The sequence below is a fragment of the Echiichthys vipera genome (genome assembly GCF_963691815.1).
Source record: "Echiichthys vipera genome assembly, chromosome: 7".
Lineage (NCBI taxonomy): Eukaryota > Metazoa > Chordata > Actinopteri > Perciformes > Trachinidae > Echiichthys > Echiichthys vipera.
In genome coordinates, this window is record NC_139832.1 from 30,557,037 (window position 1) to 30,629,125 (window position 72,089).

Sequence of the window (72,089 nt, forward strand, 5' to 3'; positions counted from 1 at the left end):
CAGCGTCTCCCCGTCTCTTCTTCTCTGTTTTTGGTGTATTTCTGTGGCAGTTACAGCGCCACATCCAGGCCTGGCATGTGTACTGCAGGGTTTTTAGTGGGTTTCACTGGTTTCCTGTGGACGCAGAGATTTCTTGAGCCGAGTCCGTGTGGACGGAAAACTTTTTAAGAACGATGGAGAAATAAAAGGTCTTCTGATCGTGTGGACGTACCCTTAATGAGCATTTTTGTCAGATTTAAGGCTGGAATATCAGTTCTCTCAGACATTTTTACAGCTCTACTCAACACTTCAGGTGAGTGGAACGACGACTCTCTGACACACAAACAAACACACACACATAGATGTGCTACGTGACTCGCTAGATTCATTTTCACAGGACAACAATGCAGGAATCAGGACACCATAGATGCCGTAGCTTCATAAGCTTACGGTTATGGAACCACATTTATAGCAAAATCTATCATTCCCAACATCCTTAGTTGCAATAGCACGAAGTGTTCAGGAGATATGAAGTGTTTTGTAATATAAGCCCTGCTCACAGAATTTGAGCAAACTTTAAGGGCCAACGATAGAAAAACTGTATGGAACATCAAAAACTAAATCAGAACCGGTTTTAGGCGTGAGTGCGCCCTAAACCTCTTTTAAAGCCAGGAAAAATACAGAATGGACCACATCCATCTTGGAACTCAAGCTTCATTTTGAATTTAAATACACCCTGTAAAGTTAAATGAATCGTTCACGGTTATCGGGCCAGGGGTGTTACTTCTTCTCAGATCATCCACCCATTTTTTAAACTGAGATGGGTCCGAGCAAAGAAGAAGAAGAAGAATTACTTTATTTTTATCCCACACGGGGAAATTCAATTTTCACTCTTATTATCATACATGTTACACACACAGGCCCGAAATACACACATGCACAACCAGGACCTATACATGCAATTGAGGAGAGATGTTAGAGCGAGGGGGCTGCCAGTGACCAGCGCCCCGAGCAGTTGGGGGTTCGGTGCCTTGCTCAACAGCACCTCGGCAGTGCCCAGGAGATGAACTGGCACCTCTCCAGCCACCAGTACACGCTCCATATATGGTCCACACAGGGACTTGAACCAGCGACCCTACGGTTCCCAGCCAAGTCACCTATGGACTGAGCTACTGCCGCCCCCCAAAGGGGGTGGAAGTAAGGGGGTAGAAAGTATGCAGCCAACCCAATAACTGTGTTATATACAGTCACAAAACTTTACAGAGGGCTATAATTCAATATGACTTTTGGTGGAATCGTATTGTGATGAAATCATATATCGGGATAACGTAATACACGATTATGACATCCATAACATACAAACATGACATAACATGACATACAAAAATAGGCTTTTCCATGTGGTTATTTTATTTAGAATATTTATTTATTGAATTACCAGAAAACAAGCTATATTGTGATACATATTTTATGTATCAAGATATGAAATTGCCAATAGCAGGATGGAAGATTTGGATTTATTGTGCAACATAAAGTTGAAATCAAAATGAAGGTTGAATTCAAAGAAGGGCATGATCTGAGCAAGGAGTAAGGAAAATGCAAATTATTCTGGATCCTTTCAGTAAACTGCACTGGACGGGGAATGCCAGTTCCATTAGTAACTGTCACACTCCTCTGTCAGTCATTGTCTTAAACCGGCCCCAGGTGAGTTAAAGGGTTGTAAGTGGCTTCCCTTGGATCTGAAAATGAGAGGACCAGAAGTGCCTGCAGAGCAAATGAAACATGAGCTTAGCAGTTTCGTGTGGTTAGAGGCATGCGGCTTATTAGAAAAAAAACTGGTATCAGATCAGTAATCTACTGTTCATCAGCCGAATGCCCACAGCCCAAACACTTCACATTGAAAAACAAAAGGCACAATTGGGCGGGCAGACTTTATCCTCAGAGATGTAAAAAATTGAGACGGTGCTGATCGACAAGTAACCTCCAAGTAGGGGTGAAAGAATTACTCGAGTAAATCCAGTTAATTGTTCCACCATTTTTGCGGATGCACACCACTACATCCGGATTTCAGCTGGGGTAAAGAAGGGTAAAGAAACAGCCCGCAAAAGGCAGAGAATGTCCAAGTTTGCAATCATTTCAGACAACAAGGTGCAATGCGGCCACTGCAAGCACAACAGCACGACATCGATGATTCAGCATCTGAGCCGAAAGCAGCCCGTTATTAACGACACTTCACCACTGCTTCTCTTTGACGAGTGACCCTGTTAACTGGGGAGTGCGTCTGCGGTTGCCATAGTAACTGCAGATGTTGAAAACAATAAAAGAATACGTAACGTTAGCTGTCCTACTGAATTCATCTATGTTTAGTTTTTCATGATGTTAAACATAACGTCACCTACCTGATCAGTCTTTATAGTTTGGTTTGAGTAAATGTGTCAGTGGAGTTTTGTACGTTGTTGTTGTTGTTACGGTAAACAGGAAGAGAGAGAGTTCTTCCTGACAATATCTTTCTCTAATTTATTTTCTAAATTAATCTATTTGTCTTTGAAACCTATTTGAGTAAACATGTGCGTAAGGTGGAATTTTATGCACCACTTTGAATGGTTTAAATACTAAAATTATTCATGGTAAATTGCGAGTGTATTGACACACACACACACACACACACACACACACACACACACACACACACACACACACACACACACACACACACACACACACACACACACACACACACACACACACACACACACACACACACACACACACACACACACACACACACACACACACACACACACACACACACACACACACACACACTTTTGCAAAACAGATTTGATACGGGCGTGTTTTATGCATAGTGTTATATGTATAGGCTACGCAAAGTTTGCAAATTAATTTTTTTCAGCAAAACCTTTCCACCGAGCAGAGGCAGTTTCTAAATTCTCCACAAAATCAGAAGGGATGATGAAAGCTTACCCAACCACATTAACAGCATTTACTACACTACAGCACTGTATTAACATTAAAATGTTAGGGAGCCACTGATCTTATCTAGTGTCCATTTGCAGAGAAGAGAAGAAAAGAAAAGAGAAGAAAAGAGAAGAGAAGAGAAGAGAAGAGAAGAGAAGAGAAGAGAAGAGAAGAGAAGAGAAGAGAAGAGAATCTCCCCTTACAATCTTTCACTGAGCAGGCGAAGCTGTCCCTCCATCTACTCCATCCTTCACAGCACTCTGCTGTTGTCTCTTAGCAACACCACCAGGCAAATCGATGGAGGGGAAAAGAGAGCGAGAGAGAGATGAATGAGGGGGTTGAGAGGACAAAAGGCGAGTGAGAAGTGGAAAGAAGCGGAGAGAAGGGCAAATGAGTGTCAAGTGTACGACGAGAAGGAGAAGAGAGACGAAATGAAATGAAGGTGTAGGGAGGGAGGAGAGGTAAAAAATAAAGAAAGGGGAGTAAAAGATGACTGGGGGAAGAGAGCTTAAATGTCAAACAACCAAGTCTCTGCACTCAGTGTCATCTGGGACCAAAGTGTCAAGGGACAGGGCCTGTTGCCTGTACACTGACTGCTAAACACTTTTGTAGAGTTGGGTTGTAAAACAAACAGAGGGCTCACTTGTCCTGAGCAGCCTCCTCCCTGAACCAGATTTGTCTTCAAAGTAGATGTAAGACTAATTTACTTAACTTTCCCCGCGTACACATGACATACATTATGCAGAACACAGATTAAATATGGGGTTCGAATTAGCGTTCAGTTTTTTTGTGTTACTCAACTGATGCGAGCGACAACAAAGCATCTCCGGCCGGGCAGAGTGAGGTGTAAAGAGCCGATGGCCTCCTCCGCCACCTGCGGCAGACACTGGCGGAGGAGAAGGATGCTGCTTGCCCTGTTTAACCGAGCCGTGTCTGCCTAAACACCGTCAGGCTGTATCACAATAATGCTTTTAAAGGCTTACCTTGCTGTGCCGGTTGGGTTTCTGGGTGAATTCCCAAATCAGCATTGGTTCGACCGCCGGTCCTTCTCAGCCTCGCTCGCCGCCGCCGCTGCCGCTTATCTCGGGCATCTCGTGGTTCTTGTCCGTATCATGTAGTTACGTTGTCTGGACCTAAATGACCGTGTTTGCCCACGCTCTAAGATGCAAAGCCGAACGAGTAACGCAGTTTCAGTGGATAGCGACAAAAAGACAGCCGCCGTTTGACCGGGGCTAAGCGAAGACACCGGGTACCAGATGTTGAAGAGGCTCCAGGCTGGTACTGAACAGGAATGAGTGATGAAGAGGACCGGGGACTGGGCTCCGGGACAGGACGGCCCTCCGCGACGAGGAGCAGGAGGCGGTGTCGGTGTCTTCCTGGGAGGGAGGGGCGGACGGTCCTCGTGAACACCGGTGGTCACCGCTGTCATGGATTTATAACTTCCTGTTCTATCTTTTCACAATAAAAATGTTGCGTGTGGTTTTAAATCTATGAACACATGTTGTTTATTTAGATTTGTTTTTATTAAAAGCTATATTTTTTACAAACAGTCATTTTGAGGGGTAGAGAATGAAAGTATTGCTTTTCCATAAAAACATATATTTAGTCTGAATTAATATATATATATATATATATATATATATATATATATATATATATATATATATATATATATTTTTTTTTTTTTTTTTTTTTTTTTTTATTGATTTTTTTTGATGGGTTTGACACTGGCAGGCAGGCAAGTTCATTTGTACAGCAAAATTCAACAATTCAAAGTGCTTTACATGAACAGTAAAAGCATTGTATTAACTGCCATAACATATAAGTCATATTCACATTACTGTAGATATTATTATAGTTACTGCTACTTTATGGTTGCTTGCATGTCTGGGACTGTTTCTCTGACTGTCTTTGAGTCCATCTTTGTCTCTCTCTGTCCATCTGTCCGTCTTTTCTCTCTTTCTTTCTCCTTTTCTTCCTCCCCAACCGGTGCAGACAGATGTCCGTCCTCCACAGAGCTGGGTCTGTCCGACGTTCCTGTCTGTTATAGTGAAGGTTTTTGTTGCCACCGTACTCTACGGGGGAATTGTTGGGTCTATGTAAATCATAAATAAGTCATAGTGTGTTGTCTTTACCTACTCTGTAAAGTGTCCTGAGATAACTTTTGTTATGATTTGACACTGTAAATAAAATGTAATTGAAAATTGAATTGGGAAGAAACGCATGTAAAATGTAATTTAAAAACATTGGACAAGCAAAATTATTAACATTTTGAGAAAGGTGTTGGAAAACATATTGAATGACATTTGAGTGAAAGATCATTTTCAAGACATGTAAAGGAAGTTACAGTGCAGTACAGGTTTGACAATGACTTTCTGTCCCGTTCCGTTTCCATGGTAGCAGCCAATAGCGTTGGGCGTTGCTGGTTGCCATGGTTGCTGGTTGTTGTTGCTACAGAAACAAGAATCATGTTGAGTTGAGAGCTAGCTAATGGATTCCACAGAAGTCAAATAAAGACTTCCAGTTGAAGACTGGTTAACGTTAAATACTGTTGTGGTAAATAAATTAGTCCAAATGAGTGGTTCCTCTGTTTGATTCATCACTGACATGGAGCAGGCTGATCACTGACACACTCTGCAACAAACCTGGCAACCCAACTGCTGGAGTTATTTTTTGCTGTTGGGACTACAATCTTGAGACACTAGATGGAGGTGTTCTGCTCATTCTACATAATCAACCTTTAAGGGAAATAAAATATTATAAAACCATAAACGCAAAACAAATAACATTAGACCCATGCAGAATATTTATTCATTTTATTTTACCTTTATTTCTTTGTTTATATTTCATCACATGCTGCTGTAAAACCAAACGCAAATCATAAAATATATATAGCCTAAGTAAATCAAATTCATACCAATCCTTACATCTTTATGGAAAACCTGTGGATTGCTTACTCCAGGTAGGGAATGAGTCCTTACCCCAAGTGAAGGAGTTTAAGTACCTCGGGATCATGTTCACGAGTGAGGGGACGATGGAGCGTGAGTTTGGCTGGAGAATCGGAGCAGCGGGGGCGGTGTTGTAGTTGCTCTACTGCACCGTTGTGACGAAAAGAGAGCTGAGGAAGGCAAAGCTCTTGATCTACAAGTCAATCTTGGTTCCTACCCTCACCTATGGTCATGAAAGCTGGGTCATTACCGAAAGAACTAGGTTGCGGGTACAGGCGGCCGGAATGGGTTTTCTCAGGAGGGTGGCTGGAGTCTCCCTTAGAGAGAGGGGGAGAAGTTCAGCCATCCGTGAGGAACTCGGAGTAGAGCCGCTGCTCCTTAGCGTTGAAAGGAGCCAGTTGAGGTGGTTCGGGCATCTAGTAAGGATGAACCCTGGGCGCCTCCCTAGAGAGGTGTTCCAGCCACGTCCAGCTGGGAGGAGGCCTCGAGGAAGACCCAGGACCAGGTGGAGAGATTAGATCTCCACACTGGCATGGGAACGCCTCGGGATCCCCCAGATAAAGCTGGTCAATGTGGGGAATTTTGGGGTCCGCTGCTAAAGCTGCTGTCCCCATGACCCAACCCCGGATAAGCGGTTGAAGATGAGAGATGCGATAATTAATATTAGAATATGCAGCAGCACATCTATTCATAGCACTCGTTTCAAACCCCAGTCTATTGATTGTTAGGTAGAATTTTATTTCCCTAGACAGTTTTAATAGGTTAATGAATCAAATCCATCTGTATTATAGTGGAGAGCTATAATAGCAGCACTCTCTGTTAGATCACTTCTGTGGGCAGTTATCTGCTCTACACGCCAAGGCCATATTTCCTCTTGGCGCCTTCAGTCTGACTCTCTGCAGGCTGCAGACACAGCTGCAGGGTTAGACGATGACGCTCACCGTCACTGGGGTTACACTTTGCATTTCCTAGCTGGTGTGAATCTTTATCTCCATGTTTATGTATTATAGACAATGAGATATTTGCACATCTCCTATTGCTGTCTCAGTCCACCTTCTAGTAAAAGAGTCTGATCTTTGCTGTTTGAGCCTCAGAATTGAGGTGGCCTCACGCACTACTTTGTGTTGACGACTCTTCTGTTCTTCTCGATCAAGAATGAATAAACTCCTTTCAACAGAAGACATCCAGGACTCTGGTACTTTGAATTATTTTCTGGCATCGCCACAAAAGACATTGATCCGTCCCATCTCTCAATCTGAAATGTTCTGTGCAAGCTAAAAAAGAGGATTCTCTGTCAGTCTATAGTCTACTAAAAATAGATTCTAGAATGTAGGTGACTGTATTATCAGGGAGTGGTTGAAAGTTCAAAACTTCTCTAAATGTAATATCTTCACTCACAACCAGTACTGATAAACAGAAAACATGACGGGGGAAGTTTGTCCACACAAAAAAATGCTTGATCTGCTCAAAAAAATAAGGCCTCCCCTCTCTCTCTTACCCCATTTCCTGTCCGTCCTATTTAATAAAAGGCTTGGAAAACTGCCAAAAAGATCTTAAAACAAATAATAATAAGGCAAGACAGGTCCTTGTATAACCTATTTATTTATTGTGTACTATAATAATACATTGGTAAAGTCAACTTAATTTTATTGTGTGGAACAAACAAGTTTTCTCTTTGTATAAACAACTTATTGTTTTGCATAGTCAATACATTTGCAAGTAAAACCAACTTCCTTTTAGCATTTTTTTTTTAGCAAGTCATCGTTTTGAGCATATGATCTGCTTCTTTTTTTATAATATCTATTGTCAATAAGTTGTTAGTTTGCTAATGCAGTAAGAGGGACAGAAAGGTCTCAGTGACGTCAAACATTAAATGTTACCACTATAAACGGCCATGTTCTGAACAGACACCTTACAAACCACAAAAAGTGACATTTGCATTTTGGAACATAAAACAGCAAATGTATCCAGCTGTTGAGTCCAGTCCACTAGGCATGATGGGAAATGTGGGCCTTCCTACTGAACAGTTATGTTGGAACAGAGTAAACCGAATAAGGCCAGAGTTATATCGCTTTTAGAGGTGACATTTCACTGATTACCGATATGGTGGCTGATCATTTGTGAGCTGGATTGAAAATAGACCTTTTCTATGCATTGTTCACAAATATGACTCCGCTCACAGGTACTCAAAAGGCTGCTTTCCTAAACTAACAGCTTTATTAAAGAATAATTACACCGATACTAGTATGTCTGGGAAAGGCCGATAACAGCTGATAATATCAAATGATGGCTATATCAGTCCAACTTCAAAATCCAGCAAGATTATTGTTTGTTGAGTGGGTAGGGAAGATTGGCTGGGATTGCATACTGTTAAGGAAAATGTCCAATACCTTGTGCTTTGAACAAATTTGAACAAACGACATATATTAATCTAAAGACAAACGTTTTATTTTTTTACTTTTTATTGCTGGTCTCACAGATTTAATCATGATACATATACATCTATGCAAAAGTAGAGAAACCATCGCTAAACAGAGGAGCAGGTCTGAGACACCACTTACCTCAAATTTACAATGCTGCCCTTTCATCCCTTCAGGAGATTCAACAATCTAACATCAAAGAACAACTGATCACAAATGACTCCAACGACTGTCGTTAAGACTCGATAGAGCACTAACGAAGTCCAAACCTACTTCCCACCAACGACTGCCACTCTAACGACGGTCGTTGGCAATTGGAGCACAAAGGGTTCCAGTGACATCATCGGCCTTGTGAGAGGTTAAATACCTGGATCTCCACACCAGTTAGTTGGACCAGTCCCAGCCTGGTCAGATGCGTACATGAACTGATGAAGCCTCTTGGATGAGAGGTGAAACATCTTCCTACACAAATAACCAAGTCCAGTTGCTTTTGACTGAAATTGCTTTGGGGATAACGATGACCTGGACAAATGAGAACATTCACAGGCTTACACATCGACTCATTTAGATTTTTGTTGGTGTCGGCCTATACTGGCACTTTTGTTGCCAGTCACAAAATGAAACATGGTTTTGCAACAAAGGTGATTTTTCAGTGTGGTGACACTGTTGCTCACCAGGTTGCCAAAACATTTGTGCTCAGTTGTCATTTCTGGCTCGGTCAGCACACTAAATGGACCATAGAACCGAGAATCCATCCAGGCGGACATTAATTACTGTCGCAGAGACTGGTTGTCTTCTTACAGCAGCCTATACATCCAATCCAAACATTAGTAAGTCAGAGTCAAAGAGTTTCAATAGACGATCTCTAGATCAATGGTCTCCTTTGTGTTTGTGTGTGTGTGTGTGTGTGTGTGTGTGTGTGTGTGTGTGTTTGTGTGTGTGTGTGTGTGTGTGTGAGAGAAAGAGAGAGAGCGAGAGGGGGACAGGATTTGTTTTCTTTTTTTTTCGAATGTGAAAGAAATAACAACATAAATAGAAATAATGTAGAAAATGACAAAAAACAAAAACAAACAAACAATAATAAAAAAAATCTTTTGCCAGTAATAAAACACAAAATAACCAGCAAAATGTTTAAACTGTTTAACATGTCCCAAAAGGAGTAATAAGAAGCAAACTTATCTGATACTACCCCTCTCCATTTTCAAACTTTATCACATATTGAAATCCTTTTTAAATCTATTTCATGATCGTTTAGACAGTTTGACATTTTGCCTAGACTTTGCTTTTTTTAGTCTCATCTTAATAATCTGTGTTTATCACCTCCTTCTTCCTCTTTCTACAATTCCTTCTTTATACCTCATTTTAAACTGAACCAGACATTGCCTCCACACTCATGTTGCTTTGAACATTATTTTTGCCATTTTTAATGGTATTGTTTTTGACTTTGTATTTTCAGCTTTGTAAACTCTTCTTATGTCTCTTTGTTAGTTGTGGTTGCAATGCAGATGTATAGGTGTTTCCCCAGACTTCTGCACAGTAAATGATTTATGGCAAAACCAGGGAACAGTATAGAATATGTAGTGACTTGTGATCCAGAGTATGCTTAGCTTTGCTCAATATTGAAACGCTTCTTGACAATTTAGAGTGTACATGTTTTATGTGAGATTTCAACCTGACCTTATCATCTATTATCGAACCGAGGAAATTAATTTCATGCACTCTTTCAATTTCCACTCCCCATAAATGTATCTCTTCCAGATAATGTATTTTAAAATTGCAAAAGACTATGATTTGAGTCTTGGACAATTAATTTTTGTCCAACCAGCCTATTCTGTCCAATACAATGGTCATCACCTCTCATAGTCTCTGCAGAGGAGCATTTTTTATTCCAAACATCATAAGACCACAATGGGTGAAGCGTATAAATCAAAGGGGGAAACAATATCCAAACAATAAATATAGTAAGACATAGATTTCGATCCGTTATTTCGGTCTTTGTCGACATCTGTTGGAGATTAGACGCTACTGCAGCTGTGGCCATTTTCTGTCAGGCACTGTGTGGGTCACCTCACATGACGGCGAATTGGCTGACGAAGGACCCAGTAACGGCGGCGCGTCGTTGGCTTCGGCTTCCCGCAGTAACAGAGGGATTGTTGGCGTAAACTAAACTTTATCCATCTGTAATCAGAATCATCTCATCTTACACGCCGGTAAATATTATTTTGTACAAATCTGCAGCGTGTTGTTGATCAAATGAGTGCTGTATGCATGTAAAGTGTGCACGCTCTAAGGGAATATAGCACGGAAACGGGATAGTGTCGCGCAAAAGTGGCGCTTTCTATGAATGGGCTCTCAGTCCATTGAATACAAGTTAATGAGAGAGCTGTATAAGCTAGCTGTACACGGATTTGACCAATTTGAATGGTCAAGACTAACGGTTTACGACGACGTGCTACCCTGGCTTTACAACAGAGGAGCTAACATTTGCAAACACTCGTAATTGTTGGTTATTCGGGCTTGCTGAGCAGAAACTTCGTCTTCTGTTGGCTAAGCTAACGTTAGCAATGCTCGTCGGATATTGTCATGTACACTTAACACCAACACCACAAGTTCCGCGTGTGTCCCGCAGGAATGTTACCCCTCTACTGACTCTTAATGGCTTTATTTGAGGAGTTAATTCTGATTTCACCACATTGCTACTTCCTCAACAGTGCACCTCAGTTGTCCTTTGAATATCCCTCGTCAAGTCAACACACCGTTAAGACACGTTTAAAAGACTTAAACTGTTAATATAGTATTAAGAGATATTACATAGGTACCAATGTTTCTCTTTTTTCCATTATGTCGCTACAGTTCTGAGCTAAGTGCTCTGTTTTGCAACCCCTGAAGAAGCTTGTGGGCAAGCCCCAGAGAGGGAGCCATGTTTCTGTACAACATCACCCTGCAGCGCGCCACAGGCATCACTCATGCCATCCATGGAAACTTCTCAGGTGAGACAGCTGCCTACCTGTATACCTATATGTTCCCCCTTTTTAAGTACAGGTCCTATGTTCCCAGCTTTGTATGTAACCGGGGAACATTAGACCCTTTTTTTAAGTAAAGGTCCTATGTTCCCCGCTTTGTATGTGACCGAGGAACATCAGACCCTTTTTAAGTACAGGTCCTATGTTCCCCGCTTTGTATTTGACGGAGGAACATCAGACCCTTTAAAGTAAAGATACTATGTTTCCCGCTTTGTATTTGACGGAGGAACATCAGACCCTTTTTAAGAAAAGGTCCTGTGTTCCCCGCTTTGTATGTGACGGAGGAACATCAGACCCTTTTTAAGTAAAGATCCTATGTTCCCAGCTTTGTATGTAACCGGGGAACATTAGACCCTTTTTAAGAAAAGGTCCTATGTTCCCCGCTTTGTATGTGACGGAGGAACATCAGATCCGTCATCATGTTCCCCGCTTGTCACAGAAAAGGGTCCCGTGTTCCTCAGTCTCTTATTTTTCAGTGCCAAATTTCCTAGCAAATAGGCCTGTGTAGACCCTAACACTAGCCCCTAACCGTCTGAGGATTTGTTCTTTCTAACTGGACCTAGAGTCCGTACTGAACTGGGAAAAGGGCATTGAGTTCAGCTGCAGAATGAACTGAACCTGAAGGAGCTGGTTTCTCTAATCCAGTAAAGGGCCGCTGTGGCTGCAGGTTTTCATTCCAACCAAGCAAGAACACACCTCTTCCAACAAATCCAACTGTGGGAAGGCGAATCAGTTGGTTGAATAAGTCTAGCCAGGTGTGTTCTTGCTTGGTTGGAATGAAAACCTGCAGCCACAGAGGCCCTTCACTGGGTCAGTTTGAGACACTTTCTCTAAACAGATTTAAATCCCTTCTTATCAATGTTGAAACAGACCCTTCTGTCTGTAATGCTTTGTTTTGTGATGTTCTGATTTTGACTTTATTTTTATGTTCTGTTTTTTCTAAACTTTGTAATTGTGGAACTGTGTTGCTGCCTGTCTTGGCCAGGACTCTCTTGTAAAAGAGATTTTTAATCTCAATGATACATTTTCCTGGTTAATCAAAGGTTAAAAAAAAAAAGATGTCACCCCTAACCCTAACTAAATGCTAAATTAAATCAGCAAAGCAGAGGCTTATGCGACCTGGGAACATAGGGATGCCCCCCTTCTTTTCCCGTTGGGCTAGGTTGTCATTAGTATCTAATTTTTCCATCTCTTTTGTCAGATCTATGAAGAGCTAGAGTAGGGGTTGAGACCAGCCCTTGGGGGTTGGGTAGTCAGTGATTAATCGGGTGTACGATGTCCAATGTGTTCCAATACCCATAATACTATACTATGAGTATACCAGAAAAATATTTAGTATGTGCGAATGCTAGGGCAGGGTATCACCACTGATTTCCAAAGTAGTTTCAGTTCGATCCCCACGGTCCTAATTTGATTTCTGATTCAGTTCAGTATTGATTCTATTAGGGGTATTTTGGTTATAGAACCAACTTTGCCTGGATATGAATCAGATTCTCAGAGAACTAATGCTGTTAATTGTACAAGGAGCCCTCTAACCTCGTGCATAATGAAAACCAATGTTTGCATTAAGAACTGACCCCAAAGCAGTTGAAAGGAAAGTACTTTTTATTTAACATGAACACATTTCAGCAGTCAACGCGTAAGATAGAGGTCAAGGAGCCCCTTTTAAAAATGACCCTGTCAGTTTTTCCTCACCAAAATGTAGTGGAGCGTTACTCCCCCTACCCAACAAGCTAGCATAAAATGTCTATTAATTTGATTTGATTTAGAAAATCGATTTTTTTTAAATCCACCCAGAGCTGTATGCGTTGTATCTTTTTCGATCAAACTAAAATATCGCCCAATTCTGTTTTTATCAGTTAGGTACATTTCCACGGTTAGGCACATGCTCAATTTTAATGTCACTGAAAAACCTGTACATGCTTTTATATCATCACGGCTCACAACTCTTTATTGGCTGTCCTAACTCACACTCAGGGCCCATCCACACAAGGATGCGTTTTCCTGTAACCGCACATCTTTAGTATCATTTTGGCCGACCATCCACACGCAGCTGGTGTTGTCCGAGCCTGAAAACGGTCTTTTTTTGTAACCAGGTCCCAGAGTGGGAAAATTTTTAGAAACACTAGGTTTTCCTGTCGGATGAGACGGAGTCACCGTGAAGTCTGCCTCGTTGGAGGCTGCCGGTTCCAGATTCGTTGCTGCAGACCGTGCTGATACATTTTTTAGTAGTTGCGTTGAAATGGTCAGTAGATACTTGGAAATACATTTTCCCTTGATGCATCACTCCTCCATGTCAAAACAAGACATACAAAACCTATCGCACAAGTGTGAGTGGACTAATCACAAATGTGGTAAAAACTGTGGCCCAGTACAGGCCTGCACACCTACACAATACACATATGTCAAATGCAGTATGCTAAAAAAAAAAACAGGATGTCCTCACTACAGCCCGTCTAATTTTGCAGTATGCAAGCCAGCATGTTATTCTGGCTATTCTGACCCACAATACTAACTATAATACATACTAACATACATATTAATGTACATACTGAAAGTAAAAAGATCGAGTATCAGCTTGGAACTCAACAAAAGTGTTGTTGGGCCCTAAATTGATCAAGATGTGTTTTTATGTGGAAAAAGTTTCTGTAATGTAAAATGAAGCTGTGCAAGGTAGGCCTGTCTACTCATTGGTCTGTGTTTACATATTGTAAAATGTTAGTACATTCTCATTCTGTCCATTAGGGTGATTGTAATTGTCAGCATTCTGTACATATTCTCCATGCCTGTCATCTTTTCTGTCTTTTCCAAATGCAAGCCTTTGTGTTCAGTTTGTGTTTATATGTGGGAAGAGAGTGTTTGTACTGTCGTGTTTGAATGCTGAAAAGTCATGTTTGTGTCTTGGTAGGAACCAAGATGCAGGAGATTGTTGTTTCCAGGGGAAAGATTTTGGAATTATTGCGGCCAGATGCCAACACGGGTAAGGTGCACACTCTCCTCACAGTTGAGGTGTTTGGCATCGTGAGGTCCCTGATGGCCTTCAGACTCACTGGTGGAACCAAAGGTACGTAGCCAAGGGTGCATGCACCACAAAAATGGATAATAAAGTTAAACACACTACTCTGAATGTATTCATGAAAGCAAATTTCACCTTTTAGCAAAATTTACTGTCTGAATCCAAGATAGCTCACTTTTGTATGCTGCGTTTTTGAAATAAGCATGACTGCCTTATAGAAATAAATTGTTGTATTAGCTTTATGATAAACTGAAAGCTGATGTAGGTAACTCATAAAAAAGTTTTTCCCATACTTGCTGAAACTGTCACTATATAATAAAAATAATAATAGTAATGCATTTTATTTGTATTGCACTTGACATTCAACTGTAAGTCCTACAGAGCAGAATAGAAAAAAATGAAAATAAGTACAAAGTATATCCTGACAGCACGAGACCTGCAATCTGTGAAACAGTCATGTATCTTTACCTATTCTGTTAAATCATCATCTAACATAATGGATGCATCACACCTGCATATTATAAATGCTCATTATAGACACAGTGTGACGCCACTGTGAAAGTGAAACTAAGTTCTAAATATACCATCAGATATTGTCAGAGAGATACAAACAAAACACATTTGTATTATAACAACAATCCTTTTAATTAGATTCCCGTATCAGAAATCACATAATTCAGCAGTGTTTCCCACAGAGCAGGGAGCAGAGGATGTAGCTGTCAGGATATGATGACAGTTTCACCAAATATGAAAAAAGCAATTTTTACCGACTTCAGCTCAAATTGGCTTTATATGATGATATGTCAAGCTTGGGACTGTTAATTAGCCTGATACGGTTGGGTTATTTTAATTTGATAAATGCTAGCTGTGTTGTTCATCCTCAATGTTAGGACCTCACAAAAGTGAGTGATTATAAAATGATAAAGTGTAAGAGGAAAAAAGCTTCTCTCCTCCTCTCTGTACTACCTCTGTTTTTGTATTTATCTCTGTTCTTGTATGTTTATAGACTACATTGTTGTTGGGAGTGACAGTGGTCGTATCGTCATCCTGGAATATCATCCATCAAAAAACATGTTTGAGAAAATCCATCAGGAAACATTTGGGAAGAGCGGCTGCCGGCGCATCGTCCCCGGACAGTTCCTTGCTGTAGACCCAAAAGGCAGAGCAGTTATGATAGGTATGAAGTAATATCAAAATTTTTGTGTTGATATGAATCCAGCAGTTGACCAAAAAAGTCTGTACGTGCTTACAGTCACGTCAGATAGAACACAGGTGGAGTTGGTAAACCTCCAGAACACACTGTTTTACTGTAATCCTTTCGTAGACTTATATTATTTATTCATTACATCCTACTTGGAAAAAATGCAATTATTAGAGCTAGATACAGTTCGAGGTAAGTCGGCTTACACAAATAATGTAGTAAATATAAAAAAATATATAATATAGGATTTATTGCAGGACTGTTTAGACTGCACTAGTTTAAGTGTTCCGGAGGTCTTTCCAGAATTCCTAGGAATGATGGTGAGATCTTCAAAAAAGTGCATTATTTATTTATATCTACAATAAAAATGTGTTAGAGAGCCATGTATATTAAAAGGAAGTTGTCTTTTGTCCCCCTCCTGTCTAGGTGCGATAGAGAAACAGAAGCTGGTTTACATTCTGAACAGAGATGCAGCTGCCAGACTCACTATCTCCTCTCCACTGGAAGCCCATAAAGCAAACACCCTGGTCTACCATGTCGTAGGAGTCGATGTCGGCTTTGAAAATCCCATGTTCGCCTGCCTCGAGATGGACTATGAGGTAATGTCATAAAAAGTCTGGGAGTTAATAATTAACCAACTGACAAGAACTATTTTTTGATTAGTACTATCAGATTAACGGTAAAAAATCAATAGTATTACATTTAATGTAATAAATTAAAGGTTTTTTGCATGATAAAAGGAAAATAGGCTTTGAATGTATGTCTGATGCCGCTTTCACACCTGATCCGTTCTAGTCCACTTCCCTGATGTGCAGCAGATGTGAAAATAATACTTTTTTTTGTCCAGCTGGTCTGATGCTCTCACACTTATTCGTTTGATCTGCCCAAATCAGTGTTGTAGTGAACCAAAATGTAGCAGCACTTAGGTTTAAAAAGGTGTGTCTATTAGTCAGGGAAATTATGATCCCTAGTAATGCTTTGAAGATAATGCACACTGGCTTGTGTTGTAGATTTGATGAGTTTGTCATGTCTCTATTGACCATCACTGGAGCAACAAATATTGTTGACTATCCTGATGCTATGCTTTCTTTTACACTGTTATTGTTTCAGTTATCAGTTTAAAGTTGCTACCACTCCTATGGTTTCATAGGCTATACTGTTTTGAAAACCTCTGATCCTGGTATTTGCTTTTTCTAGGAAGCTGACAATGACCCAACAGGAGAAGCTGCCGCCAACACACAACAGACGCTCACCTTTTACGAGCTGGACCTCGGCTTGAATCACGTTGTCCGCAAGTACAGTGAGGCTTTGGAAGAGCATGGAAACTTCCTCATTACTGGTAAGCATTAAGGCACATGTGGTTGCATCAGTTATCGCTTTGGTAGCTGTCAGGAATGAAAACTGGCACAAAGCTGTCATTCATGGTTGGAGACATTGGAGCCAAGAAGAGGCTGGTGTGTCAAAACACACTAAGAAGGGACAGTGGAATATACATTTTTTTTAGGATTGAATTTGATTTCAGCAGCAACTATATATAGGCATACCTACATCAAAGTGTCATTGATATGATCAGTTTCTCATGTCTCTGGAGAAAGCTTTAACACCTCTGATCTCAGCAGAAATTTACCAACACAGCATCACACACACACACACAAGAGCAAGTTTGGATTAGAAAACTGAGCCTTTTGGATTCAAGTTGCTTTCACTGTACTCATCATTTTTAAAAACATCTAGGGCTGGAGAATTAAACAAAACTTTATTGAACTTACAATATGACCTATAGCAATTTTGTTGTGTTTGTGTGTTCAAATGTTTTGAATGAAATATTTTGGTGCTGCAGATGTCCTGACTTACAGATCATATTCTACAGACTTAAGAAAACATCAATTAGAATAATGATGCAAAAATGATCACTCCCTATGCAATTACAGTGTTAGTCAAAACAATCACAATTAAATATCTTTTTCAAAATGGTTCCGCCCTAAACACATTCCACTAAATGCTCCTCTCTATCTAGTTCCTGGTGGTTCTGATGGGCCCAGTGGAGTTCTGATCTGCTCTGAAAACTACATCACTTACAAGAATTTTGGAGACCAGCCTGACATTCGCTGTCCCATCCCACGACGCAGGGTGAGTCCAAATCCAGACATACATAATGAAATATATACTTCATGCACGCGGTCAACTTTACCACACACTTCCCCTGCTGGCTTTCTGATCATCTTTTACTACGGCTTCATACGAGCACAGCAACAAAATGTGACACCTCTCTTGAGTGTAAGGGTTCAAGCCATGATTTAATGAGTAGTAATGTTGTAATCCAGTACTATGATGTCAAATGGAAAATGTTTATTTGGAAGCTGTGTTTTATTTGCATATTTGTCTCTGAATGCACATTTATTTTTTATTCTGCTCCCTTTCCTCATGCGTCCCGTCCTGCAGAATGACCTGGATGATCCGGAGCGTGGCATGATATTTGTCTGCTCAGCCACCCACAAGACCAAGTCCATGTTCTTTTTCTTGGCGCAAACTGAGCAGGGAGACATCTTTAAGGTCACCCTGGAAACAGATGAAGAAATGGTGAGCAAAGATAAAAAATGAAGGATGATAATAATAATTATCATAATAACAAACTTTATTTTTAAAGCAAATCTACAAAGTGTTTTACACGGTTGACCAGCGTTAAACAGATCGGGACATAGGCAAATAACCTCAGAAATTAAATACAGGAAATGACAAGGGATATAATACATAGAAAAATTCTAAAATTGACCACTTGGGGAATTCTGTAACCTATGATCATGTTAACTTTGTAGCCCGAAAAAGACCCAAATGCAGATTTGGTCATTTTTAAGTGTTGGATTGTTGTTGCAGGTTCAACCAGATATAAAAGCACATCCATATAAGATAATATATGTTGTTCCACGTTTATTAGGGGTGTAGCTGTAAATTAAAGTCACGGTTTGGTACGTACCTTGATTTTAAAGTCACGGTTTGGTACGTACCTCTGTTCTAAGGTCACGGTACGGTTCATAGTTAAGGGGGAAATGAAAAACTGCTTGGTTGTCAGAACAAACATGAGTTTAATTAGTAAACAATTAAACACAGCAGTTAAAAAGTTTTAGCTGTCAGTACGAAACGTACAAAAAAATGTATAAAAATAAATACTGCTGCAATTCTCCAGTAAATAAAATACTTCTTAAATAATTGCAACTGCAGCATTAACTTAGGTTATGGCATTTGAATTCCCAGGCAGGGGTTGTTGAAATAATTTCTTGAGCTGGGTTTGGACTGTTTGGTTTTTTCCACAGCCACGGTGACCACCTGGATGGTGCCTTTTTAAATGTGTGTGCATGTTCATAATTAACATGGAATCTGAAGTTCTTTTCGTTTCATCGTCGTTCGGCACACGGTTTGCTCTCTGTTCCCTATTGATCCAAACAGTCACACCTGCAGGGGTACGGGCCGTCCTGTGCTACAGCTATGCCTGCCTGTCTGCTCTGCTACCCTCACCGACTCTCGCTGGTTGCTACTGCGCATCTGCGAGCAAAACAGGAGAAAATATCTAATATAGAGAATTTATCAGCTTTGATTGACACAATGTCCATGGGCAACGTCTCTCCGGGAGTGGGGAAGGCGTTTCCTGGACTCGCGGCGCTGGGTCTTGTATGTGACGAGTCGTCATATTTGTATTTTCGGGGGTTGGACACGATTTGACTTACTTTTGACTCTACTTTTGTTTGTCAATTAATTAATTAATAAAAAACATGACTAAACATTTTCAAGTTCAAGGTAGTTCTATCTTAAGTGGATGGAGGGTCCTGCCTCTCTCTTTCCACTCTTTATGTGATAACACAATTCTTCATCAATTTTCTTGTGAAACACCCGCCCACCTTAAATGTTAAACAGAAAAGCAACAATGATTGAGCAGTTACCTGTAGTTACTGATTCATTATCTGTGGATTGATTGATCAACTACTGTTTAAGCCATAAATGTTCATTTCCAAGGTGTCTGTGTTGTTTCTCAGGTCACAGAAATCAGGCTGAAATACTTCGACACGATCCCTGTAGCTACAGCCATGTGTGTCCTGAAGACTGGCTTCTTGTTTGTGTCTTCAGAATTTGGAAACCAGTAAGTCATTTGTCAGCATCATTTCCTCTTCTTTCCTTCTTATTATTATACATTACCTTTGACTGAAAACAACTCTCAACCATTAAAGTTAAATTCTGGTGTAAAATCATCCCATTTCCTATGATAATAGTTCATAAATGAAAAAATGATCTTGATGGATTATTTGACGACCCAATTTGCCTAAAAAGACCCTGGGATGATTTTACCGATTATTCAACCGAGTAAAAAAAAAAAACAACGTACAAAAGAAGAACAAAACTATGACCGATCAGGTAGGTAATGTTATTTTTATCATTGTCATGAAAAGCTAAACATAAAGGCGTTCACAAGGACAGCTACGCATTCTCTTCATGTTTTTAACATCTGCGGTCACTACGGCAACCACACTCCTTATACCGAAACAGCCGCACTCTGTGAAATTACATTAAATATTCGGCAGAGATTTTGCCTCAAGGATTTTTTGTAATTGAGTAACTCAAGTTACTCGAGTAATTGTTTCAGCTATTACGGAGTAAAGAATTTCTGTTTATTTGTCTTTTGCTCCACTCCAGTGAGAGTCGTTGTCATTTTGGTTTCAGGTTGTCGCCCCCATTCTTGAGGACACAAGACAGCAATGTGAACGTCATTTACATTCTGATCCTTGCATGTTATGTTGATTTTGCACTGATGGTCTTAATATTATTTGAAAATACTCCTTTTCATCTGTCAAGTATTTAATTCACACAGTATTGAAAAAAAGGCTTTAACGTGTTATTTCCGATGGGCTATTTATTAGGACTGCCTTTGATTAACCCTCTGAGGTCTAAGGCTATTTGTGCGATTTTGCATACTTTTGTAAAATCCCTTTTAAGGGTTCTTGCATATGACATAATACCCAAGTGTTTTATATGGAAATGTTCACAACCAACTCAGCTTTTTTTCTATTGGGGCCCAAATTTGTCCTACAACAATGTGTAAAGAGACTATTTAGCCCAATTGCTGAATTCCACTTTTTCAAATTCTTCTTATCTCTGATGAAAACATACCTTTACTCATGTGGATGAACTGTTTTGGTGCTTGAAATGAGTTGACCAAAGTCTTAGGTTCACAAAAGTAGTGTTATATATGAATAAAATAGTAGATAAATGTAAAATGAATGCCTGAAATGGAATTTTGGCAATATCGCTTTTTGAGAAAGTGTTGTCTCTCACTCTTTTTTCACCATGAGATGGAATAGGACATCATACTACATATCTAGCTTCATGGGATGTGTGCAAATTAAGAAAAATGGCATTACAAATGTTTCTTTTCCAAACCAAATATTTATTATATACAAAAAATACACAATTTACATAATGTGCATGTTTTAATGCTTCATATATTCAGCTTTGTCATGTGCTGGTGAGGTGGTGATGTCTGTGGTGCAGGAACACAGGACAAGAATGATATGTCCCAGTGGCAGACAGAAAAGGATTTCACTGTTACATTCAGTATAAAAATCACATACAAATAAAGAAATGCAATTCTATGAAAGACAGTTTCATCTGCACAGAACAGTGTGCTGAACTCATGGCCAAAACATGTCCATTCATCTAGACTATTAGTTAGTGAAGCTTACCACTCAATAATACAAAACTAAATAACTATTACATAGTTATATTTTACTAATGGACAGTCAATTTTGTCAAACAAAGTTCATATTGATACACAGACTAATTTACGCATTGCACACAGAAGCACACTTTGGCCAATCTAGTCACAATTCCGCATCATTTTTGTGAAGTAAAAACGCTTACTCATCTTCAAATGGATCTCTATTGTTGCTCTGTCGGAGGAATCAACCCTCTGGCCCAGAAGCACGTGATCCTTGTTACGGCCAAATCAGTTCCAGAACGGTGCTTGTGTTTTCCACTGCTGTGATCTGCTGCCAGTGTCAGGATGCAGTAAAAGGGTCAGACCAACTGTCTGACGGTTGTCGATGGGTCTTTAGGTGGCCAGTTAGTTGATAAAATCAATAGATGTATGAAACAGAATTTCTCCACAAAGAATCACCCAAAAGCACCTGTTTAAATTTAGTGTTTACCATAGAGGTGCTTTCTTGGAAAAGGGTAATTCAGCATGAAAAAAGCATTTAAAAAAGTACTAATTGACTGAAAATCTTACTTGAATAGTTGAGTAAGCCATAATTTGGCAGAGAATACAACAGCAGGGCCATGAGTCCAGTTTTCACGTTTTGTTCTACCTTTGTTTCCTGTTTCCTTCAGTTACCTTTACCAGATCGCTCACTTGGGTGATGATGATGAGGAGCCTGAGTTTTCCTCTGCAATGCCGTTGGAAGAAGGAGACACTTTCTTCTTCCAACCCCGCCCCCTCAAAAACCTTGTGCTGGTGGACGAACAGGAGAACTTATCCCCCATCATGACCTGTCAGGTAGGTAGAGGTGATTGCGTGCGTGCGTGCATGCGTGCGTGCGTGCGTGTTAGGTACAGTGCTCATTGTCTACTCTCTTTCTCTTTTTTAACAGATTGCTGATTTGGCCAATGAAGATACGCCACAATTATATGTTGCCTGTGGACGAGGACCCCGGTCTACTCTGAGAGTCCTTAGACACGGGCTGGAGGTACACACACCTAACAACATAACATGTCACATGCTGGCTGAAAAGTGATGAGCTTGTTCATGTCTCTTCTCTGAATGAAAGCTGAAGAGTGTAAACTACTCTGATTTCAGCACAAAGCAAATCTGTTTTTTATATGATGCACTGTCACCACTGTAAATATTTGTTATAAGCTGCTTACAAACATAGCACCAAACTGTCATTGGCTGCATGCCGGTTGGTGAGCAAAAAACTGGCTCTGCATGTCTTAAAACTTTAGTCTAATGAGTACAGAGTACAAGCTTTCAGAAAGTTGTGTTTCTTCATCCGTGTTGTCCAATCTAGCGAATAATTTTTTCTTTAAAAGAACACCAGAAAACGGCTTTGAAGGCTTTTGTTGGTGGAAACGATGTCGGCGGTTCTGTTTGGCTTTTCCCTGCGTCATGGATTGGTTTGATGTGAGAGGTTGATGTAGCACGTCAATAGAGATGACGGACAAGTGTCAAATGCAAGGATTTTTGATAAGGCCCAGCCTCCTGAAATCACTTTGCTGTGGAACGATCCCAGATGGATAAGCGTAGCAAGACAGAACCAAATTCATCTGGAGAGAGTCAGGTTACATTTGGTCCTGAGTAGCTGGGCATTAGGGAAGATCAATTTGATAGAAAACAGTCGGATCTGTCTAAACAACATAGACCCTTTTCAACCACAGAAATTCTTCCCAAGGACTAGGAACCTTTTGAGGAAGACATTGTGTTTCAACCGCAGGGACCAGGGTCTCAATTTAGTTCTAGGAAAATTTCGCTTGTCTGCTTCCCGACTTATTTTAAAAAAGAGGGAGAGAAAAAGAGAGATTGCTCTGAACTGCAGGCTGCAAAGTGGTTTGTGTGGAGCTCAGGCAAGCAAGAGGAGAGAAAGCGGCACAAATTAAAAAGCCAGTGAATGAGAGAAATAAAACGCTATTTACCGATTGTTTTATAGCGATTACATTCTAAATAACAGGTCATGCTTTCTCTACTCCTTGTGTAGACACACTGCAAGTAGCTGACATTATTAAAGTCACTTAACCATTAGGTCAGAATGGTTCTGGTGCATTCTGTGTAGACAAACTGTTAGTTTGTTAGTAAGATAATACTTGAGTTAGTACCTGATTTGTTAGTTTATATTTAGTACAGTAAGGATGGTAAAAGTACCCATAACCTTTCTGTGGCTGTATCCTCGAGTGGAACACAGTCAAGTGGATTTTGTGAAAAACAGTGTATGATCCATATTTTATGTAGTTTGTAACATAACGTATACAAACATATAGCCTCCTTTTTTTGTCTTTTGTTCTGTCCCTACTTCCTTCCCTGTCCATCTCTATCAGGTATCAGAGATGGCTGTGTCTGAGCTTCCCGGTAACCCCAACGCTGTGTGGACAGTACGCAGACACGTGGAAGGTAATGCATTCCCTGTTTCAGACACTAGAGCTGCACAACTAATTGAACATCAATGGTGATCACAATTTTGGCTTCCCACAATAAAAAATGCAAACGATGGACTGCGATACAGATACTGTGCTCCACTCATAGAAAGCTGTATGTAAAATCAAGCACGTCCTAAATTAATAGCCAGCCACCATGGGGAGATCAAGATGCTTTGGCGTCACTTTTAGGGAGCTGTCAGGTGCTGTGCAGCAGCCTGTGAAACACGTTCTGAATGTTGTGGCAGATATTCAGGGTTTGTCTTGTGTCTTTGCATGCTTTCCCTTTAGTGCATTTCCATAAAGTAACTTGTTTTTTACATTTTGTGGCATTGTTCCAGCACAGATGGCTGACATCAGTCATTAGACGGTGTGAGAGAGAGTCAGTGTGCATGTGTAAAGGACAGGGAGAAACAGATGGTTTCAGGATGACATCCATGACATAAGTTACAAACAGTTTAGTCCTATCAACTTCACTTCATTTGAACTGTGAAATCACACACAGTACTAATGTTGTGTTTTAACAGCGCTTACTGATTCTCCTCTGGGCCTTCAGAAACACAGATCATCATTGTTCATCATTTTCTGACATTTTATAGACAAAAAAACTCATGGATTAATCAAGAAAATGAGTGACATATTAATCAACAAGAAAATAATCGTTAGCTACAGCCTGAGTTGTTTTTCTGTTTGATCCACACAGTGTGTATTAAAGATGTAATATGATCAGTTTTACTTAAAAACAAAGTGTATACACTAGGGTCTCAAAGAATCACAACAAAAATCAATGACTACGTTATGTGTTTGTTTGACTCGCTTGGAACTGTTCTTTTGTTGTTTTCCGTCGGCAAAAGTTGTGGATAGTATGTGGTACTTCTTTTGGTACAAGCTCACCTGCTGAGCCCATACTAGACGGTGAAGTTAAAACAATGCAGACCACGGATTGGAGAATCATCCGTACACTTACATGTACATGCAGGTACATCCTGCATAAACTATATATCTGTCTTTTTTATTAACTCTACCCAGATATTTAGAAATGGCAGCGTTAAGAACTATGCTGTGGTTAATACTGACAAAGTGCAGGCGTTCCCCTTTTAGTTGCCGGTTAAAGGTGTCGTGTTGAAAAAAAAATGTCATGGCAGTTTCATGTAGCATCGCTATGACAGTCAAGAGTTCCGCCTTCATGAAGGGGTAACTTTCCAATGGAAAATAAAATAAAGAACTGCAGCCAGTACCAAAAATGATTCGAGCCAAACCAAATGTGGCACCTCTCTCCTCACCCAGATCTTTCTGTCATTTATTCATCGTAGTTAGATTCAGCACAACTCCATTCTTATTTTTCTAAACTCTACTTATTTGTCTTTGTCTCTATTCCTCAGATGAGTTTGACGCCTACATCATCGTATCTTTCGTGAACGCTACTCTTGTTCTGTCCATCGGGGAGACTGTGGAGGAAGTAACAGATTCTGGATTCCTGGGAACAACACCTACTCTCTCCTGCTCACTGCTCGGTGAAGACGCCTTAGTTCAGGTGGGTGCAGTGTACATATAACATCTTCATTCATCTGTGATGATACTGGACAGCTACATTAAGATTGCCTAAAGTAATTCAGTTGTATGCAAGCAGTCTTGACTGCTTTATTTTATTAGTTCATCACAATTGGGCAACAAATTTGAAACAGAGTTTAATTCAAAACAAGAATATGGCTACACTTTTTTTAAATTTTTAAGCCTGTAACAAAGAATGTACGCATTTTTGCCCATGCATATTTGTTTGCTTGTGACTCTTTGGCAAAACATAAACAACCCTTCTGACAGCTGCTTACCTTGCTGTATGTGGAACAATGAACTCTACATTATGCAGGATATTTAAAGGAAATACAAATGAGTATCAATAATGAAAGCATCCAATGTACACTCCAACTCCACTATGTGTCTCCAACTTTTTTCTTATTCTCTCGCTTTCCCTGCTTCTCCACGTAGGTGTACCCAGACGGTATTCGCCACATCCGGGCAGACAAGCGTGTGAATGAGTGGAAGACTCCCGGCAAAAAAACCATTGTCCGCTGTGCCGTGAACCAGCGACAGGTTGTTATCGCACTCACTGGAGGGGAGCTGGTCTACTTTGAGATGGACCCGGTAAGAAAGTAGATGGTTTTTCAGCATTTCATATCTTACGGTACTTCAACCTAATATTTCACAAGTCTCAGATCTTCAAAGGGATTTAAATGTTAAAATGCCCAGCTTTACAGCAAAAATAAACAAGCGTAAGCAAGAGTTACAGGGGAAGCACTGGACTTCACTCCCCCAGGTCCGGTCAGGTGGCCTCTGTTTAGGGATTTTTACCATTAAGGCTTAAAGCTATTCATAATTGCGGGCTGGCTGCTTTAAATGACAGGTGAGGGCCGCTTTTGGATTAACCTGGAGTTAGGTGGAGCAGGCACCGCAAAGATGGCAATGGCCAGAGCTTCCCATTTTGGCTGAGCTCATTTTGGCTCTTATGAAACTTGTGGGTGATGTCACAGATACTACGTCCATATTTGGTCTATGGTTGATCTGCTACAGCGGTTCATTTTCAATAAGTTCATTTTCATTTCAACAATTTTGGAAAATGCCAAGTTGTATGCATTTTTTTGGCTTGTTTCTGACACCAGTCAACAGAATATTATTGACATGGTCACAACATTTAGTTACAAACATGAAAAACGCAATACTTAGAAGATTTGAAAAATTTGCATTTAGAAATTTGACATTTAAATGGGACAAAACTACTGAAGACAACCTAAATCTATGGCACCATAAGAAACACAGGAAACAACTGAGATGATTGAAATCTGCATAGTAATACCTCTTCTCTCTCTGTCTCCTTCCTCTCTAGTCTGGACAGCTAAATGAGTACACCGAGCGGAAGGAGATGTCAGCAGACGTGGTTTGTATGAGCCTGGCTAACGTTCCACCCGGGGAGCAACGCTCGCGATTTTTGGCTGTGGGACTGGTCGACAACACTGTCCGGATCATCTCCCTGGACCCTTCGGTATGAACAGAAACACTAGTTTGTAAATGAAATAGACCCATCCGCACTCATTACAGTTATATGTTCTGTGTGTTGGCCTCAAGCAGTCTAAAGTGATGTAATCAGACTGTTACCTCAGACTTAGTGAGTCAGTGGTGGTGCTATATACTCTCTTTTTTTTCCTCCATCCAAATCATTTAGCCACAATATAATACTATGATACTCATTTTGGTCACACTGCACTATGCTGTTCTGGGCCAGTCTGTGTTTAAGTGGCTGAAAGAGCATCAAGAAAGATGTTTGTGAGGATTTGTCACGTCCTCCATAACCTTATTTTCTGCTATGGAACTCTCACTCCCTGATTTCTCAAGTACCGATGGCAGAACCGATAATTGGGACTAGAGCTGCACAATATGAAGAAACATGCAATAATATTATCACTTGCAACAAATAAACATATTAAAGTGTACTCAGTTCTGCTGATGTCAGTATTCTGTTAAAATACAACACATTGCTTTTTGAATTAAAAAAAAATGAAAGGAAAGTTTTTTTTCAACATAATTTTATTGAACAGTTTGAACATTAAACTACTGATATTCTTACTAACTCAAAAAAATCTAAAAAAACAACTGTATTGTGCAGCCCTATTTTACTAATTTAAGTTGTTTTTTGTTAAGATCCGGGTTCAGGGGGCATTCCTTGTTATGTCTCATCAGGTGCAAATTAATATTTAAGTTGGAAAGTGTTGCACGCAGATGTTGAAAGGAAGTTTCTGCTGACCGCTTCAGTAAATGCCACTTTTCTAATTAATCCGGTGGAATCTATGCGGACGTTCACAGATTGATTGTTTCTAGGGGCGCACTCACACTGTCGTTCTGTACAGGGCCAAAACCGTTTTTTCAGCTAAAGCCTAGTACCTTTAAGCAGTGTGAGTGCACCCGTTCACGGCCCGCTTGAAAGAGGTGGGCTTTAGGAGAGCCGTTTGCACATGTACGAGCACGAGCGCTACGGCGGTAGCAGTATGTGCGCCTGTTCGGACATTGAAAATAGGACGGACCATGCGCGGACATTTAACAACAACAACAATGGCGGTGAAAGGTTCATGTTGGTGTGATGCGGAGGTGGAGTGTTTACTGCAGATTTGGTCGGATGAAAATATTCAAAAACAGTCAACAAGACGCACAATAACTCCGAGGTCTGTGGAAAGATTTGTAAACAAAGCCATACACGCGCGATCAATGCGTGTGACGTGTTACGGCGTGATGTCGTATGGACAGCAAGAAGCATTGGCCGAGGCCCAGGCAGTGTGAGTACAAACAGGGCTGGGGCGCGGGGGGAGAGGGAGGGGGGACAAGTACCCTAAAGCCCGGGTCGCGATTCGGAAGGACAGTGTGAGTGCGCCCTAAGCTCCAATCAGCCTTTAATACATTTGCTTGCTCTGGTTAATTAAAAGAAGATACCCTCTTTTATGTACATATTCATGTGTATGCACTTGAGTGAGACTGTTTTGTATGTTGAAATAGTCTTAATCTCTGAAGCTTTTGTCATGTTCAGGACTGCCTACAGCCGTTGAGTATGCAGGCCCTGCCAGCCCAGCCAGAGAGTCTGTGTATTGTTGAGATGGGAGGGGTCGAGAAACAGGACGAACTTGGAGAAAAGGGAACCATCGGCTTCCTCTACCTCAACATAGGGCTTCAGGTATTCTTTCTTACTCATCAAACCAACAGGTTTGTTTTCAAATCACATCCCTGTAAAAGCACACATGTATCATATGTACACTAAATGTCTGAGATTTGGCTCAGATTGATCTTTACTTAGGGCTGAATCCCAGAGGAAAACTCTGAATAACACATGTTTTGCCTACTTAATGAAATGATAGTAAAGGCATGTGTAACACAAGTCATCCAGCAAGAATGTTACACATGGATATCGCAGTTTTCAATATGTCAGTTTTCTGAATCCCATATTGTTCTAAGAATATCTGTAACAGCCAATTGCCCACAATCCACAGGAGAGGTCTAGACATGGATCAATGACAGTAACTGTAAAAAAAGCGGCTAATTTGATAATCTTTTGGGATTAAGATTCTAGATTGTGTCTAGTAATGTGAATGTGTTTGATCCCCTTTGTCAGAATGGTGTGCTGCTGAGGACTGTGCTGGACCCAGTGACGGGGGACCTGTCAGATACCAGAACACGCTACCTGGGCTCACGGCCTGTCAAACTCTTCAGAGTCAGGATGCAGGGACAGGAAGCTGTATGTGACTCAAACATTTACATACCGTAAATCCACACAAAAAAGCTGTTAAGCTAATATAATGATACATCAGTTTGCTCTCATACAAGTATGAAATGAAATCAGCTGAGCTGACTAAGGAAAGAATCCTAACAAAGTTTGAAACTTAAGGAATTTGACATTTTTAGATATTTTTTTAAACAAAATAAGTTCAGGAAGGACACTGTAAACTCACAAAGCACACCCACAGAGCAACAAAATCTGTGTTGAGTGGAGAGGAAGTTAGCTTTTCTCACTCATCATGCCTAAACCTAACCAACGGGGCGAAATATTTCCAGACACTTTACATGGGAAGTTAAGTTGGGGAATTTTGGAAATATTTGGAAATTGCATGCAGTCCAGGGGCTCATAAATGTGTCCTCAATAGTCCAGGGTTCTTGAATTCATCTGTGCATGGGATTGAGGAATAGCAGAGAGTTTCTCAAGTGTACTTGCATGAAAATCTGTTTGTTTTAGTCAAGATTATGCTGAAATATATTTTCCCCAACTATATTTAAAATCCCGGTTGAGGGCCAACCTTCAATTTTGTAAATTCCAGGTTTAGTCTAGTCTCGTGAGCCCATCCTGATCTCTGAGCTCAATTGTATTTTTTACGCTCAGATCAGTCTAGCAACATACAGCAGAGAATATTTGGAGAACTTTGCCAACCAATCAGTGTTGGTTTAGAGGTGGATTTAAGTGAGGAAACGAGAAGAGACTCTTGAGTGTAAACAACATGGAGGCTTCCACAGATGAGATGAGTAGCTATGGAGCAAGCCGCTCACTAACTCTTTTTTCTCTGGATCCTTCTGTTGAATATGGACCGGGCTCCTGAAATTGGGCCTTGGATCCTTAAATTCACGTTACACAAACAGAAAATATCCTTTACCCACATGTTGTTTCCTTTCTGAGCTTTGCCTCAACACAGTTAATATGTCATGTGTTGATCTGATTGGTTGATTTGGCCCGTATGTTGGTGATAGACTGATGGTTTATCCAATCAGATACCAGTATTTTCGCCCCTTCCCAAAAGATCTCCAAAGGAGAGTTCCCAGATGGATATGCTGAGACAATGAGAATCACGCGAATCAATCCATCTGGTGGAGTTAGGTTTATTCCCATAAATTCCTGCTAATTCCCATGGAAAGTTTCTAACTTTGAAAATCAACAGAATTTTGCAACTCTAATAGTACGATTTGAATTTATCCCCTGTAACCTGCAGTACTGTAGAAAAATGAGTGCCATCACGTTTTTTAGAAATTTGACCTGACTTGGTTGTGACATCCCTGCTCACAACACTGAAAACGAATCAATATTACTGCTTTTTAAAAGTCATATAATCATGTGATAAATCAGGAATTGTCTGTCTCTTCTTACTGACAGGTGCTGGCAATGTCCAGTCGCTCCTGGCTGAGCTATTCCTACCAGTCTCGCTTCCATCTGACCCCTCTCTCGTATGAGACTCTGGAGTACGCCTCTGGCTTTGCCTCCGAGCAGTGCCCTGAAGGCATAGTAGCCATTTCCACCAACACACTGAGGTAAGGATACACACAATATGACCTGTTTGCATAAACCTAGGGCTGCTAGATTACAGCAAAACTCAGCACGGTCAGGGCGGCCGGTGGAACAGTGCTTATGTAAAGAGGCTGAAGGTCCTCAAGGCAGCAGCTGCGGGTTCGACTCCGACCTGCAGCCCTTTGCTGCATGCCCCCCATCCCCCCATTTCATGTCTGTCATACCTAAAAAAAAAAGGCTTGAAAACTGCCAAAAAATCTTTAAAAAACAAAAAAAACTCAAAATAATTTGGTCAACTACTCATTGACTTTGGAAACACCTTGCATTTATTGAACAAAAAACTTTATTTATTTTAACTTTAACTATAATTCAGTAGAAAAACTGTTGTAGGGCACTGCCACACGACCTCTTCAAAGAACTATTTAACATTCATTCAACACTTTGGGAAACTAAATTCAACCTATTACAGACAATAATTCAGGTGAACACTGTACTGCTGTAAAGGAAGGGTTGTGATTATAACAAGACCAAATGAGATAATCATTGTGAAACGGAGTGCGGCACAGTCATTTTTCTAGCTTTCTTATTTTGTTTTAATAATTGTTGGAAGCAAAAATCATAATTGAAAATAAATTTAGATTTGCAGTCAGGCATAAACAATCTTATTTGTCCCGTTAATTTGAAATGTCTGAAATATTTTGGAAAGGCACAAAAGGTCTGTCTGCTCCTAAAGCGTTCACTTTGTGGGATTGTTGAAGTTATATTGTAATTATGCTTCTCAGCCATCGATAAAGTGTCTGAAAACAGGGTTCCTACACTGTCTGGAAAAGTTATTTTATTATAGTAATGTTACAGGTTCACACTTTTTCACTATTTCACTCTTTTAGCATTTAGCTGGAATAAAATGTTGTGTATTGTTCATTCACTTATCTGAGCTACAACACGGAGGTAAAAATGTCCTGTAATTACAACAACATAATGGCATACAGAGTCAGAATTTAACATACGTGTTAAAAGTTGGATTTTAAAACCTTTTATTTACATAATAAGCATCTAACAATTGGTGTTCAGGGGTTTAATATTGACCAAAAATTGATTCTCTTTCTTCTGCATCTTTTCAAAAATATAATTCTATGTCGGGACATCAAAAGAGCTGTAGTTGTCCTGCTTGGGCTGCAGTGTTTTCTCCTATACATTTGTGAAGGGGCGGATAATGGTGAAGACAAGAGCAGCAGCTTGAAGACGAGCTGTTTTCTTGCTCTTTGTGACAGAAAGCAAACATCTTGTGAGCACCATTATTTCAGAAGTTAAACATGATTTCTAACGGTCTCTCCTCTTTTCTCATTATCTGTCTGGCAGAATCTTGGCTTTGGAAAAATTAGGAGCTGTCTTTAACCAGGTGGCCTTTCCTCTGCAGTACACTCCCAGGAAATTTGTGATCCACCCGGAGACCAACAACCTCATTTTGATCGAGACTGACCACAATGCCTACACTGAGGCAACCAAAGCCCAGAGAAAGCAACAGATGGCTGAGGTATGAAATGCAAGTCAAATGATGGAGTAATGATCCTACTAGCAAAAGTCAACTCTGCTCTGGGTTCCTAACAGTAAACATTTATGAGAGCAGACATATGGTCTTAAAATTAAAGACTTGATTTGTAATAGACACTTTGCTGACACTTTTACTGACCTTGTAATGAGGAAAGGGTTGCAGAGAGCAAAGAGCCCTGGGTCAGACTCAAAAGGAAGCACATGTTCTGCGATAAAAAGTGTGGAGATGCTGGAGGCACCATCTTGTTTAAAGTGAGGCTTAAAGAGGTACTGCACACTTTAACATATTTTTGAGCTGTAAACTAAATGATATGACTGTACAGTGATGAAACGCATCAATGCTGGTGTTCTTAATGACATTTCTCACCAAATGTAATGAGTCCACCAATCAGAGGACACCAAAACATATCGCTTTATCCATGCTCTTCCAAAGAAAATGGTGTGAATAAAGTAAAATCAGGTGAAATTTCAGGTTTGATGTGGATTAAAACAGTAAACATAAATTGACAATGGTAATAACTTCACAAGAGTGGAAGTCAGGCATGCATGCTTCGGTTCGATATGTCTCATTACCAGTCACCAGGGGCCTCATTTCTAAAGCTTGCTGCACACAAAATCCTCACGTAGACAGGCAGAAATGTGCGGTGGCAAATGTTGGTATTTATAGAAAACTTATTTGCAGAGAAGCGTGCATATTCTTACACCAACTATCACGCGTGAGTAGAGCTCCTGCAAAGTTTGTCCGACTCGGGTATCAGCGACACTCGATGGAAACACCATGAAATACAGCTGAGTCAGCAGAAAGAGCACACACACACACACACACACACAAACACACAAACACACACACACACACATACACACACACACACACACACACACACACACACACACACACACACACACACACACACACACACACACACACACACACACACACACACACACACACACACACACACACACACACACACACACACACACTCACTCACTCTAACTCTAAAATAACTGGCAGCAGATGTATTTCACACTTTATAAAGCCTAGTTGTGGATAGGCTATACTAACATAGGGCTATACTGTTGGTACTCAGTTAAGATGCAGTTTGAATTCATTATCAAATCTACATGTTTTTAATAACCTGTTAGAATGAATTTTAGAACTGCATATGTCGGCAGGTGTGTTCGTTTGGCCAAAATTTGACTCTGCTGAGATGGAAAGTAGTTAATGTTTGGATCTCACATATCAAAACAATGCTCTCGAATATCAGCACTTATTTATTTTCTCACTTCATACATATATAAAGTATAAATACATTAAGCCCTACTATATTCCCCTTTTTTAAATATCTCTCTGATATTTTATATATGGATATGCTAAACTTCCTTACCAAAAATAACGAGTTAACTTGATTGACAGCTGCGGTGACATGCTGACCCTCACTCCGTTTATATTTATTTGGAATGCTTCTACTGAGGCTTCCAAACAACACATTTTTGCAGAGCGCAACCTCCGTAAAGCACTTCCATTTACTTCTCAAAGCACCTTTTTTTTCCACCTTCTTCAGGTCATTTTCCTCACTTCAGTCAATCTATCGTCCTCATTAAGATAGCGTCCATATTCATGAGCTATTAAGCATGTGCCATTTATGGAAGATAGTGGGAGGAAAAGTAGGATGACACTGGGCGGAGATCATCCACGCACAATTCACCGCAGGTGGGAATTCATCTGTATTTATAAAGGAAAGTTTGCGTGCTAATGTGCGCCGTAATGAAGCTGGCTCAAGTTGGTCAAAAGGCTGTGGTCTCCCTTCAGCTGAGCTGCTTTGGTCTTTGTTGCTGTTGCCTCTGTAGGAGATGGTGGAGGCTGCTGGTGAGGATGAAAGAGAACTGGCTGCCGAGATGGCTGCTGCCTTCCTCAACGAGAATCTCCCAGAAGCCATTTTTGGGGCACCTAAGGCTGGAGCAGGACAGTGGGCCTCACTGGTGCGTCTCGTCAACCCCATACAGGGTTCAACACTGGACCAGGTGCAGCTGGAACAGAACGAAGCTGCTTTCAGGTGAGCAGGTTCAGTTTCATTGGTACAAATGGAAAAGTATTCCATTCAGATGAGGACTGGACAAACGGACAGATGAATAGCGAAAAGGTGCGAATCCAACCAAAAACAAGGCTCAGTGCCATAGCGGTGTATTGAGCAGGGTAAGAATATTTTAGCTTTAACTCCTTAGCCACCTTTCTTAACCACAGAAAACTTTTTTGTTTTAATTTATTATTAGGAAATAAATGTTGATTGAACAGAGTTATGGTTATAGAAAAATAACAACTCCAGTGTTTAGATTGGTTCCCTACACAGGATTTCAGAATGTTTGTAAACAACAGGCGTCAAGATACTTCCGGGTGGCAGAACGTGAGCAGCTTCCACTGACTTGAAGCTGACCAGCTGCTCCTTTAAACAGTGTTACACAGTTAATAATGAAAACGTGTTGTTTGGGGTTGAGCTGCCTGATATGCAATGCATCCGGAAAGTATTCACAGCGTTTCACTTTTTCCACATTTTATTACGTTACAGCCTTATTCCAAATTGTATTAAATTAATCTCTGTCCTCAAAATTCTACACATAATGCCCCATTATGACCACCTGAAAAAAGTTTTGAGAGTTTTGAGAATTTATTAAAATTAAAAAACAAAGAAATCATATTTACATAATATATACATCAAGTATTCACAGCCTTTGCTTGTAGAACCACCTTTGGCAGCCTCTACAGCCTCAAGTCTTTTTGAATATGATGCCACAAGCTTGGCACACCTCTCTCTAGGCAGTTTCGCCCATTCTTCTTTGCAGTACCTCTCAAGCTCTATCAGGTTGGATGGGAGACGTCTGTGCACAGCCATTTTCAGATCTCTCTAGAGATGTTCAATCGGATTCAAGTCTGGGCTCTGGCTGGGCCACTCCAGGACATTCGCAGAGTGGTCCTGAAGCCACTCCTTTGAGATCTTGGCTGTGTGCTTCGGGTCGTTGTCCTGCTGAAAAATGAACCGTCGCCCTAGTCTGAGGTCAAGAGCACTCTGGAGCAGGTTTTCATTCAGGATGTCTCTGTACATTGCTGCATTCATCTTTCCCTCTATCCTTACCAGTCTGCCAGTTCCTGCTGCTGAAAAACATCCCCATAGCACGATGCTGCCACCACCATGCTTGACTGTAGGGATGGTATTGGCCTCGTGATGAGCAGTGCCTGGTTTCCTTCAAACATGACGCCTGGCATTCACACCAAAGAGTTCAATCTTTGTCTCATCAGACCAAATCATTATGTTTCTCATGGTCTGAGAGTCCTTCAGGTGCCTTCTGGCAAATTCCAGACGGGCTGCCTTGTACCTTTTACTAAGGAGTGGCTTTCGCCTGGCCACTCTGCCATACAGGCCTGATTGGTGATTTGCTGCAGAGATGGTTGTCCTCTCTCCACGGAGGAACGCTGGAGCTCTGACAGAGTGACCATCGGGTTCTTGGTCACTTCCCTGACCAACGCCCTTCTCCCCCAATTGCTCAATTTAGACGGCTGGCCAGCTCTAGGAAGAGTCCTGGTGGTTCCTCACTTCTTCCATTTACGAATGATGGAGGCCACTGTGCTCATTGTTACATTCACAGCAGCAGATATTTTTCTGTATCCTTCCCCAGATTTGTACCTCGTCTACAGACAATTTCTTTGACTTCATGATTGGTGTTTGCGCTCTGGCATGCAGGTGTGTGCCTTTCCAAATCATGTCCAATTAACTGGATTGACCACAGGTGGACTCCAGTTAAGCTGTAGAAACATCTCAAGGATGATCAGTGGAAACAGGATGCACCTGAGCTCAATTTTGAGCTTCATGGTAAAATTTCTTTGTTTTTTAATTTTAATACATTTTTTCAAAACTCTCAAGAAAACTTTTTTCACATGGTCATAATGAATTTTTGACAGAGATTAATTGAATACAATTTGGAATAAGGCTGTAACGTAATAAAATGTGGAACAAGTGAAACGCTGTGAATACTTTCCGGATGCACTGTATGTCTGTCTGTCTGTCGGTCGAGAGACATGCAGAAAGACTTTCACTCTGAGCTGAAAAGGAGTCAAATATTTGATCCAACTCTAACTCTGTCATTGATTACTCATCTCAGTGTTTCCCCTCCCATTATATTAGGGGCGCGCCCCCCTTGAAAATCAAGTACATTTTATTTAATGTAATTTGTGAATAGCGTCAGATCATTTAAGTCATTTAAGGATCCTTTCCTATAGAACGGCTCTTGTCCTTTTAGTAAACAAACTAAACAGACTTATGTAATTTATCTTATTTATACGACAGCATGTCAACTCTGTCTCTACATGGTCGCATGTTTATAATTCTCAGAAAGCGTTGGAAATTCACTTGTTTGTTTGTTAAATTGTTTGGGAAGAGGCTCCACTCCGGGGGAAAGGAAACTGAAACTTATCAGAGATCATTTATTATTTAGTTTGAGAAGACAATTCACTCCTACAAAAACAACTAAAACAGAATTAACCAAACTGAAATTCTTTCTTTATTTCGTTGATTTTTGATTTAACTTTGTTCTGTTTCTGTTAGAGAACCTTTTTTGAACCTTTTGGACAATTTTTTAAAATACATTTTCTCATGCCGAGTGTAGATCGTTGTGCGATACACTGATTTAAACTGAGTTTGCATTGTGGCTCTGATTATTGCTTGTTTAATTGTGATCCTTCTGTCTGGTGATTTTTAATCTAATTAATGTTTAATTTTTATATTTTTTTTAATCATTAGACAGCCCAATAATGTCATCTACATTTAATATATCCATCCATCCATCCATTATCTGTTACTGCTATATCCCAGTCGGGGGAGCTGTAGGAGCTTGAGCCGATCCCAGCTGACATTGGAATACACCTGCGACAGGATACCAGACTAATATAATTTAATTCAAATCCTGTTCAAAATATATTATCACATTTTTCCTGAAACTGTCACTATCGACGGACAATCTGTGAAACAGTCATGTATGTTTACCTCCACGTTCCGTTCCAGTCTGTTCCCAGAGCTCTTTGTTTCTGCTGCTAATGTCATGTGCTAGATTCAACTGTGCCCAAAGAAAAAAACACCACTCAGAGCAGTAGAGTCTCTGATGCAGTGTCAGTGACTGCTCTGAACTCTGATCAAACTGTGAAACTAGTCAGCGCTGATCAAATAGGAATCCATATTATGTTACAGTATTGCATCTTTCTCACAGATTGTTTTCAGAAGCATTATTAAGTGTTCCGTTTAGCTGTAAAATAAGAAAGCTTAAATCCCTGTGGCTTTTACGGCCGCAGCCTGAAAAGCACTAACCCCATTCAGGGGGAGGTCTTGCGTCCTGCCCAGGCTGATCTCTAAAGCCCTGCTAAGTGGTGCGGTGGGTTGTAATTGAGGTAAAGAAGTCCGGAGTCTGACCCTGGCTGTTTATTACCCCCTTCACATTGATTGAGAGTCCGGCTGTAAATCTTTCGACACCTCATAAATTCCAGCCAGACTGTTTCCTAACTATCTGTATTTAAACGCCATCATTGCAAAATCTATGGGCTGATGAGACAGAACAAACTTGCATGTCACAGAACAGATATGTTTACAGTATATTTAATATATCGACCCACATCCGTGTTTTCTCCCGCTGTTTTTGTGTTCTAGACAACACTGTTGAATTTTTCCCATGGAGTCGACATAAAAACTATTTTGGTTTAGTAAATGTCTGTCAGACGGTTGGTGAAGGCTCCAGCAGCTGTCACTCAGGAGCGGCTGACAGACGGCTGAGACTGATCCGTATATGTTCTGTAGGCACAGGTTAATATTTTATACAGCACAGATGAATAGATTTCTGCTCCACAGAGAATATTTCTCAGCGAACTCGAAAAAGCTACAAATGCATTGAATATTTTAATATACTCTTTGATGTCTGTTTGGTTAGTGAGCAGGTGACCTGGATATCATGGTAGTATGTAGTTCTGCTCACCCTGTAGCAGCCCAATATTTAGGCAAGGCAAGTTTATTTGTACAGCACAATTCAACCACAAGGTAATTCAAAGTGCTTTACATAAAACATTAAAAGCTCTGGGAAAATAAACATATAAAAGATGGTTACAGTTACGGAAGTTACAGTGCAGTTTACTGAAACGCAGTGGCAAACTTCCTCATGCTCTGAGGAAATGTTTCTGTAGTTTAGATGTCAGACATTTTTTATCATTTCTTCTTCATTCTCTCTTTTTTTATTCTTTGCTTTAAAAAAGTGGCAGAATATCTCACACCCCCTGTCTCTGTCCCATCCTGTGTTTGATATCTTTCAGCGTTGCAGTGTGTCGTTTCCCCAACACAGGAGATGATTGGTATGTCCTGGTGGGCGTCGCCAGAGACATGATTCTCAACCCCAGATCTGTGGGTGGCGGCTTTATCTACACCTATCGGCTCATCAGTGGAGGGGAGAAACTGGAGTTTGTGCACAAAGTGGGTTTGACATTTAATGTAACTTGAATGAATATAGATTTAAATCTCTGACAGAAAAACGGATTGTGGGAAATTTACTTTTAAAGCTCAAACTTAGATTACTCCCAAAGTCATTCATTCACACACAGCAGACAACACAAACAAAATCAAACTAAAAATGACTGACGGTAGAGGCGCACTTTCAAATCAAATTGCAACTCCTGTTCTTTTTTGCCTGTAGGTGGAGACATCAGCATGCTTACACACTGTTAGTGGTTATGTTGCAGATTCAGATTTTACTCGCATCCAGCAGATATTAGAATGGAGAGCTCCAGATGTTAACAGGTGTTTAGTAAATCTTTATTATATCGTGCTGATAATGCCCGTCTTTTACTCTTCACTTTAACTGACTAAAAAAAATGCAGGAATTTTAATGTGTAGTATTAATAGTTTAACTTTAAAACAGTTTCAATTAAATAAAAAGGTTTTACAGAAAAGGTTAAAAGTAAAGCAAGCCAGGGTTTTCCGGGGACCCCCAAATTTGAGTTGCAGAGCAGCACTGTTGTTCCCGCAGGGCATCCATTCATGCTCGTTGACTCCAGGGTAGTGAAGAAGAGTTCAGTTATAACGTTAATATATTCAGCATCCGTGGTCAGAAACATACACAGGGAAATGCGTAGCAGAGGTATTCATTTGCAAATGGAAGTAAATTTGATTGTATTTGACAAAACACCGGGTTATATAGTACCTGTAACCCGTTGCTGACGAAATGCTCCACTCTGCCCTTGCTGCTGCACAGAGTGGTTGCTTATGTTTTATTCAAAGTTTATTTATATTAAAAGTGTCATGTCCAAATTGCGCGATACGGCACGCCCTTGGGACCCCAGTAATACACCTCCCACCTTCCCAAGTGTGAAGTAGATGGGATGAATGATTGTAAAGATGGGCACACACACAATTGTTGTGGTTTTCACACTACTTGCACTGGCAGGCATAATAATGTTGGAGTCCCGACTGCTCCAGATATTTAGCCACTTGGCTCACGCTAAGTTCATGCTCCGACCGGTGAGTGCCGAGCCGACCCCTATTTGCTTCTGATCTGGGGCTTTTGTCAGAAAATGTCAGTGAGCGATAAACCAGGGCAGATGGATGCTATGATAAAGGTTGAATGGCAGAAAGAAAGAAGGGTCGTCAAAGTGCAACAGGCTGCCTCAAGTGAAGTTTAAACACCGATATTACTGCACCTGGCATCATGCTCTTCTCTCCAGGCAATTCCCCAGAAACTCACAGCAGGGTGGAGGCCGTAAGGGCGAATCAGTCCACACGTGTTTGTTACCTGATGTGGATTAACAAGGGAAGTGAGTCATGGGTGTTGTATTGCACAGTCAGCCAGTTTTTTTTCTCTCCATTTTACAGGAATTTCCCAACCACTTAACCAAATCAGAAAGTTCAGATCGGGTTTAAACACACACTCTTCTGAGTCGTGCACATACACATACATATGCATACGCAGATCCACATAAAAGACAAATTATTCCTGCCCAAATTGACATACTTGGGTAAACACATACCATATATATATGACCACAAACACTGACATGGGCAGGCAAGCAGTGAACCTGTTGACATGGGCGCTGACATGAAAAGCAACAGGTCCGGCGGCGCTGCTGACATGAGGTGTCTGTTCTGGCCTTAAGACGTTTGTGCATCTTGCAGGGAAGTCTGTGGAATTAAACTGAGCAGAGTGCGCTGCTCTCTGGCTCTGCCCACACTCTGCAATGCCCAGGTTGAGAAATGTAGATAACTATATTTATTCAGTGCCTTTTTAGTGGGCATCACCTCATGTTTATGTGCGTGTTGTGGAAAAAAGAGAAAAAAACCTGCTTCAGGTCATGGCGATGATGTCAATTACAATGAGAGCACATCCTGAGATGTGTGTGACACACTTCTGATACGCTTGGGTTTTAGACACACGGTTAGACCTTGTCCACATTAATTGTTGGAAACTTATAAGGAAAAGGCAAAACTTCTGTAACAAGACACTGTGTGTCTTCTATCTGTACTGATTCTTCCGACACATTTTAACTTGTGGCCGCTGTAATTTTGTGAAAAATATAATTTACCAAAACGCAATAAAGGTACTCATACCTTTTTAAAAGGTTTGCTGAAGTCTATGGTAATTTAATCTTTTCTATTTATATATCTCAGAAAAACAAATCCGTGGTAGTGGTTTTAAATTAAATTTAAGCATGGTTTCCTATCACAAGGTTCTACCAGCTGCAGCGTAGTATCCAACAATATTTTGTTGTACAATTACAAAATATCTCATCTAATGTTTGTTCTTCTAACAAATGGCTACAGAGAGCCAGGGCATTCCTTACCATAACACATTGAGTCACAGTTGGATATACAGTATCTTGCATTGTCTCGTGGATGCTTTTCAACCTAAATTCTCCAAAACATTGGCTAAAATAATCTGATTTAGCTGCAATTAAATAATTTTTTGTATTTTGATTGGCAGACCCCAGTAGAGGACGTGCCTTTGGCCATTGCTCCATTCCAGGGCCGAGTCCTAGTGGGAGTTGGGAAACTGCTGAGAATCTATGACCTGGGCAAAAAGAAGCTGCTTCGCAAGTGTGAGAACAAGGTAAGACAAGGACCCAGACACTAGACTTGGTGGGAGATATCAATTCTTAGATGCATAACGATTCTCAATGCAGACAAGTCAATAATAATTCATCATTGTCCCCAGGCTTGAAACTGGTCTGGTTTGCACATATTTCCTGAATATCTCTTCAACTTACAAATGCACGGATAAACAAGCAGTGGAAATTCAGGCTTTTAATCAGGCTCAGGCCCAAAAACATTGCATTGGTTTGACCTCGGCCCTTTGACATAAATTATTCTGGTTCTTGCTGGGCTGGGGCAGGCTGGATTTCTTTTTTGTGCCTGATCATAGCTCTAACTTGAGTACCTTAACTCTTACAGTAAGAATTATGGCCGATTAGGCCACCGTTGAATGTTTTTTTTCCCACATTTTTTCAAAAAAAATGAAAAACTTAACTGCATTTACACCCCTAATGCAAGTTTTCTAACTAAACAATTAATATAATTATTATGAATTATTATAGATTAATAATTTATAGAAATTAATTGCACTGATAATTCTTTTCTCATCATTTTGTAGCCCTCTGAGTAGGACTGTGCTCAAAATGTTGTTTGACCTGTACTAACATCTCTTAAGGACTTACTATCTCTACCTTTTTAGAAAGGAAATAAGCCATCAATCCCCTGTCTGTGGATGACCTTAATTCATTATCAAACGGGATAACTGTCCGTTCCCTCATGCAAAGACAACAATGTTATTTTTATCTGAAAGTGTATGATGGCACTGGTTTAAATGAAGGGAATAGTTTAATTCAATATTGAGTCTCCTGCTCTTCTCTTGTAGATAAGATATAATTCTGAAGCATGTTAATTTAAAATGAATTGCAGCAAATATGCCGAGTCTTATAAGGTCATACATTATGACCTAAGTGCCTACTTTTCTACAAAAATAAACAACCTTAAGCCAGAGTATCAGTGTGTTAACTGACTTTCATTCTTACATAAGGGTGTCTGCCTTTGTGTTTGCAGAGGATTTGTGTTTAGGATTAATATATGACATTGGCAGCAGCCAGTTAGCCAAAATATACACTTTGGAGTCCATACGTTTGTCTTTTGATTGTACTTTATTGATATCGTGTTTAGCATGTTCCCAACCTGGTGACCAGCATCCATACCATCGGCCAGCGTGTGATCGTGACCGACGTTCAGGAAAGCCTGTTCTGGGTTCGTTACCGACGCAACGAGAACCAGCTCATCATCTTCGCTGATGACACATATCCTCGCTGGGTGACCACGGCCTGCCTGCTCGACTACGACACCATGGCCTCCGCTGACAAGTTTGGGAACATCAGCATTGTAAGTTTGGCAACGTGCATTGTGTGTGAATATGGGAATTGTATTGAATGGCTGAGAAAGAGCACACGGAATACACAATGCAATAACACTTTATATTACATCAAATTAGGGCTTGGAAGTAACCCAACAAACTCCTGGAGCCCATTAGGCCTGACAGGCTAAAGAAATTTGTGTCTTAATTTTTTGTTGACTTTTTTCAGGTGCGTCTTCCCCCCAACACCAGCGATGATGTGGACGAAGACCCCACAGGGAACAAAGCTTTATGGGACAGAGGCCTCCTTAATGGAGCATCACAGAAGGTAAAACCATCATTCTTCAAACCATCCCCTCTGTAAGGCTTTTGAAAGTTTACCAACATGTCGCTAGCATTTATTTAACCTTGACATTTCTATCCTCCTTTAAAAAAAAGTGTGTGTGTGTGTGTGTGTGTGTGTGTGTGTGTGTGTGTGTGTGTGTGTGTGTGTGTGTGTGTGTGTGTGTGTGTGTGTGTGTGTGTGTGTGTGTGTGTGTGTGTGTGTGTGTGTGTGTGTGTGTGTGTGTGTGTGTGTGTGTGTGTGTGTGTGTGTGTGTGTGTGTGTGTGTGTGTGTGTGTGTGTGTGTGTGTGTGTGTGTGTGTGTGTGTGTGTGTGTGTGTGTGTGTGTGTGTGTGTGTGAGAGAAATATGTTATTTACCAGAGCTGTATGGTGCTGGAAAAGCTTGAAAATTGACCTTGAATTTGTCCTTGGAAAAGGTGTACGAACCCTGTATGTAGCTTTAATGGGTGCTTTGTAGGGGGACCAACCTATTCTTCAGCATTTATGTGCAAGACAAGAGAGCGGCAGGAATGTAGAGAGAGCATGACTGAGTTTTAATGTTTAAACAATGGTTCATGCTTTGAGTTGTTTGAGGAAGAAACATTGTGTTTTAATTTGAGCCCAGGCCGTGGCAGCTGGAATGATTCAGGCTGGCTCCTGCCAAAATGTCAGGCCTGTGCCTCCACCGACCTCCAACCGCCGCCACACAGACACAAAATGCACATACACAAACTGCATTGTATCGTCAACCACAAGTTTAACCTACTCACAAATGTGTACACACGCACTCAGACAGATTGGAGAAACACACACACAATATCACTCATCCCGTATTTAAATTCTGGTCAAAACTGTTTAGGTAGCAGATAGACTGGGAAAGTCCCTGTGTGTGTGTGTGTGTGTGTGTGTGTGTGTGTGTGTGTGTGTGTGTGTGTGTGTGTGTGTGTGTGTGTGTGTGTGTGTGTGTGTGTGTGTGTGTGTGTGTGTGTGTGTGTGTGTGTGTGTGTGTGTGTGTGTGTGTGTGTGTGTGTGTGTGTGTGTGTGTGTGTGTGTGTGTGTGTGTGTGTGTGTGTGTGTGTGTGTGTGTGTGTGTGTGTGTGTGTGTGTGTGTGTGTTTTAATTATCCATGCTTGGCTAAATCCGGTCTTACATTAAATTAGATGCATTCCACTTTTATTTGATCAATGTATGTCCAAAGATCAAGGTCAGGGAGACACAGCCGTCTGAGAAGAGTGAAAGGATTGACTGTCTTAACCTCAAATGGCATAAAGTGTGTGAGGATGATTAATTCCAAACTGTCTCTTGGAGAGTCCTTCCCTTAGGGCTATACAGTATGTAGTATATACGGTATAGAGAATACCCTGGTAGGAATTAGCATTACGGTATAAATTTCGTCTCTGCCGTGTAACCGGCAGAGCAGCTCTGACGTTACCACACAATGCTTGTGGATCCAGCCCATGAGGCAATATTTACTGGCCCTTTGAATAGAAGACTATGTGATAAAGTAATTCCTGGTCCGAGTGGCCGATGTTGACTGCTGTCCTCTCTCGCACCTCAGCACAACTGTCTCAGCGCGTCAAATAACAACGCACTTCCTGTAGGCCCACTGCTACATTGCTCCCGCTACACTCAACTAACAACTGAAATTCACACACAACTATAAGACCCACAATTTTTCATTCAAATATGTGGAATATATGTAAACGTAAATGATGTGTGTGTTGACTTGCATACAGAGCAGGGAAGTGATATCAGATCACACGTGGTCAATGGAGATGCATATGGAGACTCTGCTGCAGGTATGAACAGACGGATGTTAAGACCAGGGTGCACAAGGACCACTGCCGTCTTGATTCTGTGCTATGTTTGAAGATTCAACTTTCCTGAGAATCATAAACTAATATTTAGTTGCATAACCGCGGTTTCTGATAACTGCTTCACATCTGTGGCACATGGAGTCGACCAACTTCTGGCACCGGTCAACAGGTATTGCAGTCCAGGACAATTGTACTACGTTCCACAATTCCTCTGCATTTCTTGGTTTTGCCTCATGAAGCGCATAGCCCAAATGTTTTCCATGGGATTAAGGTCCGGGGATTGTGCTGGCCACTCCATTACCTGAATTCTGTTTGTCTGGAACCATGATTTTGCTCCCTTGTTGGTGTGTTTGGGGTCATTGTCTTGTTCAAACTCCCATTTCAAGGGCATTTCCTCTTCAGCGTACGGCAACGTGACTTCTTCCAGTATTCTGATGTACTCAAACTGATCCATGATCCCTGGTATGCGATAAATAGTAAACCACCATAGTAGAAGAAACATCCCCATATCATGATGCTTGCACCACCACTGTGTTCTGTTGCTTGAATTCAGTGTTTGCAGGACGTCTGACAAACTTTGGCCCTTAGACCCAAAAAGAACAATCTTTTCTCATCAGTCCACAAAATATTACGCCATTTCTTTTTAGGCCAGTCAATGTGTTCTTTGGCAAATTGAAACCGTTTCAGCACATCATGGTCTGATTGTTACAGTACTCAGGCAATCTTGGATCTTCTTTGATCCTCCTGGAGCTGATCATTGGCTGAGCCTTTGCCACTTTGGTTATTCTCCAATCCATTCAAATAGTCGTTTTTCTTTTTCTTCCTCGCCTTTCTGGTGTTGGCTGCCATTTTAAAGCGTTTGATATCATTTTTGCTGAACAGCCTATCATTTTCTGCACTTCTTGTTTTTCTAGGACAAATGCAAAGTCAGCATATGCAGTGTCAGTTGCTTTGATCCTTAAATAAGGGCCACCTATTTAACATCTTTTTTTATTCACATAATCAATGACCTCACTAATTGAACTCGGCACTGTTATTTTTTTCATGTCTGTTGGGTCTGTGGGTTTTCTATACCTTTACTAAACCTAGAAACTTACTTGCAGTGTAGAAGTTGAAATTCTACCAAAAACAGTGATTTATCTTGTTAGTGATGTGGGACTGCTATTATTTTGAACACAACTGTATAATCTCTGGAAGGGTTGATCAGAAAAAAAAGACTCATGAGGGCGACACATACAATTACTGGTCCCACTTGATAGAATAGCTTATTGGAGAGCTTCAGCACAAGCAAATTGCGGTTCAGCTGTGTATCATCTATATGTCTGCATGGCATATCCTGTGTTGTGCTGTAGGTCTCTGCTGTGAGCCATTCTACACAAGGAGTATGCCAGGCAGACACACAACTGACAACCTTGCAGGTGGATGTTAGGTGATGTCACGAGAACCGATACTAGTGATACCTTTCGAATCCTAAAATTTTTAAAAATACAGACGATGGCTATTTTTTGAGGCACCGGAATTCAGGGAGGTTGGAAAATGTGGGAAAGGCTTAGAGTGGCTATTAGGCAGGTTGTATTTTACACCTCCGTCACTCACAGGTCGTTTTGAGGCCCTTATCTGACAACATGTGGAACGCAGGGTCGGTGCAGGAAGGGAAAAACGCATAGATATTCAAAACTGGGGCAAGGACCAAACGATGCCCTTTGCAATCCGTACTGCTTCCTGAACTGGGTCCAAACTTTGATGGTATTGACAACAACCGGATTGGGTGAGACCTTGTGTATTATTATGATTCATTTATTTGTTTTAAATATAGCTTTTAATAAAGATTCCACATATTCAACCCTTACAGTTAATGTTCGGTTAAGGAGTGTCAGTTATTGGTCAGACAAAAGTCCATGTTGGCAACCCTATATCCCACCAAAGGAAATCTGAGTACTGTACACTACTGTCTCAGTCGCGTCTTTCTTCTGTGCTTTTTTGGTCTCATGGCTTCAGGGTCTTGAATGCTGTTTGCTCAGACTTATACTGAGGTTTTATTGCTCCCAAAGGCTGCCTTTGTATCCAGGGTACATACAGATTATTACCTCTAATTATCAGCAAAGCGCTTTTTTTGATGGTTATTGGATTAGATCTGACCATCCGGACCAATTTCCTCCAAGCAGAGGATGACTTGGTTGTGTCTTCTTTGTGACCTTCTCACAGAGTCCACTGCTCATGTACTAAATGCGGGCATGCAGCTGTCAGGACAGATGATCTAGGAGCCTAAAATGGCTTCAATGACATATATGACGTGTCGTCATATGATCAGATTTTTTGTGTAATAACTGAGCTCCTGGGGACTTTCCATTAGACTGTGTAGAGATAGTTGTAGTCACAAGTGCGTTTACATGGACCCTAATATTCCTCTCAGAATCAGAAACAAAAGCCCAATCAGAATAAGGATGCTTCATGTATCTCCCTCCATCAGTAGAGACCGTCCTGACCAGGAGAAAAAGTGGTGTAAACATTTGATAATCCCTTCAATAGGGAAAAATTGCCACCCCGTGTCAAAACTTAATGCAATTGTGTTTTACCTGGTTGTTGTTGAATTGGCAAACTGTGAGAACGACTCTCTCCCACCAGTCTGTTCTCCTAACTTTCATACCCTGGCTCCTGGTCTCTGGGGGAGAAGGGGCACCACATTTAGGGTCCTAATACTGTCAAAACAATAACCCTGTTAGGTGCGTTTCCATTAGGGTCGAAAACCCAGAATGAGGCGGGTCTATCTCACTGAACAAAAAATTTGCTCGAGTGGTCGTTGTTTTTACCCTGTTAGAGAGCAGGGCAGTGTTTCTCCCCTGAGAGAAGCCTGGTTGCTGATGGAAGTAACTCCCAGTAGGATGTGATGTGTGGTAGTGCTTAACACCACAACAACACGGTGAAGTAGAGTAGACACTTTTATGCAGTAGTGTAGTAGAACGCTGCGCAGAAAATGATCTGTGCATGTGCATCTCTTAAATGAAGAGTGCTGCAGCGGACGAGTTGGATTTTGATCTGTGGTCCTCTGCTGCATGTGGCCACATTTTACACTAATGGAAACACACCTAATAAGACATGACAATGGTATGTCCCGATAGTTACCTTTTTGGATGAAGAGTCATGAGGGGTCAGAAATGAATGATTGCCATGCGTTTGTGTTTTTATATCCGTTTGTGTCTGAGGTGATTGCACAGGTGAATTCTGCCAGAGGATAAAAACACAAGGCTGTCTTTCTTTTTCCAGGCTGAGGTGATCATGAACTACCACGTCGGAGAGACCGTCTTATCCCTCCAGAAAACCACTCTGATTCCTGGAGGCTCAGAGTCCATGGTGTACACCACTATTTCTGGAGGCATTGGCATCCTGGTCCCATTCACCTCACATGAGGTAGGACACGCACACACACACCATGACATAGGAGGCTCATGCACCATCACAGTCTTTTGGTGATGCATTTGATTACACAAAATTAGTTTTTCATTGTACTTTTTATTGTCCTTTTTTTATGGCCTCCTCATTTCTCTTTCTTTGTTCAGGACCATGATTTCTTCCAGCATTTGGAGATGCACATGCGCTCTGAGTTCCCTCCACTGTGCGGCAGAGACCATCTCAGCTTTAGATCCTACTACTTCCCAGTGAAGGTTGGTATTGTTTCACATCATTTGTAATCTCAAGTTCAGGGTTCCTACGCAGTATGGAAAAGTAGTGAATTTAATGTGAATTTTTTCCATATGTGTCGTCCACATTTTATTTCTGATTTATTTTTATTCATCATTATTTTATTTCTTTACAGTATGTTTACTCCATCTAAAGCCACTAAAGCACAGACTTTTTTGTCCATAATTATCCATCTCTACTGTTCCTGTCTGTAGAGTTACAGGTTCACTTATTCATTTAATGATCCATCTCTACTGTTCCTGTCTGTAGAGTTATAGGTTCACTTATTCATTTAATGATCCATCTCTACTGTTCCTGTCTGTAGAGTTACAGGTTCACTTATTCATTTAATGATCCATCTCTACTGTTCCTGTCTGTAGAGTTACAGGTTCACAGTTATTCATTTAATTATCCATCTCTACTGTTCCTGTCTGTAGAGTTACAGGTTCACAGTTATTCATTTAATTATCCATCTCTACTGTTCCTGTCTGTAGAGTTACAGGTTCACTTATTAATTTAATTATCCATCTCAACTGTTCCTGTCTGTAGAGTTACAGGTTCACTTATTCATTTAATGATCCATCTCTACTGTTCCTGTCTGTAGAGTTACAGGTTCACTTATTTATTTAATGATCCATCTCTACTGTTCCTGTCTGTAGAGTTACAGGTTCACTTATTCATTTAATTATCCATCTCTACTGTTCCTGTCTGTAGAGTTACAGGTTCACTTATTCATTTAATGATCCATCTCTACTGTTCCTGTCTGTAGAGTTACAGGTTCACTTATTCATTTAATTATCCATCTCTACTGTTCCTGTCTGTAGAGTTACAGGTTCACTTATTCATTTAATTATCCATCTCTACTGTTCCTGTCTGTAGAGTTACAGGTTCACTTATTCATTTAATTATCCATCTCTACTGTTCCTGTCTGTAGAGTTACAGGTTCACTTATTCATTTAATTATCCATCTCTACTGTTCCTGTCTGTAGAGTTATAGGTTCACACTTATTCATTTCACTCTTTTAGCATTTAGCTTGTATAAAATGCTGTGCGTTGAACACATCTCTGTTTGGAGTTCATTCACTTATCTGAGCTACAACACGGAGGTAAAATGTCTTGTAATTACAACAACATAATGGCATACAGAATTAGAATTTAACATACGTGTTAAAAATTGGATATTAAAAACCATTTATTTACATAATAATCATGATTAGAGGCCAAAATGTCCTGAGTCATTTCTGTCTTCTCTGTTTTTCTCCAGAATGTGATCGATGGAGATCTGTGTGAGCAGTTTAACAGCATGGACCCTCACAAGCAGAAAAGTGTGGCGGAAGAGCTGGACCGAACGCCACCCGAGGTCTCTAAGAAACTGGAAGACATTCGCACTCGCTACGCCTTCTAATCCCACACCTTCATGCAGCAGGGGTGGACAGAAACACACTCATTAAGACCATTACCATCACCGATCCTTCTCTGCCACAGTATGCCCCTGTCCACAACACAGATGGACACTTATGGATCATTATAATGTTGACTGTAGGCAGACACGCACCAAGATGTCACATGTGTGTAATTCCCGTACATAGCTCACTTATAATGCAAGTAACATGCACCTCTTTGACATCACAATACCTGCGGTCAAACCAAAAGCGCGTGAACATCTCGCCCACACAGCCATGTGAAAGTCAGCTGACGACTCAATTGCTGAGAATTTTTTTTTACCCTTTTCACACCTCCCATGCGTTGCTGTCGGCAGAAAGCGCACACATGCAGCGCCTCAATTGCATGGAAACATGACAGGACATCTTGGCCAGTTCAGCTCACTTACATTGTTATGCTGTGTTGCCACACTTGCCCCCGATCACACAAACAGCAGTGAGAACAGCGTTCTCCCACACAGCTGTCAAGAGCGTCATTCCCACGAAGCTGTGAACACAATTCACACTCGGCCCTGATGAGCACCTGTCGCACCATCATCGGCACCCTAAGAGTACACACACACACACACACACACACACACACACACACACACACAGACAGACCTTAAATCATCTGTCAGCAAGTGAATACATTTTCGTGAAAGCAGAGAAGTCTAGTTATGGACATAATGTGTAGAGAGTAATGTCACTCTTCCTGGACAGAAGACTCTGTAAAGCTGAGAATATTTTTAGTGTGCGTTATTTAGCCAGGTGTTATTCAATTTGTACTTTTATCTTTGATCTCAGCTAAATTAAAAAAGTTTTTGTATGGTATGATTTGTTGTTTGTGTGTTGATTAGAATTATGTTATGATGCATATGCCATAGTCAAAGATGGTATTACTAAATCTTAGCCCTTTGGCCCCAGGCCCATTAAAGCATATTGCTTACTGGCAAATGGAAACCAAACAGAAGCAAGTGTGTAACCCACTCTCAGGCTCTGTTCACACTGCAGTTCCAAGTGACCTGAATCTAGCTTTTTCACTCATATGTGACCCTGATCTGACAGACAGATCTTTTGACAGTGTGAACAGCACAAGTCGCATTATCAGCTGCGCTGTTTTGTAAATGAAGGACAAATAAAGTTGATTGAAAACAGGAACAGAATCAAAACAGACATGGAGGGACACTTCAGGAGTGTGAGCTGTTCACACAACATTCTGTAGACAGGCCACATTTAAAGACGCAATCTGAGCAAACAAACAAAAAATCTGATTTGAGCAATAAATGTGAATTGTGCGTTAAGACCTGCAGTGTGAACTATGCCTCAGGCCACGGTTGGAGCAGTGTTGCCATACTGTGGCACTAGACGGCGGCTGAACTCAGACTAAATAAGTGGGTGGAAGAACACTGAAGGTTTGCACTGGGTGTTGTTATTCTCAATCCTGTAAATTCCCAACCTCAGCCTCAGGGACAGACATAGCATTCCTCAGTAGTCACTGAATTTAGGGGTTTGTGGGATGGGGGCAGTGGTCTGTTTTGTAAATAAAGTTATTTTTTTGTGCTTTATAATACCGTTTGTTTGTGTCATTTCCTGTCACTGTGTGTGTGGAGAACCATCACTTAGCCTAAGGATTTATGACTGCATTTGTCTCAATAATTAACACATTAGAGGTCCAAAATTAAGTTTTGTGATTTTGCCATGGTCTCTGCATAGGGACAGTATTCATGCAGTGTTTTGATTAAAAGTTAAATTGATTAAATTTGGGGAATTTGATTTAGACCTTGCAGGCAGGGAACACATCTTCTCTACATTCAGGTGTTAATCTGAGTACAGGCTCAACTGTAAATGTGCAGAACTCGGGGGCTTCAGGGAGGTTAGACAGTCATGAGGTTGTGTTTTCATTTGAGTTAATATGAAACATAAAATGGTTGATTTAGAATGTTTCACTACTATGTTCTCATTAAATCAGTACAGACAGTGGGTTCCCCTCAGGACAACCAACAGTGCTGTACCGTCTTGCCGTACAGTAGCAACTTTTCACCTCAGTATCTTTAATAAAATATTCAGTTTATTAAGAGTGTTTTTTAATCCATTCAAGTGGATTACCAAAGTCAATCCCAAAGGAAGGAGCCCATTGGTGCTTGTAGCATCTCTATATGAGTTTGGGTAACTAACCGTTATTGATGTTAGGTAGCTGGGTGTGCTCTGTTTCTGATGTAATGCTCATATATTTGTTTATATACGGTTTTGCTATTTGTGTCTTATTTGAAGTTGCACAGAAATTTCACTTCATCAGGACTTTACGCTGAAGAGAGTTCTTTACAATTACATTGGCTGTGTGTTTGGGCTCGTCCTGCTGCAGAATACATTTGGGGCCAATCACACACCTCCCAGATGGTGTTACATGATGTAAGTATCTGCTGTATTTCTCAGCATTGAGGACATGATTAATCCTGACCAAATCTCCAACTCCATTTGCAGAATTGCAGCACCAAACTTGCATGAACCTCCCCCATGCTTCACTGTTCACTCACTGCAGACACTCATTATTGTTCCGCTCTCCAGCCCTTCAGTGTAGGAACTGCCTTCTCCTACAGCCAAATATTTCAAATTTTGACTCATCATTCCCGAGACCCTGCTGCCATTTTTCTGTACCCCAGTTCCTATGTTTTTGTGCATAGTTGAGTAACTTGGCCTTGTTTCCACGTTGGAGGTTTGGCTTTTTGGCTGCAACTGTTCCATGAAGAGTTCCACTTTCAGAGTCCTCAGGACAGTAGATGGGTGTACCTGGGTCCCACTGGTTTCTGCCAGTTCTGAGCTTATGGCACTGCTGCACATCTTCACATTTTGAAGGGAAATAAGCTTGATGTGTCTTTCATCTGCTGCACTAAGTTTCCTTGGCCGATCACTGAGACTCCTCAGCGATGCCCATTTCTTTCTTCTTCTTCAAAAGACATTGAGCAGCACATCTTGAAACCCCAGTCTGCTTTGAAATCTGTGTCAGGAGAGACTTTGCTGATGCAGTAGAACTACCTTGTCATGTTGCTGTGCTCAGTCTTGCCATGGTGTATGACCTGTGACATGAAACTGTCTTCCACAACCTCACCTCAGTAGCCTAAAACTTTTGAACAGTAGTGTACATATGTATATCTATATGTATACACACACACGTGATAGTTTTGCCCCTGTGGGAGAATAGCAAAGAACCTGGCCAGAACTTTCCTGCTTAGAACAATGGCATTGCAGACTTTAAGTAACTCTAACCACATGGGCAGCTTTTTTCAAGGACAACAAAACTATAGTGTAGTGAATCTTATCCAGAGGACATGTGATCCTAATTAGAAGAGAAATTCTACACAGCACAGAAACATCTGGATCTATGAGAAAGCCCATTCAGAGAAATGACTGGTGGTTTCATGCTACTTTACTAATTCATTCCAAAGTAACTTTATTTTGGAGGGTACGATGGTCCTTAAAATAGCAGCAGCGTACAGCCATGTGATGTGAGGATGTAAGTGGATTGGATTATGCTTTTTATTGATTTAACAGTTATTTTTTCCCATTGTAAAATGGGGAAAAATAAACCAGCTAAAAAAATCTGAGCGAGTGTAATGTAGTGGGCCCGTTTGGCGTGTCCCAGAAGCCAAATATCTGGTTATTTTTTCGCTTATATGTTTAACTGTCCACCGGAGCCGTTGCACTGCTCTTATACGGTGTATGTGCTGCTCATGATCTCTGCCCCTGGCTGACTGTGAGCTGACACCCTCCCCTTATTGGTCAGTCCGTATGAGGCAGGCATAGGCAGGTTAAGGGTGATGCCAATCCATATGCACATCCGCATGACGTCCAGCGCTGCTAACAACACAACTCAAAAAATACAAACATGGAGAAGCTAAGTGGGAGTGCTAAACAGAAATTAAAAAAGAAGGATATCAGGAATGCAGAAAATGTAAAATATATACCGAAAATAGGGAGTTTCTTCACGCCAATAAACGTTAGCCACTGTTCTGCTGAGGCAGCATCCGTCAACGAGGACAGCTCAGCTAGCCAGGGGCTAGCTAATGTTCACAGGCCCGAGAGCCAAGAGCACCCGGCAGCATCTTCAACCACCCGGATTCTACTGCCAGTGCGACTGCTGAGGGAAGCGGTGATGGGTCTCCAGTCTCACCGCCATCTGAAGCGCTCGTCGAGTCTGCGAGCAGCCCCTGTACCTCAACGGCTCTAACGTTACTCCCTGTGGCTTCTGCACTGTGGGGGCCGGTTATAGAGCCACGGGCCTGCAGCTTTCCAGAACCGGGCTGCCAAGTATCTTGCATTTGTGAGGGAGTCTGGACTTGGGAGTAGGACACGCTCACCGTCTCACAAACAATCAAATTGTGCCAAGGGAATGGCTTCTTTACTTGCCCTCAACTGGATCAGTCGATTGCTATGCCTGCAAACTCCTGTCATCCCAAAAGCATACATTTAACAGCGGATTCTGTGATTGGAAACATCCAAAGAGGATTAGTGATCATGAAAAGAGTGCAGAACACAGACAAAACATGATACCAGTTTGACACTCGACGTGTGAGAAGAGGAAATACATTTCAGACTAGTCTGGGGATGACAGCGAAGAAACTTTTCCTGATAGTAGTCTGACATAACATAGCAACATATTATGTCATCATTGACAGACTTTGTGCTTATGCAAGCGCGTGTGTGTGTGTGTGCGTGTGACCTTTGTGATGTGCGTGACAGAGCTGCTAAGCTGGGCTCCTCTTGTCCCACAGATGTGGATGGTTCCTTGTCAGACGAACTTATTGAGTTCGAGCACCTGTACAGCTGCTGCAAGCTCGTGAGAGACATGGACTAAAGACAACGTTTCCAAAAGTCTTTGTTGCATTTAGACTGTTTCTAACCTAGCCTGTGTCTAACTGCAAGGGTGGGAGGTCGTTTTCTGTTTTGACAACAGTATCACAAACACAGCTCTCTGCACTTTCTCTCTATGCCCATTGAACATGAACTCGTTAGTGCCCTTGATTTTGAAGATATTATATTCTATAGGTTTAAAGCCAGGTCGCATCCCTTTATATAGAAAAATGCCAGTGTAACATGTTTTTCAAATGAAATCAAGTATTTCAAATTAGAACATGCTCTTCCCCATTAGTTAGGACCAAAATTGTGTATTTGCCAGATTATTTAGCATCTGTTTTTGTCTTGTCTAATTGAGAGAAATTGACAGATTTCCAAATGTTTGTCTTGCAGTAAAATGTTTACCCCTTGCCTGTCTTGTTGAACTGTGATGTGACGGGTTGTTTCTGTTTTAAAACAAGTTCAAAACGGGGTTAGGAGCAGATGATACTGCATTGTATTGATTTTGTCCTTGTGCTGGCTCATTGAACGTGCTGTAAATTGTTTATTGTTGAGAGAAAACAGCAGATTTCCAAATGTTTATATTGCACTATAACTTGTCTTGTCTTCTCAATTCAATACATTTGTGTTGGGAGTAGGTGTTGTTTATATAATTAATAAAATTATTATTTAATAAATATTGGATGCTTTGAAAGTGCTTGCTTTTTTGTTTTTTTGTGAAAATGGAGGACACTTTTTTCCCCCATAACATCATATGTGAGTGAGTGGCCTTGACAATAGAACATAGGGGTGCATTTGTAGTTCTATGAGCATCTGTACATCAAAATGCACTTTTAGTTATGGAAATATTGAGTATATTTACTTATATTATTATAATTTGTTCGGTATTTTGACAGATGATGGTGATCCTGGGATCATGATGATGGGGCCCTTGAATTTTGGTGCCCAGGGTACAGTGAAGTGTTAACCTCGCCCTGCCGTTAGCGTTAGCCTTAGCGTTAGCCGTTCCAGCTAAGTAAAGATGAAAGTGATGTTGGCGATCAAGGAGAACCGTAGCCATGTGGGCGTGAGTTTTAATGGCGTTTCTCCCCTTTCTCTCAGTCCATGGACTGAGTGCTTGGCCTATATTGACTCTGGTTTTTACCCGTCTCCGCTCACTCAGCTGCTGGGACAAATAACGCCCCCTTCACTGAGGCTCCAAAGCAGCTGCAGGATTGGCAAACTCCATTTCACCCAGTGCCAGCCTACAGTAGCTGCACCCAACAACAGACAACCCTGGCAACCAGCAACACCCAACGCTATTGGCTGCTACCATGGAAACAAAACAGGACAGGAAAAAAAGAAATTTAAAAAAGTAAAAATATTAATTCAGACTAAATATATAATTTTTTTTATGGAAAAGCAATACTTTCATTCTGTACCCCTTGAAACGACCCATGGCTGTGTTATTATAAAAATTAAATCTGTTAATAAAGATTCTACATGTTCAAGCTTTAATGAAAAGCTAAACTGTCGTCAGCCGATAGCAGATGGGTTCTGTGATTGCAGTTTGCGATCCACCTCATTTGCTCCTCACGCAGGATGTTTACCTGCATACAACCAAACATGATTGGTCAGTACTACTCTGACTACAACGGAAACCAGACTGCTTCTGCTACCCAAAATCTTGTCTCATTGCCTTCAGATTCTACATGAATCTGTTTATAGAGATTAGCCTTGCAGTGACTGGTATATCATGGCTCATTAGCATTGGACAATGACTTATGTGAAAGGATCCGTCCTGTGTATATATATGAATGTGTCACCCATCTGGCCAAAGCAATATGGTTTTCTATTCTGTGACAAGAGTGTGTGGATGAAGCATAAGGTTGTTAAATTTGACCAATTGAAACACTGGCTAGTTAGCTAGCAAGCTTGCTAATTCCATTGCGCTTTCATGCTTCACTGGTTGCAGAAAATGAGCCCAAAAGCAGACATAGTCTGCCAGCAGCAGGGAGGTGGAGGGACCGCTAGCTAGCTAGTTTTTGTCTAATTTGTGTTCTGATAAACAGTAAATTAATCAACACATCCATTGAAACTTCCATCTTACGGAAGTGGGCCTTTTGGTTCTTAAAAAACCACCCAGAGTATTTTTGAGTCCTAATGGGAGCCCATTCAGGGAAATCTGTACCACCGATGTGTGAAAATCAAGTACTGACAAATGATGCAAAGAATATCACATATTACTGTCATGATTACAATTCATCAAATTATTCATCATTCTGATACAACATGATGGATCTGATTTAACATACGTCCACAAGATTGAAAACAACCTTTTTTTTTTCTCTGTCGTTCCTAAAAAGTTTTCCATTTTCCATTTCCAAGAAATCTCTGCGTCCACAGGAAACCAGTAAAACCGGCTAAAAACGCTGTAGTACACATGCCAGGCCTGGATGTGGCGCTGTGACTGCCACAGAAATACACCAACAACAGAGAAGAAGAGACGGGGAGACGCTGTGGAGAATACAAACATCAGAGATCCTCAAAGCAATTTCAGTCAAAAACAACTGGACTGGTTGTTTGTCTAGGAAGACGTTTCACCTCTCATCCAAGAGGCTTCATCAGTTCATGTACGCATCTGACCAGGCTGGGACTGGTCCAACTAACTGGTGTGAGATCCAGGTATTGAACCTCTCACAAGGCCGATGATGTCACTGAAACCCTTTGTGCTCCAAATGCCCACGCCTGTCGTTACAGTGACAGTCGTTGGTGGGCAGTTGGTTTCGACTTCGTTAGTGCTCTATTGAGTCTGAACGACAGTCGTTGGGGTCACACGGGGCCATGTGTGAACAGTTGTCCTTTGAGGTTAGATTGTTGAATCTCCTGGGAAGGGATGAAAGGGCAACATTGTAAATTGGAGATAAGTGGTGTCTCAGACCTCCTCCTCTGTTTAGCGCTGGTTTCTCCACTTTTACATAGATGGCTTCTTTTACTCCTCTTTCAAACCATCTGTCCTCTCTGTCCAAGATTTGGACATTGCTGTCATCAAAGGAGTGGGCTTTCTCTTTGAGGTGTAAGTGGACAGCGGAGTCCAGGCCTGAGGAGTTAGCTCTCCTGTGTTGGGCCATGCGTTTATGCAGTGGTTGTTTTGTTTCTCCAATGTAAAGATCTTTGCATTCCTCGTTGCATTGGACAGCATAAACCAGGTTGCTTTTGTGGTGGTGTGGTGTTCTGTCCTTCGGATGTACTAGTCTCTGTCTGAGGGTGTTACCGGGTTTGAAATACACAGGGATGCAGTGTTTGTTGAAGATCCTCCTGAATTTCTCCGATACCCCAGCCACATATGGGATGACTATGTTGTTTCTCCTGATATCTTTTTCTTTCTCAACCACTTTGGTTTTCTTTCTAGAGGCAGCTGCCGTTTTAACAAAGGTCCAGCTGGGGTAGCCACAAGTTGTGAGGGCGCCTCTCAGGTGCTTGCGTCCTTCCCCTTGAGCCTGTGAGCTAGTGGGTACGTTATCAGCTCTATGCTGCAGTGTTCTGATAACGCCAAGCTTGTGTTCCAAAGGGTGGTGAGAGTCAAAAAGTAGATATTGATCCGTGTGAGTGGGTTTTCTGTATACCCCTATGTGGAGACTCCTGTCATTCTCCATATGGACGTCACAGTCCAAGAAGGGCAAGCTGTTGTCCTTAACTTCCTCTCTGGTAAATGGACTTGTACTTATATAGCGCCTTTCTAGTCATCTGACTACTCAAGGCGCTTCACAGTGTCTGTCACATTCACCCATTCACACAGACATTCACACTGATGGCAATGGACATCTACATACCATCTAATCTGATCTAACCATTCACACCACATTTACACACCCATGCGCAGCACGGGGAGCAATTCGGGGTTCAGTGTCTTGCCCAAGGACACTTCGACATGTGGACCGGGGGGAGATGGGGATCGAACCACCAATCTCTCCTACAGAGGACGACCCACTCTGTCACCAAGCCACAGCCGCCTCTGGTGAACTTGATGTTTCTGTTCACTGAGTTGATATGTTCAGTAAAAGTTTGCACCTCTTCGGATTTGATCTTAACCCATGTGTCGTCCACATATCTGAACCAATGGCTTGGGGTTACTCCTTTGAAGGAGTAACCCCAAAGACACATGGGTTAAGATCAAATCCGAAGAGGTGCAAACTAAAGGTTAAAAGTCCTCAACGCAGCGGCCGTGGGTTCAACTCCGACCATTGAGTTAATCTACTCTGTGCGACCCCGGCAGCCTTGATAGAGGCGTCTAATGTGCGCTAGCTAAGCGCGTTTACATTCACATCAGTAACCTGAAAATGGCCTTTCCTCGGTTAAGGGAATTATCAGATTATTGTAGTCCCCCTTGTATACATGAAAGGGGGTTGAATAGGAAAATGACCGAGTAACTCTTCCTCTGGTACAGTAGGTGTTGCTCTGTCAACATACAGCTGGACTGAATACGGCTTTTTTTCCAGTTCACCTTTGTCAAAATTACAAACGGCCGACTTTTGGACTTTTAGTTTTTTCATATTGTTTTCGGCACTGTTGCTTCCTGGTGTGTTCTATTTCCGGGTCAAAAGCCACCACCACGGAGTGGAGAGTTCTAACCCCGGCACATGCGCAGACGAGAAACCCAATAGTAACTCGGCTGAAAGCGTTTAGATGCACGAAAACTCCGGTTATAAAAGGAGTTATCTACGTCTGTTAACCGGGGTATGACCCAATTATAAGCGGGTTTTTAAACTGCATGTAAACGCACAGTGTTAGCTTAGCTGAAACTACTTTTTGACTTTTCATTGTGAGATTGACAAGTGTGAACCAAAACTGCTTGCTGTTGCTGTTGGGAACAAAGTCCCCTCTGTTAATATTCTTGATCCACTTCTGGAGAACATCTGCACGCCCAGGGAATCCATTTAGACTGTACGGCCTCAGACTGGGGCGCTCTTCATGAGGTAAAGGTTTGAATCCATGTAGACCATACAGCCTCAGACAGGGGCGCTCTTCATGAGGTAAAGGTTTGAATCCATGTAGACCATACAGCCTCAGACAGGGGCACTCTTCATGAGGTAAAGGTTTGAATCCATGTAGACCGTACGGCCTCGGACAGGGGCACCTTTCATGAGGTAAAGGTTTGAATCCATGTAGACCGGACGGCCTCAGACAGGGGCACTTCACATTCAGTTTGTTTCCAAAGTTGAAGTTTCCCACTGCTGTTGGAGCAGCAGAGAATTGCACAGATTCTTCCCAACTTCCCAATCATCGTTGTCAAAAGTAATGCTGCATAAAAAGTACAGGTAAAAGTAGAAAAGGTACACTTCTAATGACAGCTCCCATTCAAGTGCATGCATACTGGAGGGAGACAGTAATGGCGGCACCAGTAGATGGGGAAACACACAAACGACTCGCCAGATTCATCTATAAGTGAGGCTAATTGAAAGGTGAGGGGGCAGTGACAACTCCACTGTCAGGAAAAGGGATTTTATGAAATACACCCGGTCTCTGGGGAAATGCCATTCTTATTTTTATGTTTTGCAAAATTGATTCATATTATAACTATTTTCATAATGTAATTATATTATATTCAATATGAAAGATGTGGGGCTCCATTATAAGATGTAATAATTGGCTTGCACTTTTAGACTCTGAGAGATAATAAGAGGGATCATGACTTATGATCTCATGACATGAATCTTTTTTAGAACAGCACTGTTGCCTCACGGTTGAACCCGAGTTGAATTTCTTTCCTTAGTTGTTTCTGTGTGAACTTTGCATGTTCTTTTTGTGTTGGCCTGCTGGGTCTTCCTGCAACAGCCCCAAAGAAATTCAAGTCAGGTGAATCAGACACTCTTAAAAGCGAGCCATCATGTGAAAGACAGGTAAACGGACCAAGATGTGGCCTTGCCGTTTCCCCTGTGCATGCTGGAAATGGTTTCTCTCCAAGAAATGGAACCCTGTCCATCAGCCTTTATGCTTTGTCTTATCTTTGTTCTTTTTGGACAGCTTGCCAGTTTAGAAAGATCTAGTAAAAACACAGTCAACATGTAACAAAGAACCAAAATTTACAGACATACACTAAACTAAACATCCATAAAATAAGAAATAAGAGACAGCAGACCATCCAGGGCCAGCAGCATAGTGTAAGACTAGTTTTGGCGGCCTTATAGTGCATTCACACCAAAAGTGATGGAGACGATGAAAGCGTCAAGCTGCCATTCAAAATGAATGTAAATGACGTGATGACACGAGATGTCGCTTCAGGCAACGCGTTCTGAGCGATAAGAGCCATGCAATGCAGCGATGATGCGTCCATCGCGACTATCGCCAAATCGCGTGAGTCGCTTGAAGTTGAAAAATTTGCGTGAAGCTGTGTCACGACAGCCAATCAGTGCTGAGATTGCGGTAAGCGTCATCAAAGTTCACTGTGAAATATCCAGGGGATCACCAAAGCCGCTATTGTTGCAGTCCTTGGGGGAAAACAGTCTGTTCCTGTGGATCTAATACAATGTATATAACTATGAACTGTGGATGGCGGCGACGAGCCTTTAGGCATCTAGTCTGCCGGAAATCCAGAAGAAGAAGAAGAAGAAAGTCGTCAGTGAAGAGTGAAGCGTATCCCGGTCTGAGCTACCGGAGACCGGGCAGCAGCCTGTACGGCTACGGAGGTTAAATCACTGACGGCCTGATCTCACTACAACACAAGGGCTCTTTTAAGAATGTGACAAATGTGAGCTAGCGATGCGTAACTCGCGATCTGGAGCTGTATATGTTAAAGCTCTGCCTGTGGCTATGATATGGAATTGGGTACAATTCAAAGTACCTTCAATTCTACAGCACAGCACTGCTGAGATATGAGATTTTATTTCATCAAAATTTATATATGTACCGTATATATATATGATATCACACCGAGTGTTTCACTCTGCATTTATCACACCGAGTGTTCACTGACTTTATCACACCGAGTGTTTCACTGCCTTTATCACACCAAGTGTTTCACTGCCTTTATCATCCCGAGTGTTTCACTGCCTTTATCACACCGATTGTTTCACTGCCTTTATCACACCAAGTGTTTCACTGCCTTTATCATCCCGAGTGTTTCACTCTGTCTTTATCACACAGAGTGTTTCGCTGCCTTTATCACACCGAGTGTTTCACTCTGCCTTAATCACACCGAATGTTTCACTCTGTCTTTATCACACAGAGTGTTTCACTGCCTTTATCACACCAAGTGTTTCACTCTGCCTTAATCACACCCAGTGTTTCACTGCCTTTATCACACTGGGTGTTTCACTCTGCCTTTATCACACCGAGTGTTTCACTGCCTTTATCACACCGGGTGTTTCATTCTGCATTTATCACACCGAGTGTTTCACTCTGCCTTAATCACACCGAGTGTTTCACTGCCTTTATCACACCGAGTGTTTCACTGCCTTTATCACACCGAGTGTTTCACTGCCTTTATCACACCAAGTGTTTCACTGTCTTTATCACACCGAGTGTTTCACTCTGCCTTTATCACACCGAGTGTTTCACTCTGCCTTTATCACACCGAGTGTTTCACTGCCTTTATCACACTGAGTGTTTCACTGCCTTCATCACACCGAGTGTTTCACTGCCTTTATCACACCGAGTGTTTCACTGTCTTTATCACACCGAGTGTTTCACTCTGCCTATATCACACCGAGTGTTTCACTCTGCCTTTATCACACCGAGTGTTTCACTGCCTTTATCACACTGAGTGTTTCACTGCCTTCATCACACCGAGTGTTTCACTGCCTTTATCACACCGAGTGTTTCACTGCCTTTATCACACCGAGTGTTTCACTGCCTTCATCACACCGAGTGTTTCACTGCCTTTATCACACCGAGTGTTTCACTACCTTTATCACACCGAGTGTTTCACTGCCTTTATCACACCGAGTGTTTCACTCTGCCTTTATCACACCGAGTGTTTCACTGACTTTATCACACCGAGTGTTTCATTGCCTTTATCACATCGAGTGTTTCACTGTCTTTATCACACCGAGTGTTTCACTGCCTTTATCACACCGAGTGTTTCACTGCCTTTATCACACCGAGTGTTTCACTGCCTTTATCACACCGAGTGTTTCACTCTGTCTTTATCACACCGAATGTTTCACTGCCTTTATCACACCGAGTGTTTCACTGTCTTCATCACACCTAGTGTTTCACTGCCTTTATCACATTGAGTGTTTCACTGCCTTTATCACACCGAGTGTTTCACTGTCTTTATCACACCGAGTGTTTCACTGGCTTTATCACGACGAGTGTTTCACTGCCTTTATCACACAGAGTGTTTAACTGCCTTTATCACACCGAGTGTTTCACTGCCTTTATCACACTGGGTGTTTCACTCTGCATTTATCACACCGAGTGTTTCACTGCCTTTATCACACCGAGTGTTTCACTGCCTTTATCACACCGGGTGTTTCATTCTGCATTTATCACACCGAGTGTTTCACTCTGCCTTAATCACACCGAGTGTTTCACTGCCTTTATCACACCGATTGTTTCACTGCCTTTATCACACCGAGTGTTTCACTGCCTTTATCACACCGAGTGTTTCACTGTCTTTATCACACCGAGTGTTTCACTCTGCCTATATCACACCGAGTGTTTCACTCTGCCTTTATCACACCGAGTGTTTCACTGCCTTTATCACACTGAGTGTTTCACTGCCTTCATCACACCGAGTGTTTCACTGCCTTTATCACACCGAGTGTTTCACTGCCTTTATCACACCGAGTGTTTCACTGCCTTCATCACACCGAGTGTTTCACTGCCTTTATCACACCGAGTGTTTCACTGCCTTCATCACACCGAGTGTTTCACTGCCTTTATCACACCGAGTGTTTCACTGCCTTTATCACACCGAGTGTTTCACTGCCTTTATCACACCGAGTGTTTAACTCTGCCTTTATCACACCGAGTGTTTCACTGTCTTATCACACCGAGTGTTTCACTGACTTTATCACACCGAGTGTTTCACTGCCTTTATCACACCGAGTGTTTCTCTGCCTTCATCACACCGAGTGTTTCACTGCCTTTATCACATCGAGTGTTTCACTGTCTTTGTCACACCGAGTGTTTCACTGACTTTATCACACCGAGTGTTTCACTCTGCCTTTATCACACCGAGTGTTTCACTGACTTTATCACACCAAGTGTTTCACTGCCTTCATCACACCGAGTGTTTCACTGCCTTTATCACACTGAGTGTTTCACTGCCTTCATCACACCGAGTGTTTCACTGCCTTTATCACACCGAGTGTTTCACTGCCTTTATCACACCGAGTGTTTCAATGCCTTTATCACACCGAGTGTTTCACTGCCTTTATCACACCGAGTGTTTCACTGCCTCCATCACACCGAGTGTTTCACTGCCTTTATCACACCGAGTGTTTCACTGCCTTTATCACAGCGAGTGTTTCACTGCATTTATCACACCGAGTGTTTAACTCTGCCTTTATCACACCGAGTGTTTCACTGTCTTTATCACACCGAGTGTTTCACTGACTTTATCACACCGAGTGTTTCACTGCAATTATGACACCGAGTGTTTCACTGTCTTTATCACATCAAGTGTTTCACTTTCTTTATCACATCGTGTGTTTCACTGTCTTTATCACACCGAGTGTTTCACTGACTTTATCACACCAAGTGTTTCACTCTGCCTTTATCACACCGAGTGTTTCACTGACTTCATCACACCGAGTGTTTCACTGCCTTTATCACACCGAGTGGTTCACTGACTTCATCACACCGAGTGTTTCACTGCCTTTATCACACCGAGTGTTTCACTGTCTTCATCACACCGAGTGTTTCACTGCCTTTATCACATTGAGTGTTTCACTGCCTTTATCACACCGAGTGTTTCACTGTTTTTATCACACCGAGTGTTTCACTGCCTTTATCACGACGAGTGTTTCACTCTGCCTTTATCACACCGAGTGTTTCACTGTCTTTATCACACCGAGTGTTTCACTCTGCCTTTATCACACCGAGTGTTTCACTCTACATTTATCAGACCGATTGTTTCACTGCCTTTATCACACCGAGTGTTTCACTGCCTTTATCACACCGAGTGTTTCAATGCCTTTATCACACCGAGTGTTTCACTGCCTTCATCACACCGAGTGTTTCACTGCATTTATCACACCGAGTGTTTCACTGCCTTCATCACACCGAGTGTTTCACTGCCTTTATCACACCGAGTGTTTAACTCTGCCTTTATCACACGGAGTGTTTCACTGTCTTTATTACACCGAGTGTTTCACTGACTTTATCACACCGAGTGTTTCACTGCATTTATGACACCGAGTGTTTCACTGTCTTTATCACATCAAGTGTTTCACTTTCTTTATCACACCGAGTGTTTCACTGCCTTTATCACACCGAGTGTTTCACTGCCTTTATCACATCGTGTGTTTCACTGTCTTTATCACACCGAGTGTTTCACTGACTTTATCACACCGAGTGTTTCACTCTGCCTTTATCACACCGAGTGTTTCACTCTGCCTTTATCACACCGAGTGTTTCACTGACTTTATCACACCGAGTGTTTCATTGCCTTTATCACACCGAGTGTTTCACTGTCTTTATCACACCGAGTGTTTCACTGACTTTATCACACCGAGTGTTTCACTGCATTTATGACACCGAGTGTTTCACTGTCTTTATCACATCAAGTGTTTCACTTTCTTTATCACATCGTGTGTTTCACTGTCTTTATCACACCGAGTGTTTCACTGACTTTATCACACCAAGTGTTTCACTCTGCCTTTATCACACCGAGTGTTTCACTGACTTCATCACACCGAGTGTTTCACTGCCTTTATCACACCGAGTGGTTCACTGACTTTATCACACCGAGTGTTCCACTGCCTTTATCACACCGAGTGTTTCACTGTCTTCATCACACCGAGTGTTTCACTGCCTTTATCACATTGAGTGTTTCACTGCCTTTATCACACCGAGTGTTTCACTGTTTTTATCACACCGAGTGTTTCACTGCCTTTATCACGACGAGTGTTTCACTCTGCCTTTATCACACCGAGTGTTTCACTGTCTTTATCACACCAAGTGTTTCACTCTGCCTTTATCACACCGAGTGTTTCACTCTACATTTATCAGACCGATTGTTTCACTGCCTTTATCACACCGAGTGTTTCACTGCCTTTATCACACCGAGTGTTTCAATGCCTTTATCACACCGAGTGTTTCACTCTGTCTTTATCACACCGAATGTTTCACTGCATTTATCACACCGAGTGTTTCACTGCCTTTATCACACCGAGTGTTTAACTCTGCCTTTATCACACCGAGTGTTTCACTGTCTTTATCACACCGAGTGTTTCACTGACTTTATCACACCGAGTGTTTCACTGCATTTATGACACCGAGTGTTTCACTGTCTTTATCACATCAAGTGTTTCACTTTCTTTATCACATCGTGTGTTTCACTGTCTTTATCACACCGAGTGTTTCACTGCCTTTATCACACCGAGTGTTTCACTGCCTTTATCACATCGTGTGTTTCACTGTCTTTATCACACCGAGTGTTTCACTGACTTTATCACACCGAGTGTTTCACTCTGCCTTTATCACACCGAGTGTTTCACTGACTTTATCACACCGAGTGTTTCACTGCCTTTATCACACCGAGTGTTTCACTCTGCCTTTATCACACCGAGTGTTTCACTGACTTTATCACACCGAGTGTTTCATTGCCTTTATCATATCGAGTGTTTCACTGTGTCTTTATCACACCGAGTGTTTCACTGCCTTTATCACACCGAGTGTTTCACTGCCTTTATCACACCGAGTGTTTCACTGCCTTTATCACACCGAGTGTTTCACTCTGTCTTTATCACACCGAATGTTTCACTGCCTTTATCACACCGAGTGTTTCACTGTCTTCATCACACCTAGTGTTTCACTGCCTTTATCACATTGAGTGTTTCACTGCCTTCATCACACCGAGTGTTTCACTGCCTTTATCACACCGAGTGTTTCACTGTCTTTATCACACCGAGTGTTTCACTCTGCCTATATCACACCGAGTGTTTCACTCTGCCTTTATCACACCGAGTGTTTCACTGCCTTTATCACACTGAGTGTTTCACTGCCTTCATCACACCGAGTGTTTCACTGCCTTTATCACACCGAGTGTTTCACTGCCTTTATCACACCGAGTGTTTCACTGCCTTCATCACACCGAGTGTTTCACTGCCTTTATCACACCGAGTGTTTCACTACCTTTATCACACCGAGTGTTTCACTGCCTTTATCACACCGAGTGTTTCACTCTGCCTTTATCACACCGAGTGTTTCACTGACTTTATCACACCGAGTGTTTCATTGCCTTTATCACATCGAGTGTTTCACTGTCTTTATCACACCGAGTGTTTCACTGCCTTTATCACACCGAGTGTTTCACTGCCTTTATCACACCGAGTGTTTCACTGCCTTTATCACACCGAGTGTTTCACTCTGTCTTTATCACACCGAATGTTTCACTGCCTTTATCACACCGAGTGTTTCACTGTCTTCATCACACCTAGTGTTTCACTGCCTTTATCACATTGAGTGTTTCACTGCCTTTATCACACCGAGTGTTTCACTGTCTTTATCACACCGAGTGTTTCACTGGCTTTATCACGACGAGTGTTTCACTGCCTTTATCACACAGAGTGTTTAACTGCCTTTATCACACCGAGTGTTTCACTGCCTTTATCACACTGGGTGTTTCACTCTGCATTTATCACACCGAGTGTTTCACTGCCTTTATCACACCGAGTGTTTCACTGCCTTTATCACACCGGGTGTTTCATTCTGCATTTATCACACCGAGTGTTTCACTCTGCCTTAATCACACCGAGTGTTTCACTGCCTTTATCACACCGATTGTTTCACTGCCTTTATCACACCGAGTGTTTCACTGCCTTTATCACACCGAGTGTTTCACTGTCTTTATCACACCGAGTGTTTCACTCTGCCTATATCACACCGAGTGTTTCACTCTGCCTTTATCACACCGAGTGTTTCACTGCCTTTATCACACTGAGTGTTTCACTGCCTTCATCACACCGAGTGTTTCACTGCCTTTATCACACCGAGTGTTTCACTGCCTTTATCACACCGAGTGTTTCACTGCCTTCATCACACCGAGTGTTTCACTGCCTTTATCACACCGAGTGTTTCACTGCCTTCATCACACCGAGTGTTTCACTGCCTTTATCACACCGAGTGTTTCACTGCCTTTATCACACCGAGTGTTTCACTGCCTTTATCACACCGAGTGTTTAACTCTGCCTTTATCACACCGAGTGTTTCACTGTCTTATCACACCGAGTGTTTCACTGACTTTATCACACCGAGTGTTTCACTGCCTTTATCACACCGAGTGTTTCTCTGCCTTCATCACACCGAGTGTTTCACTGCCTTTATCACATCGAGTGTTTCACTGTCTTTGTCACACCGAGTGTTTCACTGACTTTATCACACCGAGTGTTTCACTCTGCCTTTATCACACCGAGTGTTTCACTGACTTTATCACACCAAGTGTTTCACTGCCTTCATCACACCGAGTGTTTCACTGCCTTTATCACACTGAGTGTTTCACTGCCTTCATCACACCGAGTGTTTCACTGCCTTTATCACACCGAGTGTTTCACTGCCTTTATCACACCGAGTGTTTCAATGCCTTTATCACACCGAGTGTTTCACTGCCTTTATCACACCGAGTGTTTCACTGCCTCCATCACACCGAGTGTTTCACTGCCTTTATCACACCGAGTGTTTCACTGCCTTTATCACAGCGAGTGTTTCACTGCATTTATCACACCGAGTGTTTAACTCTGCCTTTATCACACCGAGTGTTTCACTGTCTTTATCACACCGAGTGTTTCACTGACTTTATCACACCGAGTGTTTCACTGCATTTATGACACCGAGTGTTTCACTGTCTTTATCACATCAAGTGTTTCACTTTCTTTATCACATCGTGTGTTTCACTGTCTTTATCACACCGAGTGTTTCACTGACTTTATCACACCAAGTGTTTCACTCTGCCTTTATCACACCGAGTGTTTCACTGACTTCATCACACCGAGTGTTTCACTGCCTTTATCACACCGAGTGGTTCACTGACTTCATCACACCGAGTGTTTCACTGCCTTTATCACACCGAGTGTTTCACTGTCTTTATCACACCGAGTGTTTCACTCTGCCTTTATCACACCGAGTGTTTCACTCTACATTTATCAGACCGATTGTTTCACTGCCTTTATCACACCGAGTGTTTCACTGCCTTTATCACACCGAGTGTTTCAATGCCTTTATCACACCGAGTGTTTCACTGCCTTCATCACACCGAGTGTTTCACTGCATTTATCACACCGAGTGTTTCACTGCCTTCATCACACCGAGTGTTTCACTGCCTTTATCACACCGAGTGTTTAACTCTGCCTTTATCACACGGAGTGTTTCACTGTCTTTATTACACCGAGTGTTTCACTGACTTTATCACACCGAGTGTTTCACTGCATTTATGACACCGAGTGTTTCACTGTCTTTATCACATCAAGTGTTTCACTTTCTTTATCACACCGAGTGTTTCACTGCCTTTATCACACCGAGTGTTTCACTGCCTTTATCACATCGTGTGTTTCACTGTCTTTATCACACCGAGTGTTTCACTGACTTTATCACACCGAGTGTTTCACTCTGCCTTTATCACACCGAGTGTTTCACTCTGCCTTTATCACACCGAGTGTTTCACTGACTTTATCACACCGAGTGTTTCATTGCCTTTATCACACCGAGTGTTTCACTGTCTTTATCACACCGAGTGTTTCACTGACTTTATCACACCGAGTGTTTCACTGCATTTATGACACCGAGTGTTTCACTGTCTTTATCACATCAAGTGTTTCACTTTCTTTATCACATCGTGTGTTTCACTGTCTTTATCACACCGAGTGTTTCACTGACTTTATCACACCAAGTGTTTCACTCTGCCTTTATCACACCGAGTGTTTCACTGACTTCATCACACCGAGTGTTTCACTGCCTTTATCACACCGAGTGGTTCACTGACTTTATCACACCGAGTGTTTCACTGCCTTTATCACACCGAGTGTTTCACTGTCTTCATCACACCGAGTGTTTCACTGCCTTTATCACATTGAGTGTTTCACTGCCTTTATCACACCGAGTGTTTCACTGTTTTTATCACACCGAGTGTTTCACTGCCTTTATCACGACGAGTGTTTCACTCTGCCTTTATCACACCGAGTGTTTCACTGTCTTTATCACACCAAGTGTTTCACTCTGCCTTTATCACACCGAGTGTTTCACTCTACATTTATCAGACCGATTGTTTCACTGCCTTTATCACACCGAGTGTTTCACTGCCTTTATCACACCGAGTGTTTCAATGCCTTTATCACACCGAGTGTTTCACTCTGTCTTTATCACACCGAATGTTTCACTGCATTTATCACACCGAGTGTTTCACTGCCTTTATCACACCGAGTGTTTAACTCTGCCTTTATCACACCGAGTGTTTCACTGTCTTTATCACACCGAGTGTTTCACTGACTTTATCACACCGAGTGTTTCACTGCATTTATGACACCGAGTGTTTCACTGTCTTTATCACATCAAGTGTTTCACTTTCTTTATCACATCGTGTGTTTCACTGTCTTTATCACACCGAGTGTTTCACTGCCTTTATCACACCGAGTGTTTCACTGCCTTTATCACATCGTGTGTTTCACTGTCTTTATCACACCGAGTGTTTCACTGACTTTATCACACCGAGTGTTTCACTCTGCCTTTATCACACCGAGTGTTTCACTGACTTTATCACACCGAGTGTTTCACTGCCTTTATCACACCGAGTGTTTCACTCTGCCTTTATCACACCGAGTGTTTCACTGACTTTATCACACCGAGTGTTTCATTGCCTTTATCATATCGAGTGTTTCACTGTGTCTTTATCACACCGAGTGTTTCACTGCCTTTATCACACCGAGTGTTTCACTGCCTTTATCACACCGAGTGTTTCACTGCCTTTATCACACCGAGTGTTTCACTCTGTCTTTATCACACCGAATGTTTCACTGCCTTTATCACACCGAGTGTTTCACTGTCTTCATCACACCTAGTGTTTCACTGCCTTTATCACATTGAGTGTTTCACTGCCTTTATCACACCGAGTGTTTCACTGTCTTTATCACGACGAGTGTTTCACTGCCTTTATCACACAGAGTGTTTAACTGCCTTTATCACACCGAGTGTTTCACTGCCTTTATCACACTGGGTGTTTCACTCTGCATTTATCACACCGAGTGTTTCACTGCCTTTATCACACCGAGTGTTTCACTGCCTTTATCACACCGGGTGTTTCATTCTGCATTTATCACACCGAGTGTTTCACTCTGCCTTAATCACACCGAGTGTTTCACTGCCTTTATCACACCGAGTGTTTCACTGCCTTTATCACACCAAGTGTTTCACTGTCTTTATCACACCGAGTGTTTCACTCTGCCTTTATCACACCTAGTGTTTCACTCTGCCTTTATCACACCGAGTGTTTCACTGCCTTTATCACACTGAGTGTTTCACTGCCTTCATCACACCGAGTGTTTCACTGCCTTTATCACACCGAGTGTTTCACTTTCTTTATCACACCGAGTGTTTCACTCTGCCTATATCACACCGAGTGTTTCACTCTGCATTTATCACACCGAGTGTTTCACTGCCTTTATTACACTGAGTGTTTCACTGCCTTCATCACACCGAGTGTTTCACTGCCTTTATCACACCGAGTGTTTCACTGCCTTTATCACACCGAGTGTTTCACTGCCTTCATCACACCGAGTGTTTCACTGCCTATATCACATCGAGTGTTTCACTGCCTTCATCACACCGAGTGTTTCACTTTCTTTATCACACCGAGTGTTTAACTCTGCCTTTATCACACCGAGTGTTTCACTGTCTTATCACACCGAGTGTTTCACTGACTTTATCACACCGAGTGTTTCACTGCATTCATGACACCGAGTGTTTCACTGCCTTTATCACACCGAGTGTTTCTCTGCCTTCATCACACCGAGTGTTTCACTGCCTTTATCACACCGAGTGTTTCACTGCCTTCATCACACCGAGTGTTCACTGCCTTTATCACACCGAGTGTTTCACTGCCTTCATCACACCGGGTGTTTCACTGCCTTCATCACACCGAGTGTTTCACTGCCTTTATCACACCGAGTGTTTCACTGCCTTCATCACACCGAGTGTTTCACTGCCTTTATCACACCGAGTGTTTCACTGCCTTTATCACAGCGAGTGTTTCACTGCCTTTATCACACTGAGTGTTTAACTCTGCCTTAATCACACCGAGTGTTTCACTGTCTTTATCACACCGAGTGTTTCACTGACTTTATCACACCGAGTGTTTC

General features: G+C 41.7%; 1 protein-coding gene across 1 annotated transcript; it reads left to right on the forward strand.

Annotated features, from left to right (window-relative positions):
- Positions 1 to 10,417: 10,417 nt before the first annotated feature.
- On the forward strand, positions 10,418 to 50,577 carry sf3b3 (splicing factor 3b, subunit 3). Its single transcript, XM_083915965.1, has 27 exons — positions 10,418 to 10,536; positions 11,180 to 11,316; positions 14,258 to 14,413; positions 15,372 to 15,542; positions 15,993 to 16,165; positions 16,764 to 16,905; positions 17,584 to 17,696; positions 18,009 to 18,146; positions 19,595 to 19,698; positions 21,942 to 22,107; positions 22,202 to 22,297; positions 23,640 to 23,712; positions 25,118 to 25,269; positions 25,722 to 25,877; positions 26,617 to 26,772; positions 28,306 to 28,449; positions 28,885 to 29,007; positions 30,409 to 30,563; positions 31,900 to 32,074; positions 33,943 to 34,148; positions 38,435 to 38,591; positions 41,092 to 41,217; positions 42,321 to 42,533; positions 42,734 to 42,832; positions 47,909 to 48,052; positions 48,202 to 48,306; positions 49,587 to 50,577. Exons 2-27 carry the CDS (start codon positions 11,247 to 11,249, stop codon positions 49,725 to 49,727), a joined length of 3,654 nt encoding a protein of 1,217 aa, XP_083772091.1. The 5' UTR covers positions 10,418 to 10,536; positions 11,180 to 11,246; the 3' UTR covers positions 49,728 to 50,577.
- Positions 50,578 to 72,089: the final 21,512 nt, after the last annotated feature.

Bases quoted from the DNA above. Each gene is read 5' to 3' on its own strand.
- sf3b3 (XM_083915965.1), top strand. From the start codon at position 11,247: ATGTTTCTGTACAACATCACCCTGCAGCGCGCCACAGGCATCACTCAT. The intron at 18,147-19,594 runs GTGAGCAAAGAT...GTTGTTTCTCAG, and splicing joins TGGAAACAGATGAAGAAATG to GTCACAGAAATCAGGCTGAA. The intron at 30,564-31,899 runs GTAAGGATACAC...TCTGTCTGGCAG, and splicing joins ATTTCCACCAACACACTGAG to AATCTTGGCTTTGGAAAAAT.